The following is a 72,089-nucleotide window of genomic DNA, read 5'->3' as shown; positions in this document are numbered from 1 at the left end:
TAAATATGCGGTCTACGCAAGGAAAGAAACGATTACAAACATGCGGTCTACGCAGGTAATGTAATTAACATGCGGTCTACGCAAGTAATAAAAGTGATTACAAACATGCGGTCTACGCAGGTAATGTAATTAACATGCGGTCTACGCAAGTAAAGAAATGATTACAAACATGCGGTCTACGCAGGTAATGTAATTAACATGCGGTCTACGCAAGTAAAGAAATGATTACAAACATGCGGTTTACGCAGGTAATGTAATGAGATGCGCAAAACCGTGCAACGGAATGCAATGCACAAAACAGCGTGACGGTTTGAAATGCACAAAACAATACGATGATTCGAATGGCACAAAACAGTGCGACGGTTTGAAATGCACAAAACAGTGCGCCGGTTTGAAATGCACAAAACAGTGCGACGATTTGAAATGCACAAAACAGTGCGACGATTTGAAATGCACAAAACAGTGCGACGATTCGAAATGCACAAAACAGTGCGACGATTTGAAATGCACAAAACAGTGCGACGATTTGAAATGCACAAAACAGTGCGATTGATATGCGATACGCATGGGGCAACTTTTAGATCTTGTAAAAGTCAAAAGGATACGAAAAGGATACACCTTGTATGAATTGGAGTGCCACGCACGGAAGCCGCAGTCCGAGGTCAAAACGGAGGCCGGTTGAGCGTCGGAGATGCACTTTCTTGCACTTTCTTGAGCTATGAAGACCAAAAACTTCTCGTATGGCCTAAACAAGGTTGTGGGAACACCACCGGCCGGAAGGGGAGGCCACCGGCTGCAGAATAAGTCCATCGGCACAAAATATTGCCGACCGGCAAACAGTTGTTGAGTCGTGGCAGATTCGACTTTTCACTTCGGGTGTTTTAAAATAGGGTTTCAAACCCTATTTGCTCACTTCCCCACCGCCGAAAACTCTAACCCTCTCTCTCTAGAGTATTTTTCTCTCATTTTTCGCCCGTTTCTTCGCGTTCTACGCCCGTTTCGTCGTCGGATTCGCGATTTTCTTCGTGTTTCGGACATTTTCAACCGATCACATTTTTGTTTCGGTGCCTCGTTTGGCGTTCCCGCCTTTTCGGGGTTTGTTCCCCTCGTTTTCCTCTTCATTCCCGTGCCTTTTCACATTCCGGCCTTCCCGGCCATTTCCGACCTTCCCGGGAGTTGACTTTCCGCTTGACTCTTCGCATTCCGGCCCGATTTTCCTTCCTCTGGCCATTTTCTCATCATTTTCGATATGGCGGACGACATTCCACGTGGCGGGACTCCCCCGGACCACGAGATGGATCCCGGGGTCGAGCTCCTACCGTTGAGCGAGCGCCCGTTCAACCCGGCGACCTACCGACCGGCGATCCATGTTCTGCCCCCCGACGGCCTGCGTCAGTTCCGGAGCTTCGAGAGGCACGTGGCGCCTGAGCTATTGCTGTGCGAGCCTACTTCCCACCTTTCATTCGGCACTTCCGAGGTAACTCTCTTTCTTCTGCTTTACTTTCCGCAATGTAAGATACAAAACTGTCATAGTTAGTTGTACTCTTTAACTGCTTGAATTTGATATACCGTAGACTGTTGTTGACTGTAAACATACATACAACTGATATCTGCTTGAGACTGACACATGCACACACACCGCACTAGCCCTGAATCACTCAAACACACTGCACTCACTGTATTTCACTGCATACACACTGGCACCCAGTATTTGTCTGAATCTGTTAAATTTTCACACAATGCTATATCTGTTCTGAAACACCCAAACACGCTGACACATCACACGTTGTAGTTCACTGTAAGCACACCGGCACCCGGTATTTGTCTGAATCTGACAAACCTGCACATATGCTTCATCTGCTTTTTCAAAACTGCATTTTGAATGTTGTCTTGCAATTGTTATTTTCTGTTTACAGGAGGGTTCCCATACCATTCGCGGGTATGGGAATACTGGCGCTCGGGAGTGGTACGATGAGCTCCCTGACGCGGTCCGACGCATCGTGGATCGAGCGGGTTTCGGCGCCTTTTGCCGAGGACTCTCCAGGCTCTCCACATGCAGACCTCTCCTTGCCGCTTTGGCGGAGAGGTGGTGGAACACCACGGATTCTTTTCACTTTTCCGCTGCAGGGGACATGACGATGACCCCTTACGATTTCTCGATGCTCACTGGCATCGGGGTAGGGGGGGATCCGATCCCTTTTGACATCGACATGGATGAGTGGACCGCCGCTCAGGTCCATCTACTGAGGGAGGCCCCACCTCTTGCTCGTCCGGGCTTCGTCCGATACTCTTGGTTCGAGGTCCAGTTTAGGGTCCAGCCCGTGTTAGAGGAGGAGGCGCAGATGACCCAGGAGGACGTGGAGAGGTATGCTCGCGGCTTCCTCATGTTCCTGTTCAGGACTACCATCTTCGCCGATCGGGCGAACACCGTGCCTCTCTGTCTTCTCAGCGCACTGGTGGACGTCCGGGACATCCTGCACTATGATTGGGGTGGGGCTGCTCTGGCCACCCTTTACGGATATATGAGCTCGGCTTCGCGCGGCAGCGGCCAGCTACTCGGAGGCTATTGGCGGGCTTGAGAGGTACACTTCTTCTCCGCTTTTCATTTCTGCCCGATATTTTCTGTACTCTGTACACTGCACACACTGTAGTCTGCTCTATACTTGCTGTATACTGTACACATGGCACACACATACATTCTGTCTTTACACTGACTGTACACTACTCACACTGTACACTGTACACAATACACTGCATAATACACGGCTCTGCCATTTCTGCTTTATTCTGTATATTCTGCTTTTTCTGATAGTCATACTGACGTCTGTTTTGCAGTTGTGGGTTTACGCCTACTTCTCTAGGCTTGCCCCCGTACCAGTCACAGAGACTCCCTCGGTCATCCCCTTCTCACGACGCTTTGACGGGAGATGCACCCGGCGGCCGCGAGAGACTTTCGGCTTTTTCCGCCGATACTTCGACACCATTACCCCGGCCGAGGTATGTTTTTACTTGTAGTTCATTTAAGCTTCGCTTTCCCACTGTATATTTCAATAACAGTAGATAACAATCTGTCTGTCACTTTCAGATCACTTGGCGGCCGTGGGCTCCGTTGCCAGCTGTGACTCGAGATCGGTTTGCTAGTGCCGATGAGACCTCACGTTTTCGGATCTCGCTGGAGGGCTCGGTCTGTCGGGCTTGGTACTTGGGTGAGCGTTTTCTACGCCAGACCCTAGGGTTACCTGAGCAGATAGTCCCGGTTCACCTTCCTGCGGATATGAGGGAGACCGAGAGGCTCACCAGCGAGCAGATGGATGACTACACCATTGGCTGGGAGGAGACCGGCTTCAGAGGCACCGGAGACTATCGGGAGTACGTGCAGACGTACCTGATGTGACCTTTGAGCGGCCGTCGAGCAGAGGGGGCCAGGCCTGTGGTATCGACGGCTGGGGCCGGAGCGGGAGTTGGAGTAGGGGCTGCGAGGAGGGCCCGAGTCCGTGGCAGGGGCGAAGCTCAGGGAGAACGGGGGACTGGCTGGCCTGCCCTGCCTGCTGTACTGACTTTCCAGGGGCAGGGTGGGTCGACCTATCAGATCCCCTTCGCCCCTCCACCGGCTGGTCACGAGTTCATCGACGTCCCCGACTTACCACCGGTACGTATTACTGCATTTTTGTATAGTCATTTCATTTCAGTTTATTTGATATTCCACAGAATATTAATGCATCTGACACTTTTGCAGGCTTCTTCTGAGTACACCCGTCAGTCGTTGGCGATGAATGCCTCGATGATGGGGATGCTTCAGCGGACATTTGACCTCCTAGCCCTCTACAGCATACCGGTATGTTCTTCTGACACTGGCCTCAAACCATTCATACACTGCTTTACATAATCTAATGCACGGCACAACACCTGATACACTGATCTCACAGCATCTGATACACTGCATACACTGTATTCTGCACCGTACTCTGCGATGATAAACTGCTCACGGCATTCTCATACTGTACCCATACACTGCATTCTCATACTGTACTCATACACTGCATTCTGCACTGATAAACTGCTCACGACATTCATACACTGTACTCTGCATTGCATTCTGCACTGATAAACTGTCTACAGTATACTGATGCATTTCCCTTTTACGTACTTTTTCAGCCTCCTTTCCAGATTCCCATGGCAGAAGGTGCTCCAGCTGGACCTTCCGTCCCTGCCCGGGGGAGAGATGAGGAGGGCCGAGTATTCCCCCGCTCCAAGGCGGGGCGCATTCATGTCGGGAGTAGCTCGCGAGCTCCAGTCCCGGATGATGATGATGACGAGGAGTCAGAGGCAGAGGCAGAGGCGGAGTCCGAGTCATCGGAGGAGGAGACCGGAGGCGGTTCTAGCTCGGGCTCTGACGACGATGCTAATGATGCTCCTGGACCCTCGTCCAGGAAGAGGACTAGGACGGACTGATGGCCCCCCTCCCCCGGAGTGCTCGACACAGATCTTTGTTGTTTTTCTTTTCTTTCTTGTACTTTTCCTCTTTTCTTTGGTAGTTAGATTACCTTGTACTGCCGCAGGCAGATTTTGTTTTCCTCAAAACTTTGTACTTGAAAAAGATTATGAAATGAACAGATTTTTGCTTAAAAAGTGTTACATCTACATATCTCATGTATTGCATCGCATTCCACCATGTTACACCTCAATGTAAATGAAATTGATTGGTTGTCTGAAAATTGAACACTTGCACTGTAATAACCAGATAACTAAACAGCCAACAGCAAAATAAACCTAAGCAATCCATTGCCTGATTCTGGATACACAGCCCTTACTCTGTTGGGGATTAATTTGCATACGGCCCATAACACAGCATTCGGTTCATTCTGCACACAGCAGATTCTGAACAAACGACCCAATCTGACAAGACGGACTGCAGCGGTGAAACCAGCCGGAGTCGAAATACAATCGGATATAGGGAATGGCACAATCATTCTGAGCGTAAACGATTAACTTTCGAAAAAGGGGTTTTCTTAACCGGAGTATCGAGCCTACAACTGAACACAGCGGGGAGGACTCAAACAAAGAGGTACACGACCTAAACACAACGAGACACGCTCGGGAAAGACTAAAAACAAAAGACGAGACCGTCAAATGAAAGAGACACGACACACAGACGCGTTAGCGAAGATGGGGGACCTCGGACCTCGAGGAGCCAGTTCAATCTGGGTATTGTTTCCCACCCTTTCTGATTTATGATTCTCACATCACTCGGCTCTCGAGCTCGGATTTTCTCTCAAAACCCTTTTCCTCACTTTTCTCTCAACTTACACCTCTCTATTCTTCATTCTCTCATTTTTCATCCCTCCCCAGGGTGATTGATGGATAAATAGAAAGGTGTGGGTTCATGCTCAACACCGTTAGCTCACAGCCATTTCTTCTGACGGGTAGAGCGCTCTTCTGGCAAGTACGTCGATGACGGGGGAAAAATAGAACGCCTGGCTCAACTGTGCCCCTAGTTCATCATTTTAACCATTTTTTGTTTTTGCTTTCTACTAAAACAAGTTTGATCAAAATGAGAGTCGGATTAACGTACTTGTTCGATTTTTGATTTGAAAACCATGCGAGTCAGGCTGTAAACACTGAAAATTTTCCTTTTGGGTCCAAGACAATGGTCCAGTTTTGGAAAGTGGAACAATTTTCGAGAAAATAGTCAACCTCAGTGAAAATTTTCAAAAACTATTTTTCAAACAGTCAATGCTCAACGAGCATGGAACTTACTCTTTGAGATACGCAACCTCGGATCGGAGGCAATAGAAAATTGCCCCTGGTTTGAAGGGGGTGGGAGGCAACGGAAAGTTGCCCCTGGCTTGAATGGCGTCTCGCGACGGCGGGTGGCAACGGAAAGTTGCCCCTTGTTTGGATAGTGCCGCAGCAATCCGCAGACAGTCTTCATTGGCGGTGGTCGAATTCTCGGACACAGAGATGACGAAGACGGTCACAACACATATATGGACACAGTCGCCTTTGGAAGCGTTAGCGACTAGACTTTGGGATGAAATCGAAACCATTGCATGGACTGAGACGCTATGAAAGCGTTGAGGGCTGGACTTCATGATGAAGTTGCCTACGTATCCCAAACATGGGAATCAAGCCTCACGTAGTTCCGGTTAAGGTACACTCGGGTATTTTAACCTTCACTTTTCAGGCTCTAATTTTTGCCAAGGTGCCCGATGCGGGTTTTCGACCTTGCGAGCTTCTTTTCATTTTCTATTTCTTTTTCATTTCTTTTTTGCATTTTTTTTTGTCCTTTTCTTTTCTTTTCTTCTTTTGTATTTTTTGCTTTTTTTTGTATTTTTCTCTTGCTCTAACTTTTGCCCGGGTCGCCCTTCCGGGTTTTCGGCCCAGCGAGCCTCTCAAGGGTAAAAGTGTAACAAGTCCATGCCAAATGGTTTTTGAAATTGAAACCCCTCTGTGTCTAAGAGAACGGCTGTTGCAATGATTTATAGGAGAATCCATCCCGGTTACTCCACGAGCTTTTTCTGGCGAGATCTACTCCTTCTGATTCGGCTTCGGCGCCTCTTGGTTGAAGGCTACTTCAAAACTAGCCACACGGGCCTTCTCTGACAGTCGGCCATTTGAATGTTCTGAACGGGTTCAAGGTTCGAAGCGGGCAGGTTGAATCTTGAGGCTGAGAGCGATCCTAGGCTGCGCAATCTCAAGAGCGGTTCCACACAGGTCTTCACAGGGCCGTGTAAAATATTTGTTTTTGAAAGTTTTTAAGAAAGCGACGAATCGCTCGTGCCGAAGATAGTGTGGAACCAATCTGGATCAGGCCAGGATCCTTCCCAGTACTCACACCGACAAGCATGATTTCATTCATAAAAGGGCTTAGCACGCCTCTCTTTCTCTCAAAATGATCAAAATTTTGCAAAACCCGAGGAATTCTTTCCTCTTCGTTTTTATCACCGCAGTGTTCAAAAGGTTTGTTTTTTTTGGAAAAACTTAGGTTAATGCAATGAGTTTGGCGCGCAGGAGAGCAGGCGAGATGTACTGTCGGCCCAACCGAATTCTCTGGCACTTATGCTGAAAGCGAGCATGAAGTTGAGATAGCAACAGCTGTTCCGTTCAGATGTGTTGGTGTAACTGGCCCCTTGGCAGAAACAGACTCAAAACAAAAACAGATAATTACAAAACAAAACGGTGTTCGAGGCAACAACCCCCAGAATCACCTGGTATTATATACAAAGGGGACTGACTCGATACAACAAGACAGACCCTTAAGCAAAAAGACTGACTCAAGACAAAGAGACAGACTCAAAACAAAAGACTGACTCGATACCCAAGCCAGGATTTACAAAAACTCGGTTTCACCGATGCTCAAAAAAATACGTGCCAGACGCTATATCCAAAATATACCAAATGTCGCCCGCAGGCGGTTCACTTTACATACTCGCAGTATCTGAGCCCTCGAAATCCAACAACTGGGTGGTAACGAACTTGGCTGAGGTGGGTGGGAGGATGACCTTGTTGTCGATCAAATCTTGCACTTCATGACGAAGGCGAAAACAATCATCGGTACTGTGGCCGGACTGTTGGTGGTACGCGCAGTACAAGGTAGCATCATGCGTGGCGGGGAGATTCTTCGGGAGTGGCCGAGGCTCCAAAGGTTTAAGATGCCCATTCTTCGCCAATATTAGTAATACCGTAGACAAAGGCATGTAGAGGTCGTGAAAGACCCTGCGCCCTCGGGGCAGGTACTTTGAAGTTTGAGGATTCTTGCTAGATGCGCTAGCGAAAGGATCGGCTGGCACTGCCTTGGCTTTTTGACCCTTTCCCGGTGCAGGGTTGGGAACGACAGGAATTGTCTGGGCATGACGGGGCCCATCCCGGTTTTCTGCCTGGCTTGAACTGCCTTTGATTAGAGTGGGGAAAGCATCATCCACAGCTTTGGTCACGATCGCAGATGTTTGTTGCTTGTTCATCCCTCTGACTTTCAGAGCCTCGACTGCCCACAGCAGTTGTTCGATAGGATCGGCATCTGCCTTCATTTTGTCTTTTCCTCCGGCCTCAGCCTGGTCAAGGGTTTGGGTTACTACTTCAGAGCGAAGCCCAGTTGTTGCTGACATGTCGCGGCTGTAGCCGGAAGCCACCTCTGGCTGGCTGAGCTCTATCACAATCCGCCCCAGCAGCGGAGGCTCCTGTGGTATGAAATTCCCGGCATATGGCGCCGCTGGAGGTGAAGCCGACATTCCATAGGCCAGATCGGCCACGGACCTCTGGAGGCCACCTATCATCCCCATCAATTCAAAGGTGGTGGGCTCACGAGCCTGGTATAACTGGGGAGCCCAGACCGGGTGCACAACGGGCGACCTGGGTGGATGTGACATATTGATGCTGGCCTCACTCTGCGGAGCGATCCCCTGCTCCAATGCAGCCGTCATAACCACAATTTCTTCTGAATTTTGTGCCGCCATAAATCCTACCTCGGCAAGGGGAGACACTGGCTATTCTGTATCAACTCTCTGACCCTCTGAACTGAAAGGAAAAACATACAGCATTTCAACCCCAAACTGATCAAACACGAGTGTAGCCAAACAATTGTACCCTACTGCTGATCATTGTTCCCAGAAATCACTGTTCCCGAAAACTGAACCCTGATACCCGCGGATAACTGATTCTCATAACTGATACTGATACTGGTGTCCTCAGGTCTGATACTCAAACTTGCAAACTGACATGTACTTTCCCTGTAGAAATACATTCTAGAAGCACATAGCAAGTAAAGAGAACAAAAACACCCCTATGTTGGGGTAGGGTTTCCCTGTCCTATTTTGTCAGGAGCTAAGGTTTCACTACGCACACAGCGGTTCTCAAACAACCTAACATCGGGTAAGCAACCTGTCCTAACTTGGAATGGTCACTATGGATCCGAATATGCACTAAGTCGAATGGTCGAAAAGGGTGCCTCGATAAAAATCGGGGTTTGTGTTCCCATACTATCAGAGCCCATAGCCGGTCAGCCTTATGGCCATGCCTTGACAAGACAAGCCTCCGGCAAACCGTTCAGGAATGGCAGATGGCAAACACTGTGTTCCTAGGCGCACCAATGCACATGCAATGCAAAGAAACACATAAATGAGATCAAAACAGGATATCATGAGTTCGAGTCAAGCTCTCTAAAATCCCCAGCAGAGTCGCCAGAAACTGTAGACGTGCCCGCAGAGGGGCCTCACTACAGTTCGGACTCGATTTGTGTTACGGTTCTTAATCTGAACCAAAGAGTCCAAATCTGGCAAATCGTTTTGAGAAACAGATTTTTTTTGAAAAAGTAGTGCCAAACATGGACTGCTTTGCCAGATACAGAGTCGCCACCTAAATATTTTTTAAATGGGGAAATTTAGGAAACCCTGACTCGGTGCCGAAGGCCACATGTCCGTCATCACCGGAGTTGTCTCGGCTCGGGAGCTTGGGTACGATCGGGGAAGGTCAGCTATGAGCACCCCCTTTCGCCCGGTCCGAAGACCGACCTCTACTAACCATGATATCTGTTTTTGAAAACGTCATGTGTTCTTAATCCATTTATTAGCCTAGAATTACTATGTTATGCGCGCAGCAAACAAGTATAGACTAGATTGCCTAATTTGGAAACAAGCATTGCATATCCGTTTGTTTTGAAAAAAACGCTTTGGGTTTTGCTACTCGTAAGTAGGCTAAAATGAGAATTTCAACGAGTTTTTCCAACTCAAACAATCCAACCTTCACCCATAGGAATTCAAACAGTTTATCACATAAACACTTAGCCGCATGGCAGGCATGCTGTCATGTTAACATTCACACGCATGCGAGATGCTAAAGCACAAATACTTACATAGTACTCCGTCCCAAAATAAGAAACTAGTTAGCAAACATGCGTGTCCTAGTTCATGTTAAATGGCTAATGCATCACATGCAAAAATGCAATCTAGGCAGGCTCGGCTAACCCTAAACATGGCATGTGAAATGCGGTTAACTACCACATATTCAATTTGTGAATTGAAGTACAGATGCAGTTAGCGTGATGTACCGAGCCTAATGCATGCAATACAAATGCATGGATGCACACATGCATAGCATAAGGTATGCTAAATTAAACGTGCCCTAATCAACCATCATAAGCAGGTAAATAAAAGGGAAGAAAGAGGTGGGGATTGGAAAACATACACACCACCCACACACACTTATTACAGATTTACCCTCACTCGGAGGGACCAAATAAATATTACAAATTAATTAACTACGCAAGCTAATTAAATATTACAAATTGCCTAATCAACTAAGCAAATTTAATTAAACTAAGAAAACAGTAAATCGCCTCGGGAAATGCGCCGCCATGCATAGGCTGTCTCTATTTTCCTTCTTTTACTCCTCTGGAGGTTGTCAAAACCTCAGGACTGCTTCTCTGGACATTGAGGAGTGCCACCAGCTGAATAGAATTGCCACCGGCAGTGTGGTGTAGGCCACCGGCACAAAGTGAAGCTGTCGGCAGAGAAATGATTGCCGGTCGGCACCTTACACTGCCGGTCGGCAGAGTGTTCCTGCAGAATCTGCAAATGACAGCAACAGAGGGCAAGGCAAAGCATGGCAGCACAATTCAAGGCATATATGCACCAACCATGTCCCTTATCATGGTAGTGACTCAAAGGGGCATGTACCTCGATTCTCGGACCACCAATCACGCATTTCCATGCATGATGGCCCAAAGAATCAAGTATGCAATTTTCATGTCAAATGAAATGCAAACCAATCAAACAAACTAAGGCCCAATTCCTATCACTAAGTCAAGGAACAAGGCATGCATGCAAAATGCAATGCAACCTAGGCATGCAAGCTAAGGATGCAACATGGCATGGCGATACACTTATGCAAGCATGCAAGCAAACATGAGCCAATGAAAAGGTGGTCTAAAGCATGATTTGGGCGGCTCTAATAAGGCCCAAAACAGTGGCTAAAACGACCAAAAGAAGAGACCAAAACACATATACACACATACACATGTTAAGGCCCAACACTTAGGCACAAATTAAACAACCTTCAAGCACACTTGAAAGGGACAATCATGGGCAAATTAGCATGCATTATAAGCTTTGGAAACATGTAGGAGATCATGCCAAATTAACCTACTCATGCAAGCTATACATGCAACGAGGCCCAAGGACCTAAAGCATGATCATAAGACTCATGAAGCAAATGACCAAATTGAGGCAAAACAGTCCCAAATCATACAAAAACAAACCTCAAGAATCACTTAAATGGCATCTAAGCAACCTAATCCTAGAGGTATACATCATGGCACAAATATGAAGCATGGAGTACCAACTCTTGAAGCAACAAAAGGACCACAAAATGCAAACATTTAGGCATGCTAAAAGGACTGAAATGACATGGTGGGTGGTTCCAAAACACCAAAATGATGCAAGAAACACATTCTACACATTCACATACTTGAAGCATACAAACTCAAATGCAAAGGAGCTATACTATGCATGCCAAGATCAACCCAAACGACTATGGACAGAGCTAAAACATGGCAAAGTGAGCACAAAACCTTCACAAATATGAGCCTAAAACATGCTAGAAACAAAGGCACACAACCTAAGGCATGTTAAGGGATCACAAGGCATTACATGGCAACTATGCTAAGCATGCATGGAGTGCCAAAACCAATTTAAAATCATGTTATATTATGGATATATAAGCATGAAAAACAGCCTATACATGCTCAACATACACTCAAACATAGGCTCCCTTTAGAGGCCAAAACATACCCTTTTCAAGAACAATAAGGAGAGAGGGTGGCCCTCTCCTTTTAGAGACTTCAAGGCACCATTTCCACCACTGAAATCCCTCAAGATTTCAGTGGTGAAGAGGCCCAAACACCAAAGTCCCGAAACAAGCACAAAATAGCACAAAATAAGGCCTTTCAAGGCCTAAGAGGGGTCAAACACCCTCAAATCACAAAACACCCTTAATAAACAATCAAGAGGGTCTAAAAATAGAACTTTTTTGTATTATACACCAAGCTCAAAAACGAATTTAAGACAGGTAGAAATAAGGTGCAAAAATGGGGAATAAAGGGGTGAGATTCTTACCCTTGAAGCCTTCTTCAACAATGATGCTCCAATGACCCTCCTTGGCTTGAATCCAACACCAAAACTTCAAAATCAGTCCTTTAGAACCTCAGTTCCAAGAGGAAGGTGAAACACTAGGTGCTTGTGTGCAATAGTATGGACTAAAACACACACAAGAGCACAAAAGAGAGGGAAAGAGAGATAGGATGTGTATCTAACCCTAACCCTAGAACTCAAACCCTAACAATGGCTGTTTAAGCTCTCAAAATATCTCAAGTCTCTAACCTCTTAAACCAAGAGACCAGCCCCTCTCTATATAGAAGCTTTTTTCTTGTAAAGCTTTCAAGACAAGCTTCCAAGAGAGAGATCCCTCCATACACGTGTATGGAGGGGAGCAAAAGTAAGACAGCTGTCTTAAAATATCTGCAAAAGCAAATGCACAGTAGTCGGCCGGCCAAAAATGCCATCTTGGCCAAAAAAAGTGCCGGCCGGCACTAAAAAGTGCTGACCGGCAACAAATAGTGCCGGCCGGCAATATACATTGCCGGTGGCAGCAAAAACCAGCCGGTGGCCTCTAGCCACTGCCGGTGGTGGGTGGGGATGGTCTACAAGCCCTACCCTGCCTCTCAAAGGCAAGATGTCAGTGTTTGGTGCAAAACCAGACACTAAACGGTCAAGTTCGGAGATCCTGAGGTAAGGCGCGCGAGCCGAGGCCTCCGGGAACTCCAAACGAACACAAACATGGATAATCACCGAGTGTTCAAACAGTGACGTCCAAGTCTTGAGGACGGTCAAAAATGGGGTGTCTACAGGAGTGTTCTTTGAAAAAGGTTCACCTCTCTGTCAAGGTCTCATATTCACCAGCTTAAGAACAAGCTTAGTAAAAATTGTTAAAAAATGAGCAACAATGGAAGATTATTTGAGTCAATTCAAGACAATCTTAGATTGGTTAGCCTTAGCTTCATCACCAGTCAATGATGAGGATTTAGTTCTTTTAATTCTCAATGGCTTACCTGATGAACACAATGCTTTGAAAACCATAATTCGTGCTAGATCTGCACATATTTCTATGGACACTCTGTGCTCTCTATTTTGCTCTGAAGCTATAGATATTGAAGCTTCTTTTAAACATAATTAGGCTTCAAAATTTCCATTTGCCTATGCTATCAACAAAGGTCATTATTCTTTTAGAGGAGGTCATAGAGGCTCCTATAGAGCCAGAAGTTCTTTCAAAGGCAGAGATAGAGGCAGATCTCGAGGTCAATATTATCAGCCTTCTCTGACCAGTCACTCTCAGACTATTCACTATAAGAGAGGAGGTCAAACTCACTTTTCTCGAGGTAAAACCAATACTGCTGCTGCACAAGTGATTTGTCAAATTTGTGGTAAAGTGAATCATACTGCCCTAGATTGCTGGCATAGACTTGATTCAGGCTTTCAGTCTAATCAGCCATCCTATTTCATTATTTCTTCACCATTTCAAGGTCACTCCAAGGCATATGTTGCTTCTACACCATCTGCAAGCTCACCCCAGCCTGATTCAAATTGGTTTCTTGCTTCCGGTGCCACAAATCACATGACAAATGATCTCAGTAATATGTCCTTCTATCAGCCTTATCAAGGTCATGATCAAGTTGCCATTGGTGATGACACTCCCTTACAGATTGCTCATATTCGGAAAGAACTTCTTCCTACTCCTTCATTTCCTTTTCATCTCACTAAAATGCTTCATGTTCCCAATCTTTCTTCCAATTTACTTTCAGCCCATCAGTTAGCTGTAGACAACCATTGTACTATTACTTTTGATGAACACTGTTTTCTTGTTCAGGACAAGAATACACAGAAAGTGCTACATAAAGGCTGTTATACCAATGGTCTCTATCCTTTTCTTCCTTCTTCCTCAACTTCTACTGCAGCCTCACAAGCATGTCTCAACTCTACTACAGCCACACAAGCATGTCTCCACTGTTCTGTTTCTTCTTCTCAAGCTCCAAATTGGCATTTTAGACTTGGTCATTCTTCTTCTAAGAAACTTCATCATCTCATTTCACATGGTCACTTAGTTGCTACAGCTTTCCAATAAAGGTTCTAGTCTTTGTGAACATTGTTGTGTATCCAAGAGTCATAGGTTACCATTTAGTTTGTCAAATTCCACTCTAAATAAGCCATTGGCACTTATTCACACTAATGTTTGTGGTCCTTTCTCCCATTTTGTTTCCAGATTTAAATACTATGTGTTGTTCATTAATGATTTTAGCAAGTTTACCTAGCCTTTCCCTCTGCATTACAAGAGTGAGGTTTTTTCTAAATTTTTTGAGTTCAAGGCTTTTGTTGAAACTCAATTTACTACCAAACTTCAGATTTTGAGAAGTGACAATGGATGTGAATACCTTAGTAAAGAATTTCAACTTTTTCTTCACCAAAAAGGCATTAAACATCAGTTGAGCTGTCCTCATACACCTGTTCAAAATGGAGTAGCAAGAGGAAACATATGCATCTTATTGAGACTACCATCACTCTTATGCATCACTTATTTCTTCCTTTGTTTTATTGGGTGGATGCTCTTTCCACTGCTGTATTTTTTATCAATAGACATCCCACTCTAAAGCTTAATCATCTTACCCCTTATGAGGCTTTATTCAAACACAGACCTAATTATTCTTTTTTTAGGACATTTAGCTGCAGATGTTACCCCTGGTTAAGACCCTACACCTCTTATAAGCTTCAGCCAAGATCAGTTCCTTGTGTTTTTATAGGCTATCACCCTTCTACTAAAGGGTACAGATGTCTTGATCCTCAGACCAGAAAAATATAAACTTCTAGACATGTGATCTTTGATGAGCACTTGTTTCCCTTTCAGACTGCTTCTTCATTCTCCTCATCCTTATCTCTTTCTCATTTGCATAACTTTTTCTGGTCCTCTTCTCAGTCTCAGCAGCTTTCCTCATCTTCTCTACATTCTTCATCTCCAACTTTCTCCTCTACTAGAGCTCTAGTTCCTACAGCCAATTCTCCAATTCCTCTAGTCAGTTCTACAGTTACTGTTCCTCCTCCTCCAGTCCATTTGCTCCTGCTTCTTCAGTCAATCCTCTTCTATCCACTGATCCCTCTTCTTCTCAGATTCCAATATCTTCTATTTTTATTGATCTTCCACCTTTTTCTTCTTCCAATGCTCACCATATGCTTACTAGATCCAAAACTAGACTTTTTTCTGCTTGTTTGCTTGCTTCTGCAGATCTTGTTGAGCCTCAAACTTATCAGCAGACTATTGCTTCTCCTGCTTGGCAGGCTGCTATGGTTAATGAATAAGTGGCTCTTCAGAGGCAAGGCACTTGGACCTTAGTTCCTTTACCTTTTGATGAGCAAGCTATTGGTTGTAAATGGGTCTTTAGACTCAAGAAAAATTCAGATGGCTCCATAGCTAGGTACAAGGCTCGATTGGTAGCCAAGGGTTTTCTTCAAACTGAAGGGTGGACTATCATGAAACTTTTAGTCTTGTAGCCAAACAACCTACTATTCACATTCTACTCTGCATTGCTCTTTATTTTAATTGGCAAATTAAGCAAATGGACATTTCCAATGCTTTTCTACGTGGTGTTCTTGAAGAAGAGGTCTATATGCATCAACCACAAGGCTTTATTAATCCAAATCAACCATCATTTGTTTGTAAACTCAACAAGGCCCGTTATGGCTTGAAACAAGCTCCTAGAGCCTGGTGGTTCTCTACTTTCTCTAATTTTCTTCTTACTCAGGATTTCATTCCTAGCCATTGTGACTCCTCTTTATTTGTTAAGAAAACCTCCACATCCATTACCATTCTTCTCATATATGTGGATGATATTCTTCTCACATGGAGTGATTCTCTTTATATTCAAACTCTTATTCAAGCAATGCGTTCTGTTTTCTCTATGAAAGAACTTGGCTTCATCAACTACTTCCTTGGTATTTCAGTTGTCACTACATCCACTGGGTATGTTCTTTCTCAGCACAAATATGCTTCTGACATTTTAGTTAAAGCTGGCATGAGTTCTTGTAAGCCATACTCCTCTCCTATGGCTGCTAAGCATTCTCACTCCTCTTCCACTGATGATTTCAACCATCTCTTTATCGAAGTTTGGTTGGTGCTATTCAATACATGACTATTACTAGACCTGATTTGGCCTTTACAGTCAACCATGCCTGTCAATTCATGCAAGCTCCTTCCAATAGTCATTTTGCTACTGTTAAAAGATTGCTTCGATATCTTAAGGGCACTTTATCTTATGGTCTTCATTTTTCCAGTGGTCCTTTTATTTTTAATGCTTTCTCTGATTCTGATTAGGCTGGTGATCCATATGATAGAAGATCAACCACTGGTTACTGTGTTTATCTTGGGCCTTACTTGATTGCTTGTGATAAGTCACAGCAATCTGCAAAACCTGTAACAGATACAGAGCAAGCTACAGCAGTTCCATCTATAGCATAAGTCACACATGTGTAATATTCAGCTGTCACTACAAGAAATATAGGCTATTGTGACACAATTTGATGATGAAATTTTTTTTTGTCTTAAAATTTAACCCAAAGATGACGAAATATTAATTTTGTCGTTTGTTTTAATTTTTCTCAAAAGTATAGGAGACGAAAACAAAATTTCATCTGCAAAAATGAGGCGCCAATTTCATTTGCATTGGCGCGAATTATTTTAACTCATTGGAGACGAACATTTTTGTCACAAAATATAATTTTTTTTGTGACGAACGTAATTCGTCGCCAATAAATTCCATACCTATTAAACAATGTCGTTGCATATTTCCATTTATTAGGCGACAAGTATATTTTTGTCTAGGAAGGATAAGTTATGGAAGACGAAAATATTTCGTCACCTATAAACACTCCATCATGCAGACAATGTCATTTCATCTTTCTATTAAATAGGCGACAAATATATTTTTGTCTCGGAATAATAAGTTGTGGGAGATGAAAATATTTCGTCAATAATAAATTCTAATTGATTACGTGACGAATATATTTTTCATCTCATAAGGTTAAGTTGTGGAAGACAAAAATATTTCATCACCAATAATAAATTCTTTTTTCTGGTATTTAAGGATACAAAAATATTTTATCACTAATCATTTTTCTTTATTACTCACAGTGAAGGTCCCTCTTGCACGCAAGCACTTTTTCTCATTGTTTGAACCAACCCTACCCTTTTCGTTTAGAACACCCATTTCAGAAAAATCGAAGGTCAAAACCTCTCTCCACAAAAAAAAAATAAAAAAATAAAAATAAAAAAATAAGATAATTAATGTAGCTTTTTTTTTTGTGAGAAAAAATATAGAGAAACAAATAATAAAAAATTTGTAATTTTCAAAATTAATAGAAAACATTACCTTGTTTAATATGGAGTTGTCAATAATTAATTTTTAAAATTTGGTGATAAAATTTATTTTCGTTTTAGAACGTATCCCAAACATGACCAAATATTACTTTTGTCGTTTCTTTTAATTCTTCTCAAAACTATAGAAGACGACAAAATAAATTCGTCAGGAAAAAAAAGAGGCGCCAATTTTTTTTTCTTGTTGGCGCCAATTATTTTATCTCATTGGAGACGAATATTTTTGTCACAAAATTTAAAGATTTTTGCGACAAAAGGAATTCATCACCAACAAATTCCAAACTTATAAGACGATGTCGTTTCATTTTCTTATTTATTTGGTGACAAATATATTTTTTGTCTGGGAAGGATAAGTTATGGGAGACGAAAATATTTCGTCACCAATAAACTCTTCATGCTCGTTTTATCTTTCTGTTAATTAGGCGACAAATATATTTTTGTCTTGGAAGGATATGTTTTGGGGGATGAAAATATTTCGTCACTAATAAATTCTCCATGTGTCGTGTTGCATTTTGATTGATTGCGCGACGAATATATTTTCGTCTCATAAGGTTAAGTTGAAGGAGACGAAAATATTTCATCACCAATAAATTCTCCATCCCCACACAACGTTGTTTTTGTATTTTTGTTGATTAGGAAACGAACATATGAGTTTGAGACGAAAATATTTTATCACTAATTATTTCTCTTTATTAAAATGTCGTCAGAAACTAAGAGGCGCTCTCACCTTAATCACTTACTTTCACACACACACAAATACTAAAATCGCGACCCGAAAAGACACCCTCTACAAACTCTCATTTTTGTCTCGCACTTGAGTGTCCTCTCTCACAAGTATTGAAACTGTGACTCAAGAAAACAATCTGTATAAACCATCTCTTCTATTTCGCACTGAAGCTCCTCTATTCTCTCTCACATTTAAGTCGTTTGTGCATGCAAACATTATTATCCAAGAAGACATTTTATGCAAAGCTACTATTCTTTCTCACAATAAACCACTCTCCATAAAAAGAAAATAATAATAATAATAATAATAATTAAACAAGGAAACAAAATATAAGAAATCTAGGATATTATGACAAAATTTGGTGATGAATTTTTTTTTTTTTTGTATTAAAATTTAACCCAAAGATGACAAAATATTAATTTTGTTGTTTGTTTTAATTTTTCTCAAACGTATAGGAGACGAAAAAAAATTTTGTCTCCAAAATTCAGGCACCAATTTCATTTGCATTGGCGCAAATTATTTTAGTTCATTGAAGACGAATATTTTTTGTCACAAAATATATATATTTTTTGCGACGAACGTAATTCGTCACCAATAAATTTCCTATCTATTAAACGATGTCGTTGCATATTTCCATTTATTAGGCGACAAATATATTTTTGTCTAGGAATGATAAGTTATGGAAGACGAAAATATTTCGTCACCAATAAACACTCCATCATGCAAACGGTGCCGTTTCATCTTTCTAGTAAATGGCTGACAAATATATTTTTGTCTGGGAAGAATAAGTTGTGGGAGACGAAAATATTTCGTCATTAATAAATTATGATTGATTGCGCGACGAATATATTTTTCGTCTCATAAGGTTATGTTGTGGAAGACAAAAATATTTCGTTACCAATAATAAATTCTATGTTTTTGTATTTAAATATGTTACGATTTTTTTAATTTTTTGAATATTTTTAAATATTTTAATTTCAAAATATTACGATTTTAATTTTTTAAATTTTAAAATATTTTATAAAAATAAATTCAAACTCTATTTTAAAAAAATATATTTTTAAATATTTTAATTTTTTTTTGTTATGTATTTGGTTACGATTTGAGTGTAGAGTTGTGAAGTAGTATGAAGTTTCGAGTTATGTGTTTGGTTATGAGTTTTAAAAATAATTTCTTAATTAAGTTTTTTTTTATGTGTTTGGTTACGATTTGAGTGTAGAGTTGTTTTTAAATTTAAAATATTAACATTTTAAATTATTTAAATTTTTTGAACCGAAGCCACTCTTGTGACCCAAATGTTCAAACAAATATATATATTACATAGCTATACAATATATATACATATATGCGTACACAATTCTCCCGCGTCTCTCTTTTCTTTTTGACATCCACACCTGACACGCGGCCTGCTTTTACGTCACTGGCCGACAAAAGCAGGCCTCGAACGACGCTCGCCTCGGCTCTCTCCCTCTTTGTCTTCTTCTTCTCAGCTTCTTCTGAATCAGTATCTTCCCCCTTCTACTTATTCACTCATTTTTTCTTCTTCTTCATCATTCTCTTCCATCTCCATCTTCTTCATCACTTTGCTTCTGTTTCTTCTTCCCCATCGAGAGAAAAAGAGAGACTGAACAGAGGAGAAAAGTTGTCCCCAAACTCAGTCTATTCTCTGCTATTTCTCTGACTCTCCTTTTTTTCTCTTTACATCTCTCACTACACATGGCCTCATCTCGTCCTCTCACTCTCTTTCCGAACCTCAATGATCCAAGCTCTCCTGGACCGAATGTCCTTGCTCCTACTCTTCCTAACCTTCCTGGACCGAGTGCCTCTGCTCCCACTCTTCTTAACTTTCCTAAGATATCAGTTGAGCAAATCATGGATGCTCAATCTGACATTGGTGCTGTTTGGTGTAGCTGTTAAAATAGATTATAGATTATAGCTTAACAGATTATAGATTATGACTTTAATCAGAAGTTGTTAATCTGTTTGGTATAGCTGTTGGATTATAGATTTAAGTTGCTGAGTAATATTTGTTAAATAAGTTGTGAAGTAGCTTTTTCAATTAATTTTTATTTTTTATTATTCACTATTTGTCTACATTTCTCATAAAAAATAATAATAATATTTTATAGTCCATTTGGGTCTTTTTCTATTTTTAAAAAAAATAAAAATAAAAAATAAAAAAATTTAAGAGCATAACCATAAATTAACATGTCTACAGCAGAAGCTGATAATCAGAAGTAAGGGGTAAGCAGCTAATCAGAAGTAAGGGGTAAGCAGCTTCTCAGAATCAGCTTTTTTGACTTAAAATAAGTTGTTAGAATCAGAAGCTGTTTGAAATAAGTTTAACCAAACAGTCCAAAATAACTTTTCAAAAGTCAGAAGCCATAAGTTGGCTCAAAAAAGCCCCATCAAACACCCCCATTGAGGCCAACCACTTCATACTGAGCTCTTGCATGGAAACAGTGACTGCGGTTACCAAATTATCTCACCGGTTGCAAAATAGGACCAATGAAGTACAACAATTAAATTCCCAACTTTCTCTTCTCTAGCGCATGTACAAAGATGCGCGGGCAGTGATTTGTGCCCTGAAGGCGAAGAATAAGGAGTTGAAACGAAAGACTACCGTCTTGACTCGAATCGCCTTTGACAACCAGTAGGGAGTCAACTCTCTCGGCGGTCCTATACACACTGAGGCGGAGCCTTCAAGGGTCTCCCAAGGCGACAAAAAAAGGAAGAGCTTGGCGAGAGAGTCGAAATAGTGAAGTTGGCATGTGACTGTTATAAAAAACAAGAACCCTGCTCCTTTTTCTTTTTTTTTGCCTATGTAATCAGGATGTCATTCCTGACATCAATAAAATCAGTTTTCTCTTTTTTATTTATATTATATTTTATTTATATTTTCTTTTTATTTTTAAACCCTTCTCCTTATTCGTTTTTTGATGTTTTTTAAGTTATATCACCTATGTACTTCTTTATACAATTTTTTCAAAAAAACTAAAAAAATTAACTTTTAACCTACTATTTAAAATAAGTTAAAAATATATAGAGAGAGTAGTCAAATGAGCAACTATTTTAAAGAGTAAAAATTGATGAAGCAAGGTTTGGCTGTTTTTTTTTTTTTTTTTTTTTTTTTTTTTTTTTTTTTTTTTGGTTCTACAAAAAAGTTTGGCTTTTTAAGAACACTTTCCAAGAAAGGAGGTAGGTCAATATATGTTACTTCCATGGGGGGGGGACACTTTCCAAGAAAGGTTACTTCCATGGGGGGTGGACACTCATCAATATATTTTTAAATTTTTGTAGAGTCTTTAATTTATTGAATGTAAAATTATTAGTATTTTGGACACGGTCATATATGATCAAACTGCTCAAAAAATATAATATTTTAAGCTAAAGTGTCTACTATAATAGCTAAATTCAAATTTTTTTTAAATCAAAAAGTTAACTTTTTAAATATAATCAAATGAAATTTTAATATATATATATATATATATGTTTGACACAAATATACTTGTTTTGAATGGAGTTTTTTAATGGTTATTTGTTAATTTTTTGACAATTTCTACAAGCTTACAATTTCAACTAAATTTTGGTTAAAACAGATAATTATAAATAATTTTTTGTTTGGTATGTGTGTTGAAACAAGTTTTTTTTTGACAATTTTATTTTATTTTTTTTTTAGCGTGTATATCTACTGTTTCAGAAAAAGAGAAACCGATTTTTATTGCAGAAATACAGAGGACATCCCCGATTACAGAGACTCTAAACAAAAAACAAAATAAAAAAAAAAACACAAAAACATATATATATATATAAAAAAAAAAAAAAAAAGAGAAAAGAGATGGTATGGTCAAAGAATTTTTGAGGGGAAGAGAAAGCAAAGAGAGGTTGGAATATGCATGATGATGTTTTCGCCGGGGGAAGATTTTGTGATTTTTGATGGTGGAAATTGATTTATTTGAGAGGGAGATTGAGGGGAGTGGAGGAGCCTGCTTATAATAGTTTTATATACATGTTGTTCAGATGGTCAAAAAAAAAAAAAAAAAAAACAAAGGGAATCCAAGGGTTGCACTATCTCTGTCTTCAGAATGATTGGTATATGTGGGCACAAGGGGTGTGGAATTTATTATTGTTTACATGGTGGGAGAATATAATCATAAAAAAAAAAAAGAGTGGGTGGGTGGGTGGGTGGACAATTATTTTTTAAAAGAGAAAGAGAGCATTTCTAGAGAGGAAAAAAAAAGAGCCTCTGGCTGGGCAAAAAACAAAGAGACACACAGCACACTCGGGTGAGAGAGGGGGGAGAAGAACCCACATACAGAACAACACACCACATATTAGCTTCACCACGGCAGCTTCATTTTTGAGCTTCACACCGCACACACTAAGCTTCACCATACACAAGACACACAGGCACGGCCTCATCTCTCTTACTCGGTTTTGAGAAAAAACACTCACACACTGAGATACTGAGGACACACATATGCATGGCAACTCTTACCCTCTCCTATGACACAGATATACACATACACTAGCTCGCTCTCGCATGGTCTCTTCCGAAGCTCCCTCTCTGGGGCTGGTTCTCTCCTTCCACACACCACACACACACACACTGATACACACACACAACACACACACACACTACGTTTCACCATACACAACACACAAGCTCTCTCTCTCATGTGGGTTTGATAGTCATTGAGCAAAAACACACAGGAGGGACTTCACCCTCTTCCTATCCCAGCTCCACCTCCTACAGACGCTGTGACCCAGGCTGCCGTCGGTCTCTCTCTCGCTCTCTCGGCAGTTGTGTTGGAAATGGTTATAAATTCTGGGTAAAATCAGAATTTTATCCTAAGTTCGGTCTATTTTTTAGGTGGGCTCTGTGTGTCGATTTTCACAGGTCAAAGTGGTAACGCGTTCTCTGCCACGTTGTGATTCACGTGGTATATTTGGTTGCTCAAAACTATTACCGAGTGAATGGGAAATTGAGGCCAAAGTGTGCTCCATGGAAATGGAGTTTTGATGGAAATTCCTTAAGGTTGTAAAATGGCTTGTCTCCCATTGATTTGGTGGGAGGTTTTGAATGGGTTTATAAGGCTTGGGTTTGGTACTTGGGGTGTGCCCCAAGGAGTATCCAAGTGTTTTAAAGGGAGAGGTTATGAGCAAAATGGGCTAGACCCATTGGACCCAAAAATCACCACACGCCGCCGTCCGTCCGATCAGGCGGGTTGGGCTTGTTCAGCCCAATACTAATCTTTTTTGACCAAAAACATTTGAATTTAATTTTATTTTTTGGTAAAATAAAATCCATAATTCAAAATTAAACTGGTTTAGTTTTACTGTACATCCAAACAGGGCCCTTCCCGAAATAAACCAATCTGGTATTATTGCACACCCAATAGCCACCTTTACATCTATAAATAGACTAGCCTCCCATTTGGATTCAACTCCAATTTTCGTACTCCATCCTATGATAAAAATCTCTGCATTTTGCTGCATTTATTTTCTGAAAGAAAGAGTGTAAACACTTAGTGTGTTCGTAAGGCAAACAATTTGTAGTGCTGCTATTGTTTGTAGTAGATCATTTCATCCTAGGAGATAGACGTCCAATTTCTGAAAGCACCGTGGAGAGGACGAATCTGTCTTAAGGATACAGTGTCAAGCACTAGACTTGATCAAATTATAATTCGAAGAAATTAAATCAAGTAAGTTATTTAATTTATTTTCAGTCTTTTATTATTTATTTAAATCAGATTTTAATTTTGTTTTTGTAACAAAATAAAATCTGTTTTTATTTATTTATTTTTATTTTTATTTCGAGTTTGATTTTTGTAATCAAACAAATTCTCTCCTTTCCTTTATTTCTTTTTATTCTGGTTGTTGTTTAGTACACAACAGAATTTAATTAATTTAAATACAGTGAAAATTATCCTACAAGTTGACAGTGGAGGGAGATAAGAGGGAGAAGGAGGAACTCAGCAGAGAAAATGATTGATATCTCAGGAACTCCAGGGCTAGAGGAAATGATGCTCGAAGTATGCAAGGGCCTTCACGACGTATCCTATATTTGGTCCATGGGGTGGGTCGGCTCGTTGAGTTTTGGGCTTGTGAAGTTTGTAATTTATTTTTTACAGATTGGATTGGGGTGGCATTTTTAACGTGCAACAATGATATAATTTGCTTGAATGTTCATTTTTGTTTGATAAGGATACACATACTTTGTGGAGTTGCACTAGTTATTGTTGAATGTTTGGTGAAATTGAACAAGTTATAACTTTTGGATATTTTGTGGTTATTTCACTATTTTATTGTATTAAGATGAAATTATTTGTAATGATGAATGGATGTTTTCATTTTGTTAATTCGTAAATGTGTTGATAACATGTTAGGTTAAGTTGTGATGGAATTGTTATATTCAACAAGTTTCAACATGAACAAGGTTATATTTGTTGAACTAGAATTTAGATTTTGATAAAATAGGTATATAATGTGGAAAAAAATATTATGAAATTATTGACAAAATTTTCCATCCCTAAAGAAGGTTTTTTTGTCTCTTATTTGGCTTAGGTGGATGATTAATTTTGTTATGAATTCTTTATTTCGTCGCTAAATGAATTTGTCATGACAAAAAATATTATCACGTTTTGTCACTATTACCCTCAATGTGTAACGAATTTTTTTTAACATTATTTCATCATTTTTAATGATGAATTTGTTTTTGTCTCTATTGGTAGCTTCTTTGACAAAAAATTTTCGTCTTCGTTTATATTAAACGTGACAAAATTATTTCGTCTCTATTTCTTATTTATGAGAAAATACTTTTGTCTCTAATTTCTTCCTTTAATGACAAAATATTTTGACGCTAATTACTTACAAGTCTGTTCCCAACAAAGTGTATTTGAGATAAAAAAAATTCGTCACAAATTTATCATTTTTAATGATGAATTTGATTTTGTCTCTATTGGTAGCTTCTTTGACAAAAAAATTTCATCTTCGTTTATATTAAACGTGATAAAATTATTTCGTTTCTATTTCTTATATTTATGACAAAATACTTTTGTCTCTAATTTCTTCCTTTAATGACAAAATATTTTGTCGCTAATTACTTACAAGTATGTTCCCAACAGAGTATATTGGAGACAAAAAAATTCATCACAAATTTATCATTTTTAATGATGAATTTGTTTTTGTCTCTATTGGTAGCTTCTTTGACAAAAAAAATTTCGTCTTCGTTTATATTAAACGTGACAAAATTATTTCTTCTCTATTTCTTATATTTATGACAAAAAACTTTTGTCTCTAATTTCTTCCTTTAATGACAAAATATTTTGTCGCTAATTACTTACAAGTATGTTCCCAACAGAGCGTATTGGAGACAAAAAAGTTCGTCACAAATTTATCATTTTCAATGACGAAATTGTTTTTTCGTCTCTAAGACCTTTTAGCGACGAGGCTTTAGCGACAAAACGGGTGACAAAAAATTTTCATCGTAATTAGTTTTGGTGACGAAATATATACATTTTGGGACAAATTTGTTTCGTCTTTAAATCCCAAATTTGTTGTAGTGTGTATAGGTTGTTAGTTTATTATAGATTAACTGTCCAGTGTTAACTATGGTTTAGTAGTTAGATTCAAGGTTAGGTAGTTATGGTTAAGAGTCATTGAAGTATATAAATATAACTTCATCCTGTAACAATTGTATGGATTCAATACAAAGTATATTCATTCTTTTTATGGTATCAGAGCTTTAGGCTCTTACGAGCAAGAAAGCTTCAAAGCTTCAGCTATGGCTTCTTCAAACATCACACCTGCACCACCTGCAACAACATCTGCAATTACTTCATCAGCCTTACCTTCGAATCTCACATTATTGATTTCTAATCTGAGTTCTTTTGTTTCTACCAAGCTTGATTCATCCAATTACATAATTTGGAAGAATCAGTTGCAGAACATCTTGAAAGCCACAAAACTTCTTGGCTATGTAGATGGATCAGAGGTATGTCCTCCTGCAATGATTCTAGATTCTAATAATCTTGCAATTCCTAATCCGAATCATGAACTATGGACCACTATTGATGCTCATCTGTTAAGTTGCATTACTGCAACTTTGTCTTCATCCATTTTCACTACTGTTATTCAATGTCAAACCAGTCATGAAGTTTGGACTGTTCTTGCCAAACGATTTACTTCACTGTCCAGATCTCACATACATCAATTGAAGATCAAGTTGAGTAAGATTGTTAAGAAAGGAACAACAATGAAAGAATACCTAAATCAATTCAAGGTATTATCTGATTAGCTTGCTCTTGCATCATCTCTTATTGATGATGAAGATTTAGTTCTGTTGATTTTAAATGGAATGCCTGAGGAATATAATGCTACAAAAACTGCTATCCGCACAAGATCATATCATATTTCTCTAGATCAGTTGTGTTCTTTACTCTGTTCAGAGTCTATTCATGTGGAGTCCTCTCTTAAGCATGCACATGCCTCAGATCTTCCAAGCTCCATTGCTTATACGGCACACAGAGGAAATTATTCTAATCGAGGCAGTACTAGAGGCTATTATAGAGGCAGAGGTGGTTCTTACAGAGGCAGAGATGGAGGTAGGTCTAGAGGACAAATGAGAGGCTCACAGTCTTCAAGAGGCAGATTCAACTATGCTTACAGTCCTCAAGCTGGCAGATCCAGCTATAGCTACCCTTACACTCCTCAAGCTGCTGCTACCAATACTAATTCTTTAAATGTGATCTGTCAAATCTGTGGAAAGACTAATCACACTGCTCTAGACTGCTGGTACAGGTTAAACACAGCTTTTCAGTTATGCTTACAGTCCTCAAGTTGGCAGATCCAACTATAGCTACCCTTACATTCCTCAAGTTGCTGCTGCCAATACTAATTCTTTAAATGTGATCTGTCAAATCTGTGGAAAGACTAATCACACTGCTCTAGACTGCTGGTACAGGTTAAACACAGCTTTTCAGCAGTCTGCTTCTACAAAGCCTCAGTCCAAAGCCTATGTTGCATCATCCTCAAATTAGTCACAGCTTGAGCACTGGTTTCTTGACTCCGAAGCCACTAGTCACATGACACCTGATCTAAGTCAGCTCTCTTTCCCTCAGCCATATTATGGTCAAGATCAAGTTGCAGTTGGTGATGGTTCTACACATACTATTGCTCACACTGGAACAGGTCTTCTTCCTATTCCTTTTTTTCCTTTTCATCTTACAAAGCTACTTCATGTGCCTACACTTTTATCCAATTTGCTCTATGTTCATCAGTTAGCCAGAGATAATCACTGCACTATCACTTTTGATGAACGCTCTTTTGTTATTCAGGACAAGATTACTCAGAAAATCTTGTATAAAGGAAGCTACACAAATGGCCTTTATCCATTCAGTGCCTCTCCTTCTGGTGCATCCTCTCCTGCTGCATTTACATCTGCTGCATCTATCTCTTCTCAAGCTTATTTTTCTTGCTCTTCATCACCTGCAGTAACACCTAATTGGCATTTCAGACTTGGTCATCCTTCCTCTAAGAAGCTTCATCATGTTCTTTCTCATAATAATCTAGGTTCTAAGGTTTTGTCTAATAAAGGCTCTAGTTTGTGTGAACATTATTGTGTTTCAAAGAGCCATAGGATGCCTTTTCATTTGTCTAATTCCACTATAAATAAACCTTTAGCTCTTATCCATACAGATGTTTGGGGCCCTTTTGCTTCCCCTGTTTCAGGTTTTAAGTACTATGTGCTTTTCATTGATGACTTTAGCAAATTTACTTGGCTTTTTCCTTTGCATTATAAGAGTGAAGTTTTCACTAAATTTCTTGAATTTAAATCATTTGTTGAGACTCAATTTCAAACTAAACTTTAGATTCTTCGCAGTGATAATGGAGGGGAATATCTTAGTACACCATTTCAAAATTTTCTTAAAAGTAAAGGCATTGATCACCAACTAACTTGTCCACATACACCTTCACAAAATGGTGTAGCTGAAAGGAAACATAGGCACCTCATTGAAACTACTATTACCCTCATGCATCATTCTTCTCTACCTTTGATTTACTGGTTTGATGCTCTTGCAACAGCTGTCTATTTGATTAATAGACATCCTACTCTTAAGCTTAAAAATCTTACTCCCTATGAGGTCTTATTCAAACATAAACCTGATTATATGCTCTTGAGATCCTTTGGCTGTAGATGCTATCCTTGGCTCAAACCATACACCACTAATAAACTTCAACCTAGATCTCTTCCTTGTGTCTTTCTTGGTTATCAACCTTCCATCAAAGGTTATAGGTGTCTTGATCCCATCACAGGAAAAGTCTATATCTCCAAACATGTAGTGTTTGATGAGTCTTTCTTTCTTTTTCAAACTTCTTCCAAATTGTCTTCCTCTGCCAATGCCTCTCTCCAGCAGTTTTTCTGGTCTTCACCTTTCTCTTGCTGCACCTACTCCAGCGGCTCTCCCAATTCCAGCAGCTGCAACTGCTCTAGCAGCTCACACAATTCCAGCAGTTCTAGCAGCTGGAATTCCAGCAGTTTCAGCAGCTGCAACTACTCCAGCAGCTCACCCAATTCCAGTAGCTGCAACTACTCTAGCAACTCACCCAATTCCAGCAGCTCACACTATTTCCTCTTCTCCTACTGTTACTCACTCAGGAGCTTAACCAATACCAGTATCTTCCAATTCTGTTCCTCTTCTATCTACTGTCCTATCTAATCAGATTGCTATTTCCAAAATCTCTATTGATCTTCCCTCTATTTCTCCTAATACTCATCCCATGATTACCAGATCCAAATCAACCTCTTCTCATACTGCTTGTCTTTTTTCTTTCTCTCCTCAGTCTGAACCATAAACTTTTCAGCAAGCATCTTCTTCTTCTGTTTGGCAAACTGCTATGCTTGAAGAATTTCAAGCATTACAAAAACAAGGTACTTGGTCTTTAATTGATCTTCCACCTGGCAAACAAGCAATAGGCTGCAAATGGGTTTATAGAATCAAGAAAAATTCAGATGGTTCTATAGCCAGATATAAGGCAAAGTTAGTTGCCAAAGGCTTTCTTCAAACTGAAGGGGTGGACTATCATGAGACTTTTAGTCCTGTGGCTAAGCAACCTACTATTAGAATTCTGTTATGCTTGGCTCTACATTTTGATTGGCCCATCAAGCAGCTTGACATATCTAATGCATTTCTCCATGGTGTTCTTGAAGAAGAAGTTTATATGGTTCAGCCTCAAGGCTTTGTTCAACCAAATCAATCTTAGCTTGTTTACAAGTTACACAAGGCTCTCTATGGTTTAAAGCAAGCTCCTAGAGCTTGGTTCTCTACCTTCTCAAATTTTCTTCTCACTCATCAATTTGTTCAAAGCCATTGTGACTTTTCTCTTTTTATTAAGAAAACTTCTACTGCTATTACCATTCTTCTCATCTATGTAGATGACATTCTTCTCACAGGAAGTGATCCTCTCTATATTACCTTTCTCATTACACATATGCATACAACCTTTTCCATGGAGGAGCTTGGCTTTGTTAATTACTTTTTGGGTATATCTGTCATAAAAAATGCTTCTGGTTATGTGCTTTCTCATCAAAAATATGCCTCAGATTTATTGGCCAAGGCTGGTATGAGTGACTGCAAATCTTACTCTTCTCCCATGGCTACTAAGTCTTCTTCTAGTGCTCTTACTGTAGTAGAAGATTCTCTCTTTTCTCAGCCAGCTTTGTACCGCAGTTTGGTTGGAGCCCTGCAATATCTTACCCTTACTAGACCAGATTTAGCCTTTGTGGTTAATCATCTTTGTCAATTCATGCACTCTCCTCTGACTAGCCATTTTAGCTCAGTCAAAAGATTACTAAGATATCTCAAAGGCACCTTATCTTATGGCCTTCATTTCACTTCTGGCCCTCTTCTTCCCAATACATATTCAGATTCAGATTGGGCAGGTAATGTCCTTGATCGCAGGTCCACCACTGGTTACTGTGTCTATCTTGGTTCTAATCTTATCTCTTGGTCTGCCAAGAAGCAACCAACTGTGTATAGATCATCTTCGGAGGCTGAATATAGAGCTTTAGCACAAACCTCAGCTGAACTTAGTTGGATTGGAATGTTGCTTGCTGACCTTCATATTTCTGTTCCTGTGCCTACCCTATGGTGTGACAACTTATCTGCCATAGCTATGAGTAACAATCCTGTGTTTCATGCTCGTACTAAACACATTGAGGTGGATTATCATTTTGTTCGCGAAAGGGTTGCATCCAAGAAGCTTCATATCTGTCATATTCCCACTTCAGATCAAGTTGCTGATGTTTTTACTAAACCTCTATCCGTTGCTCAGTTTCAATATCTTCAGCTCAAACTCAATGTCCTTCCCAGTCCCTTGAGCTTGCAGGGGTATGATAAGTCACAGCAATCTGCAAAACCTGCAACAGATACAAAGCAAGCTACAGCAGTTCCATCTATAGCATAAGTCACACATGTGTAATATCCAGCTATATAGGCTGTTATTTTGTTATAGGTTGTTAGTTTGTTATAGATTAACTGTCCAGTGTTCACTATGGTTTAGTAGTTAGATTCAAGGTTAGGTAGTTATGGTTAAGAGTCATTGAAGTGTATAAATATAACTTCATCCTGTAACAATTGTATGGATTCAATACAAAGTATATTCATTCTCTTTAGCTTGGACTGCTAAGAAGCAGCCAACAGTGTCCAGGTCTTCATCTGAAGCAGAATACAGGGCTTTGGCATAGACTTCTTTTGAGCTTAGTTGGCTTGGCATACTCTTATCTAAGCTTCATATTACTATGCTTACAGCTACTATTTGGTATACTAATCTCTCTACTATTGCCATGACTAAGAATCCTATTTTTCATGCTCGTACCAAGCACATAGAGGTCGACTATCACTTTGTCAGGGAAAGGGTGGAAGCCAATAAGCTTAACATTAGCTATATTTCCACCACTGACCAGATTGCAACATTAGCTATATTTCCACCACTGACCAGATTATAGATATTTTCACAAAGCCCTTGTCTATTTCTTGGTTTCAATATCTTCTGCACAAACTCTCTGTCCTTCATAGTCTTTCTAGTTTGCGGGGGAATGATAAGCAAGCTGAACAATCAATATCTGAGTCTTCATCATCAAAGCCCAAGCTTGAGCTACTGCAATCACAGTCAAGGCAGCCACGTATATAGCCACAGTTACAACTGTCTCTACAGCCACAGTTACATCAGCATACATGTGCTATCAAGCATAAGTGTTGTAATCAGTTAGTTAGTTTGTTTGTTAGAACTTAACTATAGTTAAGTCTAGTAGTTAGTAGTTAGTTTTGATAGAGTTAGCTGGTGTAAGTTTGTATAAATAAGTGCCGTAACTTTGTAACAAAATATTCAATGAATCAATTTTAATTGAGTTGGTGTATCATGATACTTTTTGCACTTCCTCTTCCTTTATTAATGTATTTCCATATGTTGTATGTTTTTATTCATCAATATGTTTTCTTTTGACTGATCAAAAAAATAAAAAATAATATATATAAAAAATAGGATTTATTGAAATATAAATATATATTATGGACTAATTCGGATACAAGTATTTGAATAAGAATTTCTTAATAAATCTCCTCTTAAAATATGGAATTATAATCTTATTAAATTTATGATTATAATTCCATATTGTCATATCATGTAATTAAATTTAGTCTTACAGCATGTGCCTTAACATTATCCAATTTTTAATATTTAATGTTATATTTTATTAAAGCCATTGAGGGGGGAAAAATATGTCCATATATGAAAAATGTGATTATCTGATCACGTCAATTTTTCATGAACAATGTTATATTTTAAGCCCCTTAAGTTTTATACCTTTTAAGATTAAAGCCATTGATCGCTCGCCAATCTTGGGCTACGTGCTGACATATGATAGGGCTTGCTCTTTGGTGCCAACCTAGTTGGGATTTTTGAGTTTAGCTTTGATGCTCATTGCACCTCCCCTCTCTTTTTGGTGTTTGTATCTTATAGTTTTATCATTAATAAAGTTTCTTTTGTTGATCAAAAAAAAAAAAGATTAAAGCCATTGAGGGGGGAAAAAATGTGTCCATAAATGAAAAATGTGATTATCTGATCACGTCAATTTTTCATGAGCAATGTTATATTTTAGGCCTCTTAAGTTTTATACCTTTTAAGATTAAAGCCATTGGGTAAATTTATTTTTCCTTTTTTTTTTTTTTGAGACGTTAAAATTTAGCCAGAAAAGCTTTGCGGTGTTCTTCTGGCCAGTGGTCAATTTTACAGGGAAAAGAAATAGAAGGCATGAAGTTCTTTCTATTTTGTTTTTTTTTGAAGTCTTTTGTGTACGGCAGTTCATTTTGGCAGCCACTGATTTAAAATGAATAAGATGGTAAAAGAAGAAATCAGTTTAGAAAAAAAAAAAAAAAAAAAAATTGGAAAGATGAAATCAATCATTTGATGGATAATTCTTAATCAAGAGAAACAACTGAAAGAAAGTTTGGGCCCCAAGAACAACACTTACTTGTGTATATACATTTGTTTTCTCAGAGCTTGATTTTTGAACTTAAAACCATGGTCAGTTCTTATTTATTAACTGTGTTAACTTGTTAAATACAAAAGTAAAGTTTAACAATCAAGATATCCATAAACACGGCTCATGTTGGGATAGTAGAGTCCCCAGTTTTGCTCAATCCCTTCAGGTTTTTGATTCTCATTGAACAGTGCAAATATGAAAGTGTCCATGATCTGGCTAGGCTTCCTCGGCGTCCCGTTCCTCTTGACATGATTCACAAGGTTTATGTTGTACACTTGAGCGTTGTCTATGCTCGTGAAAGGACTGTTCCCAGCAGTTGGCCAACCGGTCTCTGACACGACAATGGGAACATCGCCTGCACCAATCTTCTCCAAGGCCACATTGTAAGCATCAACCATGGAATCAAAGAGATTGAAGTACTGGAATTGCCCATCTACAACTGGTGTTATTGCATTGAAGCCGACATACTCTAATGAAATCTCAGCCGGGTTCGAGGCATAGGCGAAATATGGGTACACATTGAGCATGATGGGTGCACCGGTTTGCCTCAAAACGGATGCCACATTTGTCATCACTTCAGTTGTCTCACTAGTGAAGGTTCCTGCGGAGGGAGGGAAAGAATTGGCTATGATGCCGAAAGAAGTGACTGTTGTCACCTTTGTCCCGGTTAGGCCGATCGATCTGAGAGCATTTTGGATGTTGATCATGGCCGGTGCAACGTTTGTGGCATAAGGTCCCGGGATTACCTGTAACATCCCGTCATACATCAGTTAGTAAGAAAAGTTTGTAAGTTAGTTTACGATTAGGGTTTTGATGTGCACTATTTAATCGGCAGTGATTGAGAGAGCTAATAATAGCAGCTCTACTGAGCTGGCAACCCTTTAAAAAAAAAAAAAAAACAAGCAGAAAAAGACAAAACAAAGGGAAGAAAAAGACAATTTAATGCCAATTTAGAGCTACATTTTTAGAGCTCCAAAGCAATTTCCCTATTTAACTTCAAAACTTATGTTCCGAATATTTTCTTCTTCTGCGTTTTTTTTTATTATATATAAACTACTGTTTATGCATGGTTTAATTACCAGTATAATTAAAGAGGTAAGAAAAATCGATCAAATCAATTGAATCGAATTGAACCATTCATATTTAACACATTTTTTAACAAAAATTGGTCTGTGATTTTTAAATTTGATTTGATTTTTTATTTGATATCAGTTTAAGCACCTTATGTAACGAATTAAACTAAAACCGAGCACTTCAACATATATTATATTTAAAATATATATATAATTTAATAATATAATAATGTTAATAAGTATAATTAATTCATTAATGTCAATTAATTAGTATACCCTCATTATATATAATCTTAATCTTAACCCACTATTCTTCAAGTCTTAATATTTATTATTAGTTTTTGTTTCTATTTTTGTTAATCTAGAAATTGTAAATTTTTCAGTAAATGGATGGATAGGATATGTTTGAAATGCTTGACAAAAGGCTAATTCAATATTTTTACATAAATGAAAAAATGGCTTAAATTTCAAAGATATTAAACCAGTTAAATCACACTTAACCGAACTGTTTCAATTGGTGTGGTTTGATGTGAGAAACTATTTGTATCAGTAGTTAAAATAATAAAACTGATATTATCGATTCAATAATTTTTTTTTACCTAAATGCTAACCCGTACCGAACCGATTACATCCCTAACATTTAGGATTTTCATCCTATTCATTTCACCTATTCATTTCATAAATAAAATGAAGATCTCTATTTCACTTAATAAATAAAATGAAGATCTCTATTTCACTTAATAAGATTATAACACGTCATCAAAACACAAATGAACAATCTATAATTATAATATCATTGTAAAGTTTTACCTCTTCCCTTAACTGTTTCTCAGGTTAGGGTTACTTTGACAATTATTTATTTAGAGCTTTTTATTGACTTTTTTTTTTTTTTTTCATTTTAGTAAAAAAAAATTCAAAAAACCGTTCACTCTAGGTTCAACTAGATTAGAAGAAGCTAAAGACAAAAAGATTTGTTGCGCTTTTTTTTTTTAAAAAAAAAAAATTAGTGACATTATGAGTAATGTTAGATACTCAAAAAATTTATTAAATTTTCTATTAACGCTGTGTTTAGTTGGAGAATTTGAAAAGGGATTTAGAAAAAGAAAGGGCAAAGATACGTGAAATTAGGTTAAATATAGATACATTTTATCTATATTTTTCTTTTCTCTTTCTAAATTTTTTCTCAAATCTTCGAACCAAACACAACGTAAATGTCTTATAGGTGTGGGATTTACATGGGATAGGTCCCACACTCATGTGAAATATTTGATAAAAAATTTAATAAAATTTTTGTGATTTATAATATTTTTTTAATATTATTATGATTCGAGATGAGTGGGCAAGATTTTTACCTCATTTCCTATAGTGATCCAATTGAAGTTGACATTGTTGCTGTAAGGAGCAACATTGGTGTTAACCCATGCATCTGCAGCAGCTTGGCTTGAAGCAAGGCTCGGTAAATCTTCACTTCTGGTACCGACTGAGACTCGAAGATTTGAATATCTCAACGCTTCAAGAACTTCAGGGTTTGGATCATAAATCCTGATGGATCCAACTCCACACCTATTGTAAAGGTTTATTACATCTCTTGGAGCTGGAAGATTGTTTCCAAGCCTCCCATAGTTGATCCCGATGTTCGGTGGCAGCGGCTGAGCCAGAATATCTGTCCAGTGGTGTCATGTAAGAACATCAGTATCACTCTTTTCAAAATTTTAATTAAATTATAACTTAAAAAGTTATTTTTCTATTTTAGTTAGTTACCCACTATATCAAACTCTCTATTTTAATTTAATTCTATTAAAATATTTGTTATTCTTTTTTTTTTAATAAAAAAATTGATGAGCTATCAACCAAACAATTCTTATGTTTTACAAAAGGTAAAATTGGAGGAAATGTTAAAAAAAAAAAAAAAATTTTGCCGTTGACCGGTTGACTGGCCGGACTTCCGGGCGGATGTGCAGTTACACCCAAATCGCATGTTTTAGCGATGGACAGTTGTTCACTTCATTAGACGAGTTACTATAGCAAATTTAACAAAAAATTAATTTAGAAAAAAATTGTTGAGACTGATGGAGAGAGAATTTGATGATTTATTAGTTATATTTTAACTTGTTTGTTATTTTGAAGATACTGATGTTGATGCTCTAATTAGTTAATATCAATGTCTTACTTTAAAAATAAATTTTCATGTAGTGTATTAGAAAATTATATATTCGCAATAATAATGTTAATAAAACTTAAAAAAATTAACATGGTACTGCTTTCACAAAACTAAAGAGAGACTTGTGAATTTTAATCAATTGAACCAAGTAAAGACAAAATAAATCTTCTCGTGATAAAAGTGTATATATATCATGTAAAAATCTAAAAATTTTACGCTCAGAATAAAGAGTCTCTTATCTAAGTTCTCTCTCTAAAAAAATGATACCATTATGTTTATTATGACAATAATACCACACTTGTTATATTTTATTTAGCATATAATATATTAGATTCATAATGATAATGAATCTCACATGAGTGTCTTAACTATTGGTTATGCTACATAATATAGTAAATAAAATATGATAAAAATATACGTAATAAATGGAGCTTTACTCTATTTTTTTTGACAAATTTGAGTGGTGTCACTTTACAAAACTTCTTAAAAAAATTGCATGATGTTATATTATCTTTAATTTTATAAAGTTGAGTGGGTTTTAGTGAACCTACTGATATACACTTGGCTATGCCCCTGCTGATGTGGACGACACTTGCAATATCACAATAACAATAGTTCTATTATGAGCACATAAATCTATTATAAAAAATTATCCTCTAGTTAAAAAATACGCATGATTGGCCTTAAGAGTCGAGAGCTTGAAGCCAAATTTGCGGACACGAAAATGGAAAAGAGGAGCAATTATTTACTACCTTTAATGCTAGTGACGACACAAATAGGCGGGACTAATTTTTTAAAAATGAAATATATAATTTATTTATTTTTTTATTGTGTGAATATATTTTGGTGTGTTATTTTGGTGTTGCAAATGGATTCAACTTGTTTGGCAGCACTTCTAATTTCTTAAAAACTAGTTTAGTGAATACAATTATTAAAAGATAAAACAAACTCAATATTTTCATAGTTTTCTCTTGTGTTTATTTTTGCCAAACTAATTTATATTTTTTGAAAAAAAGGAAAAAAATTAAAAAACAAAATCAAATAGAGCGATTCCAATCATTTTTGGACTGGCTTTTTGTAAGTTTTGTTTGGATTTTAAAATTATAGAATAATTTGTGAAGAGAAAGAAAAGAAAGAATACAAAAAGTGTACACATTTATTTTATTAAGAAAAATTTATTTTTATTTTTCCCCCTTTAAATATCTATGATTCAAACACAATAGTAAGAAAAGCTTAACCCAAAAAAAAAAGAAGGTAAACCTATTTCTTTTCTTTTTTTTAATTTTCAAGTTCGTCTTGTGTAGAATGATATAAAAAATAAATAATAATAATAATAATAAAGTTCACTAAAGATAAAGACCAAAAATAAAAAACCATTTTTTTTAGTTTTTTTTTTTTTTTTTTGTTAATATACTCTTTTGATCCATCTAGAAATGTAAAAAAATATTGGAATTTTTTAGTCTTTTTTTAAAAAAAAAACACTAAAAAATCAATTTTCAGACCCACAAATATGTGTTGACAAGGTAATTTGGAATCTTACCAGCAAAGAGAAGCAATTGAGTTGTTATTATTGACACAAAGATGAACGAGTGCTCCATCATATCTATGGTCTAAATACCTTGCTAATAACAAAATGTACAAGTGAAAATTTGTTTGAATATTAAGCTCAATAATGCAAGAGGCTAGGGAGATCATGTCATATATGCATTCTGCTGGCCTAGTTTTTGGAACCCTTGAGTGTGAAATCAATGAATCCATTTCATTAAAGGGGTTTCCTAATTAGCCTTATTTGTTAATTATACATTTTAGTTAAAAAATTAAAAAATTATTCTAAGTTGTTATATCACTCTATCTAATTTTTTGTATATCTTTTCGTAAAAAATTAAAAAGTTATTAAAATAACATCTTCCCAAATGAGGCCTAAGTTATGAGTAGTGATATATAAATAAAGAGGTTGACTTCTCTTAAGTTATCATCTCAATTTGAGAGAGGGCTTGGATTTAGTAGATCTATTTTCGAAACGATTTCAGTAATCCGAACATTTCATTGTTCAAGACTTGTTGAGCAGAATATTCATGTAAAAAATAAAGATTATTGAATATCAGTGACTATATATTTGAATCATATTTGTTTTTAAAAAACGGACAACAAATATAATTTAAAAAATAGTTATCCATTTTTTGTCATGTAATTTTGATTCAAATATATAATTACCGATATCTAATTATCTTAATTATTTTGAATGAATATTCTACTCGGTGAGTCCTAAAAAGTGAACGGTTTGAATCCCCAAAGTTAGTTCTAAAATGGAACTATTAAACCCAAACACTCTCTCATATTAAGATGACTAATATGAGAGAAGTCAAACTAATAATAAAAAATCTATACATAAAAAGTACTCTCTCTATACCAAAATATTAGTTCCTTATTCAATTTTTCATTGTCCTAAAATATTGGGTGATTCTACTTACACCACTACTTTACCTCTTTACACCCTTCATATGAGTTTTTTTTTTTCCTTCCCAATTTTATCCATGTGTGAAATTACCTTTAAGGACAAAACACTAAAATTAAGGCCAAGTTTGGCATAACCTAAATAATATAAAAAGTCAAAAAGTCACTATCCTATTTAAGTCACATCATCTTATTTAAATCACATCACCTCTCTAACACATCATATCAAACTCAACCCATACCCAACCCATATAAGTTAATAAGTCAAAAAGTATACTTTTTTAGAACATCTCAAACCAACCCTAAATATATTTTGTTATCTCCTTACACTCCTTGGTCTTCAATCCCTACTCCTTTTTTTCTTTCTTAATTTTTCTTTTCTCTTACATATCTCTTTTCAAAAAGTGAGAATCATAGTATTTTGATTATTAAAGAAAGCAATGGATGAAGAAACAGTGATGAAGAACCATCAAAAAAGTGAAATTGTGAGTTTTTTTAATTTATTTGGTAGGTTTTTGTTTCGTTTTTCTGGATTGGTGTTTGAATTTCGTTCAGTGGTTCAAAATCGAACAAAATAAAATAGTCCGACATCACATTGCCGAACAAAAAATATAAATCTGGTAACCAACTACTGAATAAAAGATACATTTTCGGTAATCCCAAACTGAATTTTTTTTAATTTGTTCGGTTTCTCATTACTATATATTTTCAGTTTTATTTTTTTTATATTTTTCATTTTTTTGCCTGAAAGGATTATACTTATACTCATTACAACAACGCAAGTACTACAATATTAGTGGACTCTAGTTATGAATTCATTACAAACGAGATTTGTTAAGTTTTTTTTTTATGAATATGATTTTTTTATTTTTAATTTGTATTTAGTTTTATTAATAATTTAACGTATAAATGTATTTATTATCTTTAGATTTTTAGTAGTCATGAAATATTAATTAAATGGGCTTCTAATATTGGGAAGAAGACTGGATTTGTCATTGTTATAAAAACATCAAATGCAAGAGGTAATGGCAGAAAACTAAGACTTACACTTGCTTGTGAAAAAAGTAGTTACTATAGAGACAACAGGAAAATCAATTGGGAACTATTGAGATTGATATGTTTTAAAAAGTGTGGATGTCTATTTCTATTAAGGGGGAAAAATTACCTATAAATTACCAAAATGAATTGTGATAGCATGTTTGATTGATGGATACAAATAATGATAGATTTTATGGATACTTTATGAATATTCGTACACTTGATGCCTTTATGAATAATTTTATGAATACTTTTTATGTATGATTTTATGGATGTGTGTTTGATTTATGAATTTTTTTATGGATGCTTCAAGGAAAAAATAAATCTTTCAATATATAGCGACGGCGGCCTAGACAACTCTATTGTAGTTTAGCAACATGACACTAGAGTAATCTCATTTGTATAACAATGTATCACTGAACAGACGCTTCACAAGTGGCCCAAATGAATTTCTTGTTATCATCTAATTGGATGGCAATATAATGTTGGGAAAAAAAATATTGTCTGGTAACATGACACTGGAATAATTCAAATTAATTAGCGTTGTATTATCGAACAGGCCCACCACAAATTAAAAAATCATTTTTTGGAAGAAAGTGGCTCTATAAATGTATAGCAACAACATGCTAGATAGATTTATTTTTTACTGCAGCAACACACCGGAATAATGTAAATTATTATTTAGCACTATGTTACCAAAATTAGTGGTGTAAAGAGATGAAATAGTTAATTTAGGATTAGTTTTGGTAATATATTTGAGGTGTAATGAGAATTACATTTTTTTTTTAGTAGTGTAATAATATGGAGGGTATAAAGAGGTTAAATAGCGGTGTAAGTAGAATCACCCAAAATATTAGTCCATTTTCAAAAATCAAAGACTAAAATAACAAATAAATTTCCTATGTTGCCCCTATTTTAAATTTATTAACAATAAAAAAAGTACATATATGACAATTGATATTCCTAAAAAAAATGTATTACCAAAGGGTAGTTTTGGAAAACTTTTAAGATATTCTATTTTTTTAAGTATAATAATTGTACTACTAAAAAAAATTAAATTTCCCAAAATAAACTAATATTTTAGGATGAGAGAATAATATAGAATGATAATAAATTTGGACCCTAATATGTAGAATGTAGACCTTAATTGGTGTACTAATTAGTGCACCAATTGATGATGTATCATAATTTCAAAGGTTTTTGGTATTTATAATGTAATTAATGAGTGAGATCAATAATAATGTTGTTAAACTTATTTATTTTGATGATTTATTTAAGAAAAAAGACTTAGACCCCCTTTTCCCCCCACCCCCTTGACCCCCTATGTCTCCCATTGGTCAAATTTTCCTTTCTTTTTTTTTTCCCTTCTCCTCCAATCACCACCCGCCACGTGTGTGGGAGGGTAGTGGGGGTGGTGATTGGAGGGAGTCTCTATCAAAGCCTTATATATATATATATAAATATATATTTTCCTCCACCCTCTTTCCTCGCCCTCTCTCACAAAAGTATGGGGGTGCTGGGGTCTAGATTATTTCCCTTAATGTTAATGAATTTAAAAGAAGAATAAAATAAAAAATTTATATTATTTTTATCTTTTATGTTTAAAAAAGAATTAATATTTTAGAATAAGAAAAAATAAAATAAAAGACTAATATTTTAAGATAGAGAAAATATATGTTAGACCTCTTAAATTTTTTACCTTTTAAGATTAATGCCGTTAAGGGAAAAAAACACCATAATAAGTGCTCATCATACATGTAAAATATAATTATCTAACCATATCAATTTTTCATTTCAAAAGAAAACTAACTAATGAACTATTATGTCAATTTTTCATGAGTTAATTACATTTTAACTCCGTATAATATATATATATATATATGTTTGTGTACATCGAAAATGAAAAATTATTTTGGTTGATTTTGTTAGCTAAAAGACGACGGATTGGCCATGAGATAGGGGAGGAGAGATCAAAAAAACGTGAAAAGAAAGAAAGAAAAAGAAATAGACACTACAGGAAATATCTGTTTTGGAGGCGTATATTTAACGGCGTTTTTGAAAACACCACCGTTAATAATATTTAACGGCATTTAATAAACGTCGCATTTTTCTCTAATCAAAGCGGCACCGTTTCAATAATACAAGACGCTTTTAAACACCGTGGAATGGGTTTTGTCCATCACACTCCCTCTCTCCTGTTTTATCTTTATTTTAAGCAACAATGAAACTCTCGCGCTCGCGCTCTCACTCTCACTCTCGCGCTCTCTCTCTCTCTTTCTCTCTCTCTCGCCCTTTCTACGCTGTCTAAGATCTTTCAAAATCGAAGTCAGCCATTTCGAAGATCTTACATCGGTGATTCATCGGAGCCATTTTGAAGTTCTCTCTGCGCTGTCTAAGATCTTTCAAAATCGAAGTGACAGCCATTTCGAAGATCTTACATCGGTGATTCATCAGAGCCATTTCAAAATCGATTCAGATCGGTGAATCGATTCAGATCGGTGAGCTACTCTGTATGTGTGTGTGTGTGTGTGTGCTGTCTAAACCCTAGTTATCTTTGTCAGTTCAGCTCTGTGATTCAGAGATTCAGAGAAACAGATCGGTGAACCTTTTTTTCTTCGTCTCAGGGAAACAGATCGGTGATTCATCAGAGCGATTTCAAAGTTCTCTCTCGAAATCAAAATTGAATTTCATCTCAGCGATGCAAATCGGTGAGCTCCATTGTCTCTATCTCTATCTCTCTTTCTCTCTCTCTCAAGCTGAACTGATATTGTGCTTGATTTGTGTATGTCATAACCAAAAATATGGTGTGCCTAACAATTTCTTCTTGATGATGTCGGTTTCGACTATAATATCACTTATTTGTTAGATTGAAGTACATTGGTTCGCCCAAAACCATACAAAATTCATCCTCCGAACTGAACTAAGATAATCACAAGAACAGTTCTGTCTCTCATATTGTTATTCTATACACTGAACTGGATTGGGGGAATATGATATGTTAACTTTCAGTTTTTGATTTAGCAGAAATCATTTTGACTGTTAGAAATCGAGGCTTATTAACTTTTTAAATGGTAATGAAGCATGCAAATTAATACCTCCAACAATGAAATAAACTAGTTTTCTAAAAATGTTTCATTACATTTATATTTTATCAGCATTATTGTCATCTTCAGTGATGATATAAATTTCCTAGAAGGAATTTGTTCTCTAGGAACGTATAGATTACACATTTTGAAGAACAAAGTGTATGTGCTCTAGGTTGATTATAATATGAAATTAAAGCGAATATCATTATAATTTTATCAATGTGTTTTTACAGTTATGGCTAGTCCATTATGTAAGTTGCCAATCTTACAAGGACACATATGAAATTTGGTTGCAGTCTTACATTACTGCCCTTGGGTCTGTGATGTTCTGTCATCCCTGAAGCAGTGTTAAAACTTTTCGGGTCGTTGTTTTTTAGTGTGGTCCTTAGCTTAGGGCTTTGGTAGTTATGTCTGTGGAACACCCTTAAAATAGAGGTCTTATCGTTTCCATGTTGAAACCAACAGTAAAAAAATTGATGAGTGTTTGAGAATAGGATTCACCTGCTTTGAGGACTGTTTGCGCTTTTTCCCTCCAGAAATGTTCTCTGGAAGGTTTACTGCTATGCAAGTTGTCTGGTTATGTGTCCTGGACATTTCCATGTTGAAACCAACAGTAAAAAAACTCAGAAAAATGTTCTCACAGTGAATTTTTTTTTTTTTTTGCTGTGCTTATGAGAATGTTTACTGCTATGCAAGTTGTCTAGTTATGTATCCTGGACATTTCTGGGCTATACTTTGTTAGAATCATCAGTAAGGTGCTGATCTTTATTAACTATTTAAAAATACTTGTAATTTTTCATTACTACAACTTATTTAGCAGATAACATTGACGTATTGAACAAAAATTACTCTCTTTAATCTATCTTCACTTCACTAGCTTTCCCAATTTTCTTATTGGCTTCCATACCTCCAACTTTTGGTTGGAATATCCCTCCAGCAATATCTTTGTGATTCGATTTGATGATTATTGTTATACTTTTGTAATGATATATATATATATATATATATATGTATATTGCTTTCTTTTATTATCCTTGTAGATCTGAAATTCATGAAAAGATGAGCTGCATCCGTTATCAAAACTATGATGCAGTGGTAGATGACATGCTTGATGAAGTAAATGAGGTAGATGGTGCCAGCTCAACAAATGAAGGTTGTCAATCTGATCAAGAGGATATAGGAGGATGAGCTGCATTTTTTATTGTATATTAAGAAAAGTGTTCCTGTATTTTATGCTGGTTTCCCTGGTAATATTTATTTGCACGTGTTATTTAGGATTTTTGGTCTCATTCCCTTGCAGTGCTGAATGCTGACATATATCTTATTTCCATTGTCCAGAAACTGTGCCGATTAGAACCGTGAATCGGCAGTGTTCTTCTGGTCTTCAGGCAGTTGCTGATGTAGCTGCAGCTACTAAAGCTGGATTTTATGATATTGGTAAGGGTCATCTATTATTGGAAAATGGCTTGGATATATGTCAGCAATCTTGATGCCTCATCTGTTCTTTATTTATTTTTTAAAATATATGATCTATCAATTTGTTTATTTTCTAATGTTGTCACACTACTCACATTATTGATTTCCTTGACCTGTGTTGTTAGGTTGAGTCACATAGGAAGGCTGCTACTGCAACTGCCTCTGGTAAATTTAAAGAGGAAATAATCCCTGTGGATACCAAGGTACAACATTTTTATTACAGTTTCAGTAAGATTGTGATACCAAATTTTAGCTGCTCATTCACTGTTTCCAAGTTTGTGTATGGTACAAATTTGTGCTCTGATATGTATATAGTTTCTTTAAAAAGATTGTTGATCCAAAAACTGGAGATGAGAAACCCGTGACGATCTCAGTTGATGATAGAATTTGGCCAAACGCAACGATATCAGACTTGGCAAAACTAAAGCCTGCATTTAAGAAAGATGGGACAACCACTGCTGGTATTTTTAAGCACTGCTGGTATAACATGCATACAGAAACCCAAGGGAACAAGGACACACTACTATACTTGGGGATCCCAAATCCTATTATCTTTTGATTTTGGGTTCAATTTAATGAATGGTTTTGGATGGAATTTACCTCTGTTAGTTAATAAATGGGTTTTTTTTTAATTAAAAAAAATTATTTATAGATTTATCTTGAAAGAATAACTAGAAGAGTGGTTTCCAATGGAAGAAAGTCAACCAATATATATGTGTGTATGTGTGTGTGTGTGAATGCAGTCCCATCTAGTTGATCATTTTGAAGTTTCTAATCATTTGTCTCAATTGAGGTGCAAAACTTCTAGGTGTAAGTTTCTGTAAGTTTCTAATCATTTGTCTCAAATATGGGTTTTGTTGCTCTGCTCTTTACCTAATTTGGCTTGACCTCAGTCAGTTTCAGTTTTTGCTTGACCTCAGTTCTTACAATTTGACCTGTAAATACAGTTTCTGCACTTCAATTATAGAGCATCTTATGGGATAATGATGTGAAAAGCACAAAGCACACTTTGAAGGAAATGATAATGCATTTTTCTTCCCTTGAACACTCGGAAGGAAAGGCTGTGATTAAATTTGAAACATTGGCAAATCTATCTAAGTATGCTCTAGTTTGTTGTAATAAAATTTGTTAACATAAACACAGTTCCATATAATTTGCCAAATTTCTTGGATGTTATGATTGCATAAATGCGGTACCACTCATATGAAGAGATATAGATCATAGTTATTCTTGTGGTTGATTTTCACTGAACTTAGTTCTGATTTCTAACAAGTAATCTTTGCTCAAAATCATGATTCCCTTCAGTTTCGTTTTGTAGGTGATCTTCTAATGGAGTTGGCTGCTGGGGTAGAGTTGGCAACTACAGCTGTGCCATACCATTTTCTGCCTTTAGCTTGTGCTACCAATGTGGCCAAGGTTCAACCCTTCTCTGTCTCTCATTTTCTTCCCATTTTATAAATTCCGGCTAATCTATGTGATGGATTAGCTTTATTGCTTTACTTTCATATTGTTTCACTTGCAGAATGTTGGTGCTGTCACATCAACCTCGACTCGCACTCCAATATACAAAGCCTTTTCCAAAGGTGAAAACATTGGGGATGTTACTGCGAAGGAAGAATGTGTTGGCAATGTTGCCGATCTGGTATGCTTCTCCAACTTCCATTACAATTTGCACCGGGCCAATTGAGAACATATTTTGATGGCTGCTATAGTGATTGTTACCACATACTTAAATTGATCTACATATTTTGTACTTTGTTTCTAGTCCTAATATTATTTGGAGAACATAGAGGCATTACTGAAGGAGATGGTTTCATTACTCTGTATAGTTAATCGAGTGCATCAAAAATATAGTCAATCCCATTAATTTCCCCTTGGCATTTTACTAGACCTTATTTTACTGACACAAGCAAATCAGAGAGCGTGATGTGACCAATGTCCCCTCCTTGTTTGTTTGAGGTTCATTTAAAATTTAGATCTATAGTGCTCTATTCTGACCAGTGATTTGTAAATTGATTAGTAGGATCGACATTTGAGAAAATGATATTTTTTCTTCTGTCTCCCCAAAAGTCATATAATATATGGGAAAAATAGCAGTGCTGAAGTTTAATGTTTAAGGCATGGCAGAAGTTGATTGAAATTAGATTTTGAATGATCTGATTTGTGGACTAATAGTTTTGAGCATTCTTTGGTGGTTTCTTCATTTCATCAACCAAATCATCTCTAGATATTCTTTTGATTCAGTCAAATCAAATTACTTTATTATTAAATTGTTTGAGTGCTTGCTCTTGATTATTGTATTATTCTTTATAGGTTGAAGACCAAACAAAGGAAGTTATTTTTGACCATTTGCATGCAACTGCTTTCCAGCACACGCCTTTAGGCAGAACCATACTTGGTCCTGCTCAAAATGTCAGGACAATCACCAAAGATCATCTTCAAAAGTATATATCGACACACTATACTACATCCAGAATGGTAGGTGGTGTCATAAAGTTATGAGCATTTTGTCTGTTCATAATTTATTGCTAGTTCTATTTAGTTGTTAACATGTTGGCTTCACCTTCATTCATCTATCAATTATTCAATGCCATCAATTTACTTTCTTGAAGTCCTAAACATTGGGTGTTCTACCTGGAGCTACTATTCTAGGTAATTGTTGCTTCTGAAGCTGTGAAGCATGAGGACCTTGTTGAGCAAGTGAAGAAGTTGTTTACCAAATTGTCATTGGATCCAACCACAACTTCTGAATTAGTTGCCAAAGGGCTAACAATTTTTTTTAGGATTTTTTGTGTTAAAATCCTTTGGTTTTTTATTTCTCTTATTTTTTCTTTTTTTCCTCAGATCTGACAGTAGGTGTTTTGGTTCACTTCTTATTTTTTGTATTAAATGGGGGAGTCGTGAGAGAGAGAGGAGGGTAATGTTATTTTGTGGCTTTGTATATAAGGTAGTAATTTTTTGACTGAGAATTGTGAATTCAATTTTTGGATATGTTATTTTGTGGGAAAATTAATGCTATATTAAATTGAATGGGAAAGTGAATTAATGCTATATTTATTATTTGAATGGGAGTTATTATTTTATATTAGTGTTATTTAGTTTTATTATTGGTGTTCTTTTAGTTCAATCACATAAAATTAGCACAATTTCAAAACCAAAAAAAAAAGAAAAAATAAATAAATATAAGACGCCACTATAATGGTTGGAATTTTTAAAATTAAAAAAACCTATGAAGGCGTTTTAAAAACGTCGCTAAAATCATAGTGACGTCACAGTATTGTTAAGGTAGGACATTTAGCGGCGTTTTTAAAACGCCGCCTATACTAATACAGCGACGTTTTCCAAACGCCATAAAGTTATGCAACGACCGCGTCGTTGACGTTCGGTACTAAACGTCACAAAAAGAATTAGCGACGTTTTTGGTACCTATAGCGGCGTTTTTTAAACGTCGCTAAAAGCCTAATTTCCAGCAGTGAGAGAAGAAAAGGAAAGAAAGTGAAAACCTAATTTTGATTTATGAGATTAAGAAGGCATAAAAAGAAAATTTGATAACATATCAAGGTTAATATGAACTTTTAAAAATATTGTTAATAGAGTTTGTCCGGGAAATTCTATTTTCACACACCTAATTATCTCAGTACACACACTTAATGAAATATTATATTAATGACAATTTTATCCTAAATTAAAATTGATAATACAGCGTGTTCCGAATAGAACGGGTCGGACTGATCCACGCTTCCCAAACTGGAGCCTGAGGTACCAAGCCCACGAAGAGACCTGCACAAGAGTTCAACGGGGAACGGGGAGTCCCCCAGCGAACCCTCCGACGAGCAAGTTAGAAAAGAGAGATGGAATGTAGAAATAGTTTAGAGATAGAAAGTTTAACCTTCTTCTTGTCTTCGACGTCTGCTTATATCCTCTGGTAATCATTTCATTGTCCCTTCTGACTTGTCGCCATGGCCGAAAGTCTATGCTCTAGCTTGCCTTGTTCATGGTGAGGCCGTTCTGTTTCGACGGGAAGGGCTTATCGCAATAAATGTTGTAAGGACCTTCATTAATGGCTGATGTGCAGTGCAATAACTTTGCAGGATTTTTGTCTGCTTATGTGGCTTGTCCTTCACTTGCCACGTGTCTAGGTGTCATTGGTTCTTGATGCCATGTTGAGCTCCAACAATGCTGGGCTTTAGTATTTGAATTATGTATTGGGCCCTACGTGGTGGGCTATAACCTTTATGGGCTTGCCCATGTCAGTAGTCCCCCATTCCCAAGTGCAGCTTTAGTCCAACGAATGGAATAATGAAGAGAACAATTGTTGCTAGAGACCGGCAAGGCGAAGAGGCCGACCATGAGGAGGGCCGACCGTGACGGGTGATCGAATGGAGGGGCCGACCATGAGGAGGGCCGACCGCGAAGGGTGACCGAGTGAAGGGGCCGACCATGAGGAGGGCCGATCGCGAAGGGTGACCAAGTGGAGGGACCGACCATGAGGAGGGCCGACCGAGAAGGGTGACCGAGTAGAGGGACCGACCATGAGGAGGGTCGACCGTGAAGGGTGACCGAGTGGAGGGGTCGACCATGAGGAGGGACCGACCATGAGTAGAAGGACAAGTGGCGGTTCGCGGGGCTCGAGGAGTGGCAGGGCACGTGGTGATTTGAAGTGGAAAAAACAGGGTAGGGGAAGGGAGCAGTGGATCATGGGCGTACACGTGGCGGAATCCCATGATGGGGAAGGTTAGGTGTTGAGCAAGAAATGAAACGATAGGTGAATATAGGGTGTTGAAAAGATAGTTTTGGCGGATTTTTGAAAATTTTCAAACTGGCGAAATTTAATTGTGACCCTTGGAATATAAGCAAACCTTGGGCTTTTGGTATTATCCGTTTTACGTATCTCTTTGCAAACAACCAAAATATTCCAAGAGTAAACTCCTTTGTGTCGAGTGATACACCGTTGCAACATTTTGTGAACTATCTCGCACCAGTATCTGAAGCTATACGCAGGCATACCGGAGAAATGGCTCGAGAGGAAGTGCCCAATGTGAGACTAGATACCTTGGAGGACGACGACGCAGTGGACCTGGCGGAGCAATACAGGATGGAGAAGCGAGTACGAAGTGAAGGGGGGCTGACAGGACGACCCCGCGCGTCTACGCTGATAGCGGCTGCGAAGCCAATCAGTCAGGTTGAGCCAGATCACTGGCACACGAAGGCCGACAAGTCGACCTTTACTGCGGAGGAGTTGGAGGGTCTGCGCGAGAAATATCAGATTCCCGCGAAAATAGAGTTAAAACTGCTGACATCAAAGGAGAGGGCATCCGATGCTCGACCGGGGAAATTCGCCATGTACGAGGAGGCGTTAAAGGGGGGTTTGAAGTTGCCACTCCTTCGGATAGTAGTGCACGTGTTGGATCGGCTGGAGGTGGCTCCGGGCCAACTGATGCCCAATGCGTGGAAGATCTTACTAGCCTCTGCGAGTGCGTGGCCGCAGGCGAACGAGGGGGCTGAAATGACGGTGAACGAATTTTTTGCATGCTACAAGTGTCATGACCCGAACCCGCCCCCGTTGGTTAAGGACATAACCGGCCAGTAATCATGAGATTACCTACGGCCTCAAACCAAAACAAATGTATTTTTAACAGAGTTAATGGGGGCCAAACGGAAGCAGTTCAAAACTTTGTCCATAGAGTTGTGCTTACATGGCACACCCAAACAACCAAACATATATACATTAATAACTCACAACAGAAATATAGTAGCATAAGTTCTGTACAAATAGGATCATCCAAAAACTAAGTCAACCCATGAAAACTATATACAGACATATGCAAAGTCCTCGCCAACATGTGTAACAAGCCCGCGGGGGACCTCGCTACAGCTCGGACTCGACTTTGTAGTCATGGTTCTAAGTCTGAACCAAAGAGTCCAAATCCGGAAAATTGTTTTAAGAAAACAGATTTTTGAAAGAAGTGCCAAACATGGACTGCTTTGCCAGATACAGAGTCGCCACCTAAATATTTTATTTTGGGAAATTTAGGAAACCCTGACTCGGTGCCAAAAGGCCACGTGTCCGTCATCACCAAAGTTGCCTCGGCTCGGGAACTTGGGTACGATTGGGGAAGGTCGCTTCGTGAGCACCCCCGCTCGCCCGGTCATAGACCGGCCTCTACTAACCATGATATCAATTTTTGAAAACTTTGTGTGTTCTTATTCCGGTTATTAGCCTAGGTTACTATGTGATGCGCACAGCATACAAGTATAGACCGGGTCGCCTGAATTGGAACGAAACATTTCATGTTTGTTTTTGAAAGAGGGTTTGCTACTCGCAGGTAGGCTTAAAACATTTGATGATTTATTCCAATTTAAGTAACCCAACCTTCACCCACAGGCATTCAGGCAGATATATCATGTAAGCACATAGCCTCATGGTAAGCATGTTATTCATGGCAGTCACTCACACGCATGCAAGGATGCTAAAGCATAAAACTTACCGGGTACTCCAAGCCAAAATAGAAACTACATTAGAAATCATGCATGAATCCAAAGTATACAGAAATGCCTAATGCAACACATGCAAAAATGCAACTATAGCAGGCTCGGCTATTCTAAACATGGCATATGGAATGCTACAACTATCATGTATTCAACTTTGAAATTGAAAGTACAATGCAGTTAGTATGATGCGCCGAGCCCGGTGCATGCAAAACAGATGAATGAATGCAAACATGCTGTCATACTGTATGCTAATTTAAATATGCCCTAATCTAACCATCATAAGCGGATAAATAAAAGGGAGAAAGACGTGAGGTTGGAAGACATACAACACACACACGCACACTTATTACAGTTGTGCCCTCGCGCAGAGGGTCCGAATAAATATACAGTCCCGAATAAAAGAATATTACAGTCCAAATATTACAGTCCGGATAATGTACAAATTCCTAATTAATCAAATTAACTAAGAAAATAAATAAAACTGGCATGCAAGCCAGTGACTGCCTTGCTTCTGATCGATGATGTATGTTAGGCTGCTTTGCGCGGAAATCCACCGGGATGCCCCGATTAGCCTCTGTTTTACAATTATTCTTGAAAAGCGTGCCAAGTCCCGGAAAGTTGCTGATTCCTGATTTTGCTGCAACAGAGAGCAGGAAAGGGGCATAGCAGTGTATTTTCACAAATATATGCATGCCTCGATCCTCGTGCCACCAATCATGCATACTGAGGCATGATGGCCGAGGAGTCAAATTGCACAATTTAATGTAGGATGAATGCACATGAAAACACAACAAAACCTAACTCCATCATGGATGATCCAGAGTGTCGGTGACTGGCAAAATTGAGACACATTCTGTCACTCGGAGTACGAAATGCACCTCGTTTCCCGTGCCCGGGCTAACTCCTATCCCGAACACGATGCAGTATGCATGATATGCATGAATGCAACTAAGATACAGCCTAGTATGCACAATGCTATGAAAATGAGATGCCTCGAAATGCGTGCACACGGGCATGCAAATCGAAAAAATGACAGAATGCAATCTAAGATACAATCTAGTATGCACTATGCCGTAAAAAATGAGAGGCCTCGAAATGCGTGCACACAGGCACGCAAACCGAGGCGATTGTATATGCAATGCAAGTGACTAAAATGGCATGGAAAATGTAACATGGACTTATACTAACATGAGAGAGCCTCAGCCACACTCACATAAGAAGCCGGTAGATGAAAATGAAGTGCCTCGAAGTGCGTGCACACGGGCACGCAAACCGAGGCAATGGCATATGCAATGCAATATGGCAAAAATGGCATATAGAATGCAACATGGACTTATACTAACATGAGAGAGCCTCAGCCACACTCACATAAGAGGCCAGTGGATGAAAATGAGGCGCCTCAAAATGCGTGCACACGGGCACGCAAACCGAGGCAATGGCATACGCAATGCAAATGACATGGAAACATGATATGGATTTATACCAACATGAGAGAGCCTCAGCCACACTCACATAGGATGCCGATGGATGAAAATGAGGCGCCTCGAAATGCGTGCACACGGGCACGCAAACCGAGGCAATGGCATACGCAATGCAAATGACATAGAAACATGATATGGGCTTATACCAACATGAGAGAGCCTCAGCCACACTCACATAGGATGCCGATGGATGAAAATGAGGCGCCTCGAAATGCGTGCACGCGGGCACGCAAACCGAGGCAATGGCATACGCAATGCAAATGACATGGAAACATGATATGGGCTTATACCAACATGAGAGAGCCTCAGCCACAGTCACATAGGATGCCGATGGATGAAAATGAGGCGCCTCGAAATGCGTGCGCACGGGCACGCAAACCGAGGCGATGACAAAATGCGATGCAATGACATAGAAATGGAAAGCAATCATTCTAATAGAATTTCAGCACTAAAATATTGGGGAAAACAGTCCCGAAATGAGGCGAAATGACACTAAATGCATGGAATTGTCCCGAAATGCGAATTCAGGCACCCGAAATGGCCTATAGCTATGCCAAACATGCACAATATGGACATGTAATGCAAAGACAGAAGCTAGGCAGTCCCAAAAAAGGCACTTTCACAGTTATAAACATGGCCAAACAGCAAGCATAGGTAGGGCAAAAATGGCATGCAAGAATAGGGGCCAAGAGAGGGGTAATGAAGCAAGTGATATAAGAAAAATCCAAACTGAAAAATTTCCTTCTACAACATTGAAGAGGGACCAAAAATATGAATGTTTACAGTATATGGCAAACCTCAAATCAATATACAAACATGCTAAAAAAAAGGCACAAGATTGAGGCTCAAAAGGTGCTATAACATGAAGTATACAAAATAATCACCAAACAGAAAAAAAAATGTTAATGAAACATGAAGTATAGGCCAAAACAAGACTATTTCCAGAACTGTAAAATGGCCAAAAACAAAAGCATGATAGGCTAACTAAACATGCAAGAATGGGGAATAAAAGAGAGATATAACATGAAGTGGCATATGGAGGTCCCAAACCATGAAAGGCCCTAAATGAAACATGAAGAATGGACCAAAATAAGACTATTTCCAGAACTGTAAAATGGCCAAAAACAAAAGCATGGTAGGCTGCCATAGCATGCAAAAATGGGACCAAGAAAAGGAGTATAAAGGGAAGTATAACATGGAAGTCTCAAACAGTGTTGAGCCCTTCTTCAATGTTGAAGAGGGGCTCAAAATAAGCCTATTATCAGTTTACAACACGCTCCAAAATAAATCACACACAAGCTAAAAATATCATGCAAGAAAATGACCTTTTAGAGGGATAATGAAGCAAGTGGAAGATGGAGGGCTCAAACAGGGTTGAGCCCTTAATGAGACATGAAAATGAGCTCAAAAAAAAAGATACTTTCAGTTTTGGTCGGAGCTCAAATGTATAAGAAGGAGAGGCTAAGAAATATTGCAAAGAAAAGCTTAAAAAAGAGAAAATGGTAACTCACCCTTGGAGACAAGTCTTTTGTTGCTTCTTGGACCAATTTGCAGCTCCTTTAGCCTTTGAGAAGCCCTCCTTGTTGCTGGAAATGAAGTGATGATGGTAGAGCTTGGTGGTGATGAAGAAAACAAGGTGTAGGACTTAAGGTTTTTTAGGAAAATGAGAAGGATGGAGGGAGATATGGATCTTGAGGCTTGAAGAACAAATTTTCTAACCCCTATATGTGATGCCACCAGCTGGTTATATGGACCAAAAAGGGGGTGTAAAGGTGGGGGAAAAGGAAACAAGTTTTCCCCCACAAAATATCCCCCGGATATTGATATTTTCTGGGGGATAAAGCCATACAGCTGTAAAGTGAACAGTGTGAAGATTACGGCCGGCCAGTTATTTTGGTTGCAGGTGGCCGGCCGGCCACACCCCCTAGCCGGCCGGCTAGGGGTCAAAAGGGTCAAGCTGATTTAGTGGCCGGCCACCACATGATGGTGTCCTCCCATGTGTGTACATCACAAATATATGGTTCAAAGTTCAAGAAAGTGGCCCCAAGGTGTTCAACATTAGCCCGGAATGAGGGGTTCAAAAGGGTCAAATGGAATTACTGGCCGGCCACCAACTTTTAGGGTCCTCCCAAGTGTGTACATCACAAATATGTGGTTCAAAGTTCAAGAAAGTGGGCCCAAGGTGTTCAACATTAGCCCGGAAGGAGGGGTTCAAAAGGGTCAAATGGAATTACTGGCCGGCCACCAACTTTTAGGGTCCTCCCAAGTGTGTACATCACAAATATGTGGTTCAAAGTTCAAGAAAGTGGGCCCAAGGTGTTCAACATTAGCCCGGAAGGAGGGGTTCAAAAGGGTCAAATGGAATTACTGGCCGGCCACCAACTTTTAGGGTCCTCCCAAGTGTGTACATCACAAATATGTGGTTCAAAGTTCAAGAAAGTGGGCCCAAGGTGTTCAACATTAGCCCAGAAGTGTGAAAAACGGGCGTCGGAGGGCGTCGGAGGATGTATAGCTGGTTGCTGCAACAATTACTGGCCTTCCATCTTTCAGTGACCTTCCTAGTGATAAAACAGAGGTACCTGCCAAAAATGAACGAAAACCGTTGCAAAATGAATTTTCGGGGGCCAAAACACGCAGTTCGGGGCCCCAGAAACTGCCCGTTAAACACCGAGAATGGTATTCGACCTCGAAGTGGGTTTCTCAGACCCCAGTGTCCCTCAAAAGGGATTAAATAAGATGCATGCCAAAAATCAGAGCAAACGGAGATGGTTAGGCGGTCCCGAACCGAGGCACACGGCCAACGGTCCCGAAAAACCGGAAACTGGACTCCGAAATGGGCAAAATGGCCTACGACCACGAAATGTAGCCTACGGACATTGAGAGATGGTTTACGGGACCTCTCCCTTCCCTTAGGAAAAGAAACCGCAAAAACCGAGCCTGGTTCGCAAACCGAGGCAAAGCACAAAAGAGGGTTCGGAAGTCCGGAGGCAGGGCTCACGGCCGTGACTCTGGAACTCCTGAACGAGCACATTATGCAACATCACCAAGCGCTCAATCAGTGACGTCTGAGTCTTAAGGTCGGTCAAAAATGGGGTGTTTACAGTTGCCCCTCTTTGACAGAACTCGGAAGTCACAAGTGACGGGAGTGAATGTCAAAGCCCAGAGACGACCCATTTTTGACAAGGCCGAAGACTTAGACAAACGTACAAAGTAAACAGAGATGTGCCCGCAGGCGGGGGGGGGGGGCAAAATGCAAAGCGATATGCAAGAAGCCCAACATAACTCAATGATCATGCAAATGCAGCAAGCTGTAATGAAGCAAGTATTCGCAAATAGATGCAACAGTTTTAAGCAAGAATGCAAAGCAACATCTACATTTCATGCAGTTAAGAATGCGGAGAATTATTCAATCCCCGCCACGTCTCACTTCGAGAAGATACGATACCTGCGCGATTCATCTGGTCGCACCAGCCTCAATTGAACCGTACATACAATATCGTGCCTGTAAAAGAGAGAAATTGCAACAAGTACAATATGCTACCAACATACATTTAATGTGATTCCGAAAGTTTGACACACGCAGTGCCGGTGAGTGAATGCATCGCAATGCAAGAGTGGAACATGCGTGACAACGTATGCTCAAACATAGAGGTATGCCAATATCAAGAAATGTGCATAAAAATGTGAGTATGCTCATGAGAATGCGAATTATGTGCATGATAGTACAAAGCGAGCATAAGTTAACGTGCCTGTTTGTTACGAAACAACGAGCACGGAAATGCGTGTTTCGGCGAAGGTACCTCGATCACGGCCTCCGATCCGCTTCCCGGAAAGGCTACAACTCTTTCAAAAAGGATACACTTTGATTTTGATGAATGATGATGAGACACATGTCAGATCTTGAAGCTGAAGTTCCGGCGGAGCAATTTCACGACCGGAAGTGTACTCTTCTTGAATTTTTTCAGGTCCCGGGAACTCCGATCTTCCTCAAAATTTGCAGGGAGCTAGGTGAGCCTGTGAGGGACATGGCCGGCCGTTTATCTTCCCAAGGGGAGGCCACCGGCCACTTTTGCAAAAAGTAATTGGCTGGCCGGCCGGTTTTCCAAAAAAGAAATGGCTGGCCGGCTAGAAAAGGTGGCCGGCCGGCCATATGCCCAAATCCGAGGACATTTTGGTATTTTCACCTCCTTTTTGATGCTCCTTCAATCCAAGACTTGGGGCCTATATAATGCAGCCGAGATCTCTTCCTTTCTTGCCTCCTACAACACTTTCTTCTCCAGATCTGAGTTCCATACGCGTTTTCCAACGCCCCACGCAAGTTGTTTCCGCAAAAACATTCAGTTTTAAACACTTTGAAGCGATTAAATTCCGGTTTCGGAGCTTCTTTTCTCATTTTCGCCACTTGAGGTAAGTTTGCCTCAATATTTGGAAGATTTTCTCGGGAGTTGACTTTTGTTGACTTTTTCTAATTTTGGCTCATTTTCGCTCATTTTTGCTCCTTTTGCAGATTCTTTGAAAATGGCGGGCAATTCTCCCCACGGCGGAGGCTTTCCAGGTGCCGGAGACAATTTTGATCCCATGACTCTACCCCCGAGGACCCGACCTTTTATTCCCGGGAGGTACAATCCGCCAGCACATGTCCTCCCTTGTGCCGTCTTCCGTCACTTCACTAGCTTTGACGAGCGAGCACCTGGGGATTTGCTTCTCCGAGAGCCAGAGCATCACCTCTCCCATGAGGCTCGAGAGGTATTTACTTCGTTTTCTGCATTTTTCGTACATTTCGCACCTTTGCCATGCTTGAACACGCAGTTTAGCTTATGACATAGTACTGTGCTTGCATCCTGAACATGTAGTTTAAACATTCGAATTTCTGAACACTTGGTTCATTAATTAATTGCGAACGCACAGTACACATTAGTTTAGAGGTGAACACACGGCTCAAACACTGATTTGTCGAACACACAGCCCGAATTCGAAAGTGAACACACAGCCCACACTTTAAATTTTCTGAACACACAGCCCAGATTAGAATAGTGAACACGCAGCCCACACTGATAGAAAGTTGAACACGCAGCCCAAACTTTAAATTTTCTGAACACGCCGCCCAGATTAAATAGTGAACACGCAGCCCACACTGATAGAAAGTTGAACACGCAGCCCAAACTTTAAATTTTCTGAACACGCAGCCCAGATTAGAATAGTGAACACGCAGCCCACACTGATTGAAAGTCGAACACGCAGCCCAAACTTTAAATTTTCTGAAAACGCAGCCCAGATTAAATAGTGAACACGCAGCCCACACTGATTGAAAGTTGAACACGCAGCCCAAACTTTAAATTTTCTGAACACACAGCCTAGATTAGAATAGTGAACACGCAGCCCACACTGATAGAAAGTTGAACACGCAGCCCAAACTTTAAATTTTCTGAAGACGCAGCCCAGATTAGAATAGTGAACACACAGCCCACACTGATAGAAAGTTGAACACGCAGCCCAAACTTTAAATTTCCTGAACACGCAGCCCAGATTAGAATAGTGAACACGCAGCCCACACTGATAGAAAGTTGAACACGCAGCCCAAACTTTAAATTTTCTGAACACGCAGCCCAAATTAGAATAGTGAACACGCAGCCCACACTGATAGAAAGTTGAACATGCAGCCCAAACTTTAAATTTCCTGAACACGCAGCCCAGATTAGAATAGTGAACACGCAGCCCACACTGATAGAAAGTTGAACACGCAGCCCAAACTTCAAATTTTCTGAACACGCAGCCCAGATTAGAATAGTGAACACGCAGCCCACACTGATAGAAAGTTGAACACGCAGCCCAAACTTTAAATTTTCTGAACACGCAGCCCAGATTAAATAGTGAACACGCAGCCCACACTGATAGAAAGTTGAACACGCAGCCCAAACTTTAAATTTTCTAAACATGCAGCCCAGATTAGAATAGTGAACACGCAGCCCACACTGATAGAAAGTTGAACGCGCAGCCCAAACTTTAAATTTTCTGAACATGCAGCCCAGATTAGAATAGTGAATACGCAGCCCACACTGATAGAAAGTTGAACACGCAGCCCAAACTTTAAATTTTCTGAACACGCAGCCCAGATTAGAATTTGCATGTAGCTTATTTCACTTCATCGGTACACAACCCATTTCATTTCATCGGCACGTAGCCTATTTCATCTCATTGGCACACAGCCCAGTTCATCTCATTGGCACACAGCCCATTTCATCTCATTGGCACACAGCCCAGTTCATCTCATTGGCACACAGCCCATTTCATCTCATTGGCACACATGGCACACAGCCCATTTCATCTCATTGGCACACAGCCCAGTTCATCTCATTGGCACACAGCCCAGTTCATCTCATTGGCACACAGCCCATTCATTTCGTTATTGACACATGTATTCATTTTGAATGCAGGTTGGTTCTCGTAGTGTACGGGGATACGGTTCCACCGCCGCGCGGGACTGGTACGTTGAGCTCCCGGAGGGTGTCCGAGATTTGATAGACTTGGCAGGGTTCGGGCCCTTCTGCGTTGGGTTGTCACGTTGTTCCGCCAGGAGGACACTTATGGCAGCCTTGGTAGAGAAATGGTGGGACACCACCAACTCCTTTCATTTCTCTACCACTGGAGACATGACCATGACGCCTCTAGACTTCGCTGTGTTGACTGGCTTAGACATAGGAGGTTGGCCCATCCCTTATGATGAGGATATGGGCGAGTGGGAGGCCGCTTGGATGTATCTATTGGGGGCTCGCCCGCCTGTTGACAGGGTTTCTGGGAGAGTCCGATATACTTGGTTCTCTTCCCACTTCCGGCGGGCGGAGATGGTGCCCGAGACTCCTGAGGAGACGGAGCAGTACGCCCGTGGTTTCCTTATGTTCCTCTTCGGGACTACCCTGTTCGTCGATAGAGGGAACACAGTCGGGCTATACCTGCTGAGCGCTCTGGTTGACCTATCACAGGTCCATCGATATGACTGGGGTGGCGCCGGCCTGGCTACCCTTTACTTTTATATGAGCGCGACCTCCCGCGGGCGGGGAGATTTACTTGGCGGCTACTGGAGAGCCTGGGAGGTACTTTTCTGTCCCCTTGATTTACATTTCTGCTCTTCATTACTTGTATATTGCACACACAGCGCACTTTTACAGTCTGTATTTTGCTCTCCGCATTTCGTACTTACATTATGCACTGTTTTTCTCAGCTATGGGTCTATGTATACTTCCCAGCATTAGCCCCTTGATTTACATTTCTGCTCTTCATTACTTGTATATTGCACACACAGCGCACTTTTACAGTCTGTATTTTGCTCTCCGCATTTCGTACTTACATTCTGCACTGTTTTTCTCAGCTATGGGTCTATGTATACTTCCCAGCATTAGCCCCAGAGTTGGAGGTGGCAGGGCTTCCCATGACCCCATACTCACTAGTGTTCGAGGGCCCGCACCGGCCGAGACCCCGAGAGACCCTCATTTACTTGCGACAGTACTTTGACACTGTGCGGCATTCGGAGGTACTTCAGAACTTTCAGTTCCTTTCATTTTCATCTTTGATTTGCTCTGTATATTCCCGATTTCTGATTGGTTTATGCATTTATCATCCGTAGATCTCATGGCAGCCTTGGGCGCCCCTGGGTGATGGTCTCCGACTTCAGTATACCGGAGGGTCGGACATCTCCCAGTATAGGGTCCTGCTCGAAGGGCCGGTTGGCAGGGCATGGTTCCTGGGGGAACGCTTTCTGCGTCAGGTATGGGGGTATCTTTCTCAGGATCCTTCCGCAGTACCCCCAGTCAGTATGCGGACTGCTGACAGGCTCTCTTACTCGGAGGTAGTCGGCGCTATGCTGGGTAGCGATGCTTTACTATATCTTGAGGAGGGGGACTATGCCACTTACCGTCACATATATTTGATGCCTCCATTAACGGGAGCTCGCACCTCGATGACGAGGCCTGTCGGTATGTCATCCTCGGGCCAGGCCCGAGCTCGGGCTGCAGACGCCCCTTCTACTAGTAGGGCTGGTACATCTAGAGGTGGGGGTAGATCGGTTCCTCCGATTCTGTCGACTTATCCTCATCCTGGATGGCCAGATATGCCGACTGAGTTGATGGCGTGGCAGTATGGGGCTATCTCTCCGATCCCGATCCCGCTAGAGCCTCCGATGCCCAGTGATCGATACGCCATTGATCCTGACTCACCGCTGGTATGCTCCACTGTTTTTCATTCATCATTCAGATGTTTAGACATTCTTTTGTTCACTGATGATTATGAGCTCATATTTGCAGCCACCACGAGGGTACATGGAGGAGGTGGTTGGACTGGTGGCCACACTCGAAGGCATGGTCCTGCGTAGGGAGGCACAGTTGTCTGTCGCGGGCATTCAGGTACCTTTCAGTTTTCTGGCATTTATCATACTTCTGATGACATGCTGATTTCTACTGCATCGATAGACTACTTGTGTAGAGCACATCTGACACACACCCCACTTGTACACTGTATTTACATGCATCCACTTCACGTAGCCTTTGCTTGTATCTGCATCTGATGTATATATTCGGACTGATGTATTTGAATTGAACTTTTTGTTTTCAGATACCTTCATGGTCCGGTCAGCCGCAGGGCAGGCCACCTGGGCCTTCTTGGGGAGCTGGGCCATCTGGGCCTTTTCAGGGAGTTGGGTCACCCGGGCCTTTTCAGGGGGCGGGGCCATCCCGGCCTTTCCGAGGAGCCGGGCCATCTAGACCTTTTCAAGGAGCTCGAGGAGGGCCTGTCCGCAGACGCAGGGCTCACGTTGTAGAGGCGGAGCCTGATGAGGAGGAGGAGGATGCTGAGGAGGAGGAGGAGGAGGCTACCGACCGTCAGTCAGAGACATCTGCTGAGGAGGGGGGCTCCGGTCTTGGTTCGGGGAACAGAGGCGAGGCTGAGGGGGATCCTGAGGATGACAGCTCCGACTCAGATGATGATGATGGTGCAGAGGTTGTCCCGCAGAAGAGGATGAGGAGTGCTTCTCGTTCCCGTTCCCGAGGACATTGATGCTGTTGTTTCCTGCTTTATTTTTCTTTTACTAGTAGTTTGTAGCACTTTGCACATTGTTAGGCAGTTTTATTTTTTGTAAAATTTGTACCTTTGTTTGTTGTAAAGCATGATGGAATGAAATAGCTTTTGAAAAGGTGTTTGTATTTTAAGCTTTTAGCATCGTATCGCATCATTTTATTTCGCACAAAAAAAGAATTTGAATGGGAATGTGCATTGTGTAATCACCAAGTCAGGTAGTGAACCGACGCAACAAACTAAGCAACTCAACCTACTAAGATATAACAGAACCTTAGGAAGTTTACAACTCGATAAGCAAAATGCAACAACGTTGACAACGCAAATAAACAAGACTTTAAACAAAGATTGTTTAAACAGAGAACAATGGCTCGAAAACACGAAACACGTCCGCTCGACAAACAACTCGATAAGCAAAACAACAACTCGATAAACAAAACTCAGCAATAACAGAGTGTACTTCGGACAATCTGGGCACCGGAACGCATCCAAAACGGAGGGAGATGAAGGCCTTTGACTCTCCCGTTGCATGGAAATGCTTGAAACTTTCCCTCGAAGAGTAAAACAGGGCCAAGGAGACACACTGCAGCATTGCCGGCCACCTTTGGGAGCCGGCCGGCCAATTTTGTGGAGAGAGACAGCTGGCCGGCCTTTTTTGAAAAAGAGAATGACTGGCCAGCCAGAAAAGGTGGCCGGCCGGCCACTTATTCCTGCAGCCACCTGATTTTTGACACGTGTCCCCGTGAATAGTGTTTTTCCCTCTATAAAAGCCTCAACTTCGGGAACATTCATTTCATCTTAGTTTTAGACAAAGATGGAGGCGTTTCTCGCGAAAAATCTCACATCTTGGATCTCTTCTCTAGATGGTTCGGAAAAGCTGAACTTTCGGGGTTTCGGTTTGAATGCACTATTAACGCTGAGCCGTACTCCGCTACAGCTCCCTTTTCTCTATGCCGTGGCAAGGTTCTGGAATCTAGTGACGCACGTTTTTAGCTTTGGCGGCCAAGAGATGTGTCCCACTTTTGAAGATTTTCAGGTTTTGATGGAGTCTGAATGCTCTGAAGTGATCTTGCCCCAGCTCCGTTTTGGCCATGCTCAGGCTTTAGGGAGGATGTGTGGGCTCACGGCGCATGATGCTCGATCTCTGATCTGCAGTGGGGAACTGGACATCCTCGACTTGATCCATCGTTTTTCCGACGCCGGTGACCGCAGCAACCATTATTGGCAGGGTTTCCAGCAACACGCCCTCTGCTTATGTTTGTTGTCTCACTTTCTGCTTTCCTCGGGCTTCGGCGGGGCTAGCATTCGCCTGATTGAAGTCGCCCAAGGCTTGAGAGAAGGGAAGAGCTGTATTGCCATGACCTTGGCCGAGACACTGATGGGCTTAGATTCTGTCTATCGCCGGGAGGTGACTAGGTTTGCCGGGAGTCCACTGCTGCTGCAGGTAATGTTTCCCACCCGACCTCACATATATTTGCTCACATCACTCGACCCTCAGGCTCGGTTTTTCTCACAAAACCCTTGTCTTACTTTTCTCTCATCGTACATCTCTCTGTTCTTTATTCTCTCATTTTCCATCCCTCTCCTAGGTATGGTTAATGGACAAGTTGTAGGTTGTGGACTCTTGCCCGACCTATTCAGCTCGAGGCTACTTCTTTCGACAGCGCCTAGTCAATGCTCTTGACGAAAGGTGGTGGTTTGATTGGATGTGCAATTTGTCCGCAGACGGCATTGCTTGGCGTTGTCCTTGGCTCAACCTCCCGGCAATGAGCTATAGTATGTCCCGACTGATTGGGATCCAATTGATTGGTCTAACCGTTCCGGTTCCTGCGTCAGTTTGGTCATGATCAAACCTGCCCACCGGAGGGGATTGAGTACCCAGCCGCTTTCCCGATCCGGGGTGCGCAGCTTGCCTGATATGCCACAGCATGGAGGACTAGAGAGCTCCTGGCCCCTGCTTCTACTTTCAGTTGCACTTTGTCCGATGAGTGCTTGGATTGGCTCAATGAGGAGGCACAGGTTGGGCCTAGCTTGGCATCAGATGCTCCGTCCAGCTCTGGGAGGGGACGCAGAGATACTTGATTCAACTATGCCCCAAATTTATTGCTTATTTAGCGTTTTCAAGTTTTCTTTATGAATGTACTAAAAAAAGCAACCTCGATTGTAATGCAAGAGCAGGAGAACTCAGTTTTGAAATCAATGAAATTGAAGGTTATGGTACTGAAAATTTTCCGCTTTTGGTCCAAAAATGGTCTTAGTCGTAAAAAGATTGATTTGAACAAAGTCAACTTTTATTAAAACTTTTCAAAACTATTTTCGATGTGGATCAGAACTGGACACGCCGAAGATCTGTCACTGAGATGCACAACCCCAGATCCCTGTAACTGGAAAGTTGCCCCTAGTCTGAAGAACAATGCGGCACTTCATAGCAACGGAAAGTTGCCCCTTGTCTGAGTAACTTTGCACCGTCGCGGCAACGGAAAGTTGCCCCTAGTTTGAACAGCACTGTACCGGAGATCGCGATAAATGCTGATGGATAAAGATGACTGAGATGATCGAAATGGACAGAGTTGATCGGGGAAAAGTTTATGGCTGAACTTCAAGGTGAAGTTGCCTACGTATCCCAAAGATGGGAATCAAGCCTTACGTAGTTCAGGCCAAGGTTCACTCGAGTATTTTCACTCTCCTTTTGCGCTCTAACTTTTGCCAAGGCCGCCCTTTGCGGGTTTTCAACCTTGCGAGCTCAGTTTTTAAATTTTCTAATTTTTTTGTGCTCTGACTTTTGCCTAGGGCGCCCTTTCGGGTTTTCGGCCTGGCGAGCCTCTCAAGGATAGTATTTCTTCAACTTGTCCATATTGATCGGTTGTGAGAACTCCAAGCCATCTAGATCCATCAGAACCACAGCTCCACCTGACCAGATAGCTTTGATGATGTAAGGACCAGTCCAATTGGGTTTGAACTTGCCCCTTGGGTCGTGGATGGGAGCTCGGTTGTCTTTGAGCACCAAATCTCCTTCTTTCAGATTCCTGGACTTAACCTTCTTGTTGAAAGCCCGGGCAATTCTGCGTTGATAGCCTTGGATGTGGTATAGTGCTTTCAGTCTTCTTTCATCAAAGAGCATGAGTTCTTCGAATCTGCTTTGCTGCCAATCTGCTTCGGCTATTTGGCACTCAGCCAATACTCATAACGACGGAACCTCAATCTCAATGGGTAGAACAGCCTCCATTCCATAGACCAATGAATATGGAGTTGCTCCAGTAGAAGTTCTGATTGAAGTCCTGTAGCCCCACAGAGCAAATGGCAGCTTGTCTGGCCAATCCCGATAGGTTCCCACCATCTTCTGCAGTATATGTTTGATATTCTTGTTGGCGGCCTCAACCGCTCCGTTGGTCTGCGGCCGGTATATAGATGACTTATGGAAAGCCACATTGTATTTCTCCAACAAGTCTATCACTTCTTTCTTGAAGTGGGAACCATTATCTGAAATTATCTCGTTTGGCACCCGTAGCGACAGATGATGTTGTTTCTGATGAACTTTGCGACGTGCGACGCCTTCAACACTGCGTATGATTGGGCCTCGACCCACTTTGTAAAATAATCTATCGCTACTAGGATAAACTCATGCCCGTTTGACCCCTTCGGGGTAACAGCTCCGATCACATCAATTCCCCAGACTGAAAAAGGCCATGGCGAAGTCATGTTGTACAGCTTTGACGGCGGGATGTTCATGCGGTTTGCATGAATTTGACACTTGTGGCATCGCTGAACAAAACTAATACAATCCTCCTCCATGGTTGACCAGTAGTAGCCCTGTCTGAGGATCTTTCTGGCCAGCATTACTCCATTCATGTGTGCACCGCACTCCCCCCCATGGATGGCTTCCATCAGGCGTTTCGACTCTTCAGCTTCTACACAGAGCTTATGCATTCCCAGATAACCCCTTTTGTACAGCTTACCCCCGCAGATAATGAACTGAGCAGCCATTCTTCTGATGGCCCTCTTATCCTTGGCATTTGCCCCTGGTGGATATGTCTCCTTTTCCAAGAAGTTCCAGATGTCGTAATACCAGGGGTTGCCGTCTTGAACCTCATCTATGGCGGAAATCGACTCGTATGCTGGCGCAAACTTTTGATCAATAATGACTGGACGCATCCGGACTCCGGACGGGATGTCTATCATAGAAGATAGAGTTGCTAGTGAATCTGCGAACCTGTTGTTCTCTCTTACGAGGTGGGTGAAATTTAGCTTCTCAAATCGAGGAATTAGCAAATCCAAGGTTTGGTGGTAAATTATCATCCTTTCCTCCTTGACTTTCCAATCTCCTTTTGCTTGAGACACAACAAGGTTCGAGTCCCCAATGACGTCCAACCGTCTTACCCCCAGTTCTAGGGCTGCTTCCAGGCCAGCAATACATGCCTCATACTCTGTTTCATTGTTCGAGACTTTGAACTGGAGCTTGAATGCTAAAGGGATACGAGAATCGTCAGGCGCTATCAGCAACACCCCTATCCCGTACCCATACTGGTTTGACGCTCCGTCAAAGTACATCGTCCAAGTTTCATCTTCGACGTGCAGAATGGCTTCATCTGGGAATAGATACTCAACCGTTTCATCCCCCTCAACCGGGTGGTCGGCAAGGAACTCCGCTACCGCTCTCCCTTTTACTGACTTGCGCGTTACATACTTCAAATCAAATTCGGAGAGCAACAGCAGCCAACGAGCTAGCCTACCCGTAAGTGCTGGTTTCTCGAAAAGATATTTGATGGGATCCAAACGCGAAACCAACATTACAGAGTGAGCTAACAGGTAGTGCCGCAGCTTCCTGGTTGCCCATACCAAGGCCAAACAAGCCTTCTCCAGCGGTGTATAGCGGGTCTCGTAATCCAGCATCTTTTTGCTCAGATAGTAGATGGCTCTTTCCACTTTGTCTTCTGACTCCTGCGCGAGCATGCAGCCCATGGTAGTCTCAGTTACCGAAAGGTACAATATCAACGGTCTCCCCGGCTCTGGTGGTGACAACACGGGCGGGTTCTGTAGATACTCTTTGATCTGCTCAAAAGCTGCTTGACATCGGCCGTCCCATTGGAATTTCTTTCCTTTCTTCAGGAGACCAAAAAGTGGTTCACAAGTCAAGGTTAATTTAGAAATAAACCGTCTTATGAATTGCACTTTACCCAGAAAGCCTCGCACCTCCTTTTCAGTCCTTGGTGGTGGCATTTCTAAGATGGCCTTGATTTTGGAAGGGTCGACCTCGATGCCCCTTTGTGTAATCAGAAACCCTAGCATCTTCCCCGCTGTAACACCAAACGTGCATTTCTGGGGATTCAGTCGCAGCCGAAACTCTTTGATCCTTTGAAAGAATTTTTGTAAGGCGGTGTAGTGGCCCTCTCTTTCTTTGGACTTGACAATCATGTCGTCCACATACACCTCGACCTCTTTATGGATCATATCATGCAATATTGTAGTTGCTACCCGTTGATACGTAGCTCCAGCATTTTTCAACCCGAATGGCATCACTCTATAACAATATGTACCCCACGGGGTAGTGAACGCAGTCTTCTCCCGGTCTTTGGGTGCCATTACTATCTGATTATAGCCTGAGAAACCATCCATAAACGAAAGCAAGGCGTGTCCTGCCGTGAAATCCACCAATTCATCAATGTGTGGCAAGGGAAAGTCGTCCTTCGGACTGGCCCTGTTCAAATCTCTGAAGTCTACACAAACCCGAATTCTGCCGTCCTTCTTTGGCACCGGAACAATGTTGGCCAACCAAGTTGGGTATTCAGATACCAGCAGGAACCTTGCGTCAATTTGCTTGGTGACCTCTTCCTTAATTTTGAGAGCCCAGTCCGAGCGGATCCTTCTGAGTTTCTGTTTGACAGGGCGGGCCTCGGGATCAAGAGGGATCCGGTGCTGTACAATCTCAGGATCGATTCCAGGCATGTCTTCGTAGGACCACGCGAAAACATCTTTGAAATCTTTTAATAAAGCGACTAAGCGCTCGCGCTCCTCCGAAAACAACGTGGACCCAATCTGGACTAGCCGCGGGTCCTTCTCATTACCAACATTCACAGTAGTGATTTCATCCATTAAAGGTTTAACAAATCTTTCCTGCTCTTGATCAATTAACCGTTGCAAAACTGGGGGAATTTCTCCCTCGTTGTTTTCATCAAAATTTTGAAAATCCTGATTTAAGCAATAAATCACAGGCACAGAAAAATACTCAGAAACCACATCCACATCATTCTCATTAAATATTTCCAAGCCGTCAGATTCCTCTGTTACAACAGACTCAAAAGAAAATGAAAATGACGACCTAGACAGGACTGTGGCATCCGGGTTATCACCCCCAGGAATACCGGACTCAGACTCAGTCGAGCTGGAATCTGATTCCGACACACAAGATTCGGTGGAATCAGATTCCGGCTCACTACCTGACCTGGAGCTGCTAGATAAAAAGCCTTCTTCATATTGCCAGATGAGAGAAGGTGCGATAGATGCATCCAAAATCGGCGCTGGAAAGCCCGCAGCTATTTCATCTCCAATCATAGAAACCAAAGAGTTATCCCCCAAGAACTCTTGGTCGATCAGAGGATCTGATAGTAGACTCGCCAGTGCTACCCCCATTTCAAGCTCTGTGCTCTCAGGATCCACTGTTCTACACTACTCAACCTCAGTTGGTGGGTCTGTCTGCGCTTCGGCAACGTCATCCCCAGGTAATTGTATGTCGAAGAAGATTTCAAAACCAGGCACGCGCTTCTTCTCCGCGTTCAGCCATGGCTCTGGGAAGCCGCAGAATGGAAAATCTTCCCCCTCCCGGACGAAGCGTCCGTTTAGGGTACCCCAGATGGGCCTATGCATTAACTCAAATGGCTTCCCAGCCTTCTTTGCCCTGTCTCTTCCGGCCATTTCTTTCCCTTTCCTCACCCAGTCCTCTTTGGTGGGCAGATAACCCAGTCTAAAGGCGTGAGGGTTGTGTGGCACTTCGGCCAACACTGAGACGCCCTTCCGGCCGCTTCTCCCTAATCCCATCCCAGGGGTATGTTTTAGCTTGTTCATGAGGTAGATAGATTGAGCACTAACGTACATACCCTCATTCACAGCCATGACATTCTGCACCACTTGAGCCTCGGCCAAAGTGAACCCCGACAAAAACACATCCTCCGTGCCGTGCTCGATCTCCAAGACAGGTGTGGACACTTCCGGCGGCGGATGGATTGATGAATTCCCAAAAACGATCGCTACCCCTTTCCCGTGAGGGTACTTTAGCATCTGATGTAGAGTGGAAGAGACTGCTTTGACCTGGTGCAACCACGGTCGCCCCAAAAGTAGGTTAAAGGTTGCGGGAACGTCCAAGATATGAAATTCAATGCTGTGTTGTCCTGGACCAACCTTGGTTTGAATTTTAACAGTCCCCATCACTTCTCTGCTGGTATTGTCGTATGCTCTGATCACTTGGGTAGTTGGGACGAAGTCCACGGGCTTCAACCCGATTGCATATGCCGTTCTGGTCGGGCAGATATTAATTGCAGACCCGGTATCAACAAGTACCACCGGTATCCACTTATCTCTACATTCCACAGAAATATAGAGAGGTTTGTTATGATTTGTGCCCTCAGGCGGTAGTTCCTTGTCCGAAAAGGTTAATGCCGGGGAACCTCCTCCCGGAAAAACCAGCCCAACCAGCTGTTCAGGCGTGGTGTCTATGGAGAGTTTGGACTTGTCCATAGCAGATAGGACAGCTTCCCTACGTACTCGTGATGCCATTAGCAGTCCCCAGATGGAGATGTCTGCTTGTATCTTTTTCAACTGTTTCAGCACAGCTTCCTCTTCAATCTGCTTCTCCTTCTGCTTCTCCGCTTCTCTATCCTTCCCGGATGCCTCGGGTTGGTCCAGGTGTGGGGGTTTGAAGTACCGCCCACTTCTCGTCATGTGGTCAACCTCATCGAGGTACCAAGTGTCATCCGGTTGATTATTCCCCCAGTCTTCATCCGTGTGGGCAAGACATAAGTCATCGTCTTCCCACCACATTCCATCGGGAGCCAACAGACACCTGTCTGGCTTCGGTTTAGTTGCACTCGCAGTACTCCTTGTCCACATGCTCGCAGCATTCTCTATCTTCGTGCACACAGCACTTTCAGTCCCCTCAGGGCTTTTAGCTTTCCTAATTCTCTCAGCCTCTTCAAACTTTTCTCGTTCCAGCTGCATCAGTACAGCTGTTTGTTCAACAATTCCCGTATCCATAATGCCCAAATCTCGAGCGGAATTCTTAGCACCGGCGCTCTCCGGCGATACAACTTGACTTTCGGCCATTCCGGCCACAACTGATACTTCCGCCCCTGCCGGGCTCTGTTCTGGTTGGGCTTCCCCCACTGCATCTGGTTGATCCTCGAGCCATCCAGTGGCCTCCGCTGATCCCTCATAATCATACCAGTTGATTGACGCATCCCCCAGTTCCTGGTCATCGAAAAATTGCAGGTTGGCAAAGCCCTCCTCTACGGCTGTCAGATCATCTGCCCATAGCCCAGATCCATCCCCCCGGATCATGCATAGCTCTCTTGTCTCTGGCAATTCTATACCTAGCCCAATTCGGCTCATTGATAGGATGTACTTGCTTGGATCATAGGCTCCCCCAGCAAAACTCTGTCCAGTCCCAGATTCAACAATCTCATTCTCTCCTAAAATCTGCCCTGCCCTGTCTTCGACGGTCACCACCATCGGTTCTGGTTGGGTTTTGGAGATGTCCACCATGCACAAGAAATCAGTGCCGTCGGGGAGGAGCACCTCCGGCTTGGGTAGGTGGGTGGGCGTAATATAGATGCTAGGATCGTAAGATGCGACCCCAGTCTGGATAAAATTAATTCTGTTGGGAGGGGGAGGTTGGTTATGTGGTGGGAGAGGGTTGGTTGTGACATTGGGTTTATCAGGAGGCGCGATCACCTGTTTGTCAATAAGATCCTGGATCTCATGACGCAATCTGTAACAACGGTCGGTGTCGTGACCGTGTTGTTGGTGATACGCACAGTATTTTGCTGGGTCATAAGAGGGGGGGAGTGGATTCGGTAATGGCTTTGGCTCCAGGGGTTTCAAATGATTTTTTCTGATCAATATTCCCAGAACTTTGGTCAGGGGCATATATAGTGGGGTAAAGGTTCTTTGGCCTCGCGGTTGGAATCTGTTGGTTTGTGTGTTGCTTCCGGACGCGCCGGAGAAGGGTGTGGCAGCCATGGGCCTTGGAGGGGGAGGGGGAGTGGTGGTGACCATACTAACTTCCGAGGCTCTCGTATTTGCAGCGCCACTCGGGCCCGCATTGTTGTTGCGGTTGAAAGTCCTCCTCGATTGTTCTCTGTCGTGGTCAAACAGACCTTGTTTCATTGCATCTTCGATTTGCACCCCCATCTCATGTAAATCTGCGAAAGTAGGGAAGGGGACTACAATCATTCTCTGCATCAACTTTGGGTGGAGATTGCGCACAATCATCCGGATTTGATCTTTGTCAGTGGGCCTTAAAGTCATCATTGACGCCTTTGCCCTCCATCGGATTACAAAGTCCGAGAAAGTTTCCTTGGGCTCTTGCCTTGTCGTTTCAAGATCACGGGTTGTGATCTCGATCTGAGTGTTATATGAATATTGCGTGACAAAGGCCTCAGCCATTTCATCTCAATTCCTTTTCACTTCATCTTGTAACTTTGCGTACCAATGGGCGGCCACACCCGACAGGGTTCGGCCGAATAGTGAAAGCTTCTGTGGTCGTGTTAGGCCCATTGGCCGCAAGATGTCTGCGAACAGTCGGAGATGGACCATGGGGTCGCCGGACCCGTCAAAGCGGTCGATTTGTGGCATTTTGAACCTATCGGGGAGTGTTACGGCCTCCTCGGTATATCCGTCTTCGATATCCGGCATAGCCTTGACCCCTTGGGATTTCTTAAAGAGCTTCTCCAGTTTGCTCAATTTCAGAGCTGTATGATCAACCTCGAACTCGAAGGGAGAGTCGGGGCGATTGGGTACATGGACCTTAGACAGTTGTGGTGGAAGCGGGGGCGGAGCTGGCCCCGTTGGAAGATTCGTGTCCTCTTGTAAGTTTTGGATATTCGGCAGGGTATTCTGGGCATTTGGTGGGGCGTTCTGAACAGTAGGTGCCTGCTCAGGTAATGGAGCCCCTGCCGGAGGAGGGACTTGATGTGAAGCGGATGCTGTATTCTGTTGTTGCAGCCTGGTAATCAGCTCAGCCTGCTGGGTCATAATCTTAGCTTGTTGCTTAGCGAGTTCATCCCGGCGAACGGCATCCTGTTGCATGGCCCGCATGGTTTCTTGCATTTGGCGCATCATCTCCTCAACTCCTATTGGTGCCGTCATACTGTTTTGATTTGTCTGAACTACTGGCAGATCTGTCTCAATGGGGATCTCAATCCGACTGTCCACTGATGGGGGAAACCACTGTTCTGGTGATCTCTGTTCAGATACACTGCGCTTTTTCTGCTTTCTTCTGGTAACAGGGGGTAGAGAATGGAACACTGGCTGTCCGTCGATTAGATCCTCAGATCGATTGAGTCGACGACCTCGTGTCCAAAGTGCTTGGGGAATGCCTGCTGGGTTGGAAGCAATTGTGCTAGAACTGACCTAGCAAAAGATAAATAAAGCGAAAAGGAAACAAATAAACAAATAAACGGACAGCATAACAGCTTAAAATAAAATGCATGACACACAGCCGGGCATAACAACACACAGTCAATAAGCTGAATACACACTGTCCTCAAACACTGATCATTATCTCTGTATCACTGTTCCCCAAAACAGAATCTGATACCCGCAGATAGCTGATTCTCAAATACTAGCTGATGCCCGCAGGCCTGATACCCAAACTCATGTACTGAACTGATGCCCGCAGGCCTGATACTGACAATACTGAACTGATGCCCGCAGGCCTGATACAGACAATGGTGAACTGATGCCCGCAGGCCTGATGCCCAAACTCATATACTGATACATGCATTCCTGTAGAGACACACTCTAAAGCACATAACAGA

The 72,089-nt window shown here is 40.7% G+C and overlaps 1 protein-coding gene and 1 pseudogene across 6 annotated transcripts; one reads left to right on the top strand and one right to left on the bottom strand.

Annotated features, from left to right (window-relative positions):
* Positions 1-32,830: 32,830 nt before the first annotated feature.
* On the bottom strand, positions 32,831-41,888 carry LOC114305760 (putative glucan endo-1,3-beta-glucosidase GVI pseudogene; annotated as a pseudogene).
* LOC114302606 (mitochondrial-processing peptidase subunit beta-like) lies at positions 41,487-47,017 on the top strand. 6 transcript variants are annotated; one of them, XM_082874724.1, is made up of 10 exons: positions 41,487-41,962; positions 42,089-42,172; positions 43,644-43,797; positions 43,889-43,987; positions 44,152-44,229; positions 44,355-44,487; positions 45,345-45,442; positions 45,549-45,668; positions 46,340-46,504; positions 46,679-47,017. In XM_082874724.1, the coding sequence occupies exons 4-10, from the start codon at positions 43,979-43,981 to the stop codon at positions 46,874-46,876; spliced, it is 801 nt and encodes a 266-aa protein (XP_082730850.1). In that variant the 5' UTR covers positions 41,487-41,962; positions 42,089-42,172; positions 43,644-43,797; positions 43,889-43,978; the 3' UTR covers positions 46,877-47,017. The 6 variants fall into 6 exon arrangements, with proteins under 6 accessions (XP_082730850.1, XP_082730853.1, XP_082730849.1 ...); XM_082874727.1 differs by having other exon boundaries at positions 43,591-43,797; XM_082874723.1 differs by having other exon boundaries at positions 41,665-41,974.
* The last annotated feature ends 25,072 nt before the right edge of the window (positions 47,018-72,089 follow it).

Source organism: Camellia sinensis, chromosome 6 (assembly GCF_055761805.1).
Source record: "Camellia sinensis isolate YWXY chromosome 6, ASM5576180v1, whole genome shotgun sequence".
NCBI classification, from domain to species: domain Eukaryota; kingdom Viridiplantae; phylum Streptophyta; class Magnoliopsida; order Ericales; family Theaceae; genus Camellia; species Camellia sinensis.
The sequence above is the reverse complement of the archived record's forward strand: the minus strand, read 5'-3'. Positions and strand labels throughout refer to the sequence as shown.

Coding starts and splice junctions, on each gene's coding strand:
- LOC114302606 (XM_082874724.1), top strand. Junction 44,230..44,354: donor TAATCCCTGTGGATACCAAG/GTACAACATTTT, acceptor TTCTTTAAAAAG/ATTGTTGATCCAAAAACTGG. Junction 44,488..45,344: donor AGATGGGACAACCACTGCTG/GTATTTTTAAGC, acceptor TTCGTTTTGTAG/GTGATCTTCTAATGGAGTTG.